This window comes from Cajanus cajan, chromosome 4 (assembly GCF_000230855.2).
Source record: "Cajanus cajan strain Asha chromosome 4, NIPB_CcT2T_4, whole genome shotgun sequence".
In the NCBI taxonomy this organism is placed as follows: domain Eukaryota; kingdom Viridiplantae; phylum Streptophyta; class Magnoliopsida; order Fabales; family Fabaceae; genus Cajanus; species Cajanus cajan.
This window is the reverse complement of record NC_138520.1, coordinates 68,072,747-68,144,835: the sequence shown is the minus strand read 5'-3', so window position 1 is coordinate 68,144,835 and position 72,089 is coordinate 68,072,747. Positions and strand designations below refer to the sequence as shown.

At 30.0% G+C, this 72,089-nt stretch overlaps 7 protein-coding genes across 7 annotated transcripts in view; 3 read left to right on the top strand and 4 right to left on the bottom strand.

Moving 5' to 3' along the window:
• Positions 1-991, top strand: part of LOC109790321 (uncharacterized) — a gene marked incomplete at its 5' end in the record, with an annotated part of 1,612 nt that extends 621 nt beyond the window's left edge. Inside the window, one exon of the mRNA XM_020349454.3 lies at positions 580-991. Coding sequence (XP_020205043.2) covers positions 580-819 — 240 coding nt within the window. The remainder of the gene's footprint in view (positions 1-579) is intronic.
• Positions 992-7,530: 6,539 nt separating this feature from the next.
• Positions 7,531-8,396, bottom strand: LOC109816761 (non-specific lipid-transfer protein 3). The gene is made up of 2 exons (XM_020381873.3): positions 8,034-8,396; positions 7,531-7,770 (listed from the first exon to the last, which is right to left on the bottom strand). The coding sequence occupies exons 1-2, from the start codon at positions 8,387-8,389 to the stop codon at positions 7,761-7,763; spliced, it is 366 nt and encodes a 121-aa protein (XP_020237462.1). The 5' UTR covers positions 8,390-8,396; the 3' UTR covers positions 7,531-7,760.
• A 1,639-nt stretch (positions 8,397-10,035) lies between these two features.
• LOC109816740 (non-specific lipid-transfer protein 1) lies at positions 10,036-10,401 on the top strand. The gene has a single exon (XM_083073756.1). The coding sequence runs from the start codon at positions 10,036-10,038 to the stop codon at positions 10,399-10,401; it is 366 nt and encodes a 121-aa protein (XP_082929882.1).
• Positions 10,402-22,063: 11,662 nt separating this feature from the next.
• Positions 22,064-22,983, bottom strand: LOC145957490 (zinc finger BED domain-containing protein RICESLEEPER 3). Its single transcript, XM_083073755.1, has 3 exons — positions 22,386-22,983; positions 22,223-22,291; positions 22,064-22,116 (listed from the first exon to the last, which is right to left on the bottom strand). The coding sequence occupies exons 1-3, from the start codon at positions 22,981-22,983 to the stop codon at positions 22,064-22,066; spliced, it is 720 nt and encodes a 239-aa protein (XP_082929881.1).
• Positions 22,984-23,151: 168 nt separating this feature from the next.
• Positions 23,152-24,449, bottom strand: LOC145957489 (zinc finger BED domain-containing protein RICESLEEPER 2-like). The gene is made up of 3 exons (XM_083073754.1): positions 24,272-24,449; positions 23,745-24,063; positions 23,152-23,650 (listed from the first exon to the last, which is right to left on the bottom strand). Exons 1-3 carry the CDS (start codon positions 24,447-24,449, stop codon positions 23,152-23,154), a joined length of 996 nt encoding a protein of 331 aa, XP_082929880.1.
• A 6,819-nt stretch (positions 24,450-31,268) lies between these two features.
• On the top strand, positions 31,269-32,646 carry LOC109793881 (non-specific lipid-transfer protein 1). The gene is made up of 2 exons (XM_020353346.3): positions 31,269-31,700; positions 32,448-32,646. Exons 1-2 carry the CDS (start codon positions 31,348-31,350, stop codon positions 32,455-32,457), a joined length of 363 nt encoding a protein of 120 aa, XP_020208935.1. The 5' UTR covers positions 31,269-31,347; the 3' UTR covers positions 32,458-32,646.
• A 38,833-nt stretch (positions 32,647-71,479) lies between these two features.
• LOC109801784 (non-specific lipid-transfer protein 1) lies at positions 71,480-71,854 on the bottom strand. The gene has a single exon (XM_020362910.3). It carries the CDS (start codon positions 71,852-71,854, stop codon positions 71,480-71,482), a length of 375 nt encoding a protein of 124 aa, XP_020218499.2.
• Between the last annotated feature and the right edge of the window lie 235 nt (positions 71,855-72,089).

The window sequence follows — 72,089 nt, the reverse complement described above, 5'->3', positions numbered from 1 at the left end:
AAAGATAGATATTTGAATATGTTATTTTATCTTTTTTAATCTCTGTTTCAAAGCATTGATTCATTAGCTTATAGTACCTCGGATTCTCTTCCGAGGAGAGCAACTAGTATGAATAGTTGTCTTGGAGGAATGATTTTAGTTTTTGGTGCTATGATCAAGTGGATGAGGACTCGGATTTATAATTTATAGTATAATTAAAAAATTGATTGAAGTCTTGGCCTGACTTTTGTACTTTCTGATGGATTGCTTCTCAGTTTAAAATTCGGATTATTAGTAACCAAATAATTATCATCTATTAACTTAGGACTAATACCATGCAGTGGATGTTGAGTAAATTTTTTTGGTTATGTTTGGGGGTTTTTTGAATTGGATGATAGATTTATTTATTTATTTTTAATTACGAACAAGGTATAAATTACAATTACGGTATTGTGGAAATACTTGATAATGCTGGAAATTGCGGACAAATCAATTGAACAAAATCATTGACGCTGTGGCCATGGATCGATTTTTGGAAACCTTAATTAGAAAGCTTTGTTTGTATTACAGCACTACTAAGGGTTGTTTATTTGTGTACAGGTAGAGGGAAAAACTGTGAAAGCACAGATCTGGGACACAACGGGTCAGGAGCGGTACCGTGCCATTACAAGTGCTTATTATAGAGGTGCTGTTGGTGCTTTACTTGTATATGACATAATAAAGAGGCAAACCTTTGATAATGTCCAAAGGTGGCTGCGTGAACTGAGGCACAAGCAAAAATACAAGCACTTTTGCAATAACAAATGTAGGAACAAATGTAGGCACAAATGCAATTTTTGAGGAAAGAGATATTACGTGCCTTAAAGATACCATCACCATCATCAGTCAAAAAATTTGGGAAGAATCAAGAATGAAAATGTTGAATTCTAGTTTTTATTTATTTATTTACATTAACATTGTTAACTCACTTGAAGAGTTTTATTATATTAGTTGGTATTGAGTATTTTTATTATGTTAGTTGGTTCTGAATATTTTTATTATGTTGGTAATTTAGAATTGTTTTAGTTAGCCTTTAGTATTTTTATTTTATTTGATGCAAGTTGATGACACAATATATTTGATATGCAAATACAGGTACTACAATCTTGATATCACAACTAAACAATTATAATAGTCAGTATGAAAAATGCAGGTAAAGATGAATATATGAATATTAAAAATAAAATTGCGACAAAATAGCGAGTGATTAACGATGATAACCAAAAATATAATAGTAAGGGATCTGTCAGGAAATAGCGAGGCATATCATGTGAAAGACAAAATAGCGAGGGAAAAAAGAGCAAATAGCTAGGGAAATATAGCGAAGGAATAGCGAGACAATTACTAGGGAAATATTGCGAGGGAATAGCGAGATAATTGCTAGGGAAGCATTGCGAGGGAATAGCGAGATAATTGCTAGGGAAGTATTGTAAGGGAATAGCGAGATAATTGCTAGGGAAATATTGCGAGAGAATAGAGAGATAATTGCTAGGGAAATATTGCGAGGGAATAGAGAAGGATTTGCGAGGGATATTCAGCGAGGGAATTGCGAGGCCTTAGCTAAGAAATGTAGCAAGGGAATAGAGAGGGGTTTGTGAGGGAACATTAGCGAGGGATTAGCTACCAATTAGAGAGGGATATTTTGCGACCCCTTAGCGAGGGAATAGCGGGGAAGCTTGACTGCAAATTAGCGAGCAAATGGTAAGCATCCTTAATATAATTAGCGAGGAACTTAGCGAGGGATTGGCGACGGATTTTGCGAGGGATTGGCGACAGATTAAATCCCTCGCTAATTAGCTACCTGTATTTAGCGAGGGAGTGGTCTCTCGCAATTTCATCACTATTCCGTCGCAAATCTGATTAGCGAGAGGTTAGAGACGAAATAGCGAGGGAATAGTCCCTCGCTAATATGTAATTTTCTTGTAGTGAAACTTAGATCACAAATTTAGTCTTCAAGAAATTATTATTTAGTCACCATAGTTCACATATTTATCACAAATTGTATGAAGTTTTACTTAAATTTTTGTCATCTTTAGGGAATTAGAAACTGATGTAAAAGTCATGACTTACATGATTCTAATTTTTGAAAGCTTTAGAATTCCTTATAAATGATTTTTTATTTGGACTTTTGCAGGTATATTTATATTGAGAAAATGATTAGATTTTGAAGATTGGACTCCCACTTAGTGCATTTCTCTTAAAGGATAAGTTCATTGTAATTTTTATAAGAGAAATAATCAAATTTCTTGTTGCTTGTCCTATGCATTTATAACATGTAATAAGTGAAGTGAATCTTACTCATTTAATGAATTTTAGACCATTTTATTTGATTCATGATATCATATCTTCAATTTTTAAGAATGTTCTTTTTCCTAATAATTGTTGTATTGTAATATATTGAATTTTCTTTATTTTTAGGTATATTGATTTTTTTTTTCATGAAATAACAGTTATGGATAAGAGTTGGGTACAATAACCTAAATCATTTAGTATGTATTTGGATGGAATGAAAAATTTTCTAAACTTTGCATTTTAAAATGTTGTCCAAGGAGATCAAATTTTATGTCTATGCAAGAATTGTAAAAATTGTTCTTGGGGTAATTGAGAGGAAGTGCATGAGCATTTAGTTTGTGATGTATTTGATAGAAATTAAAAGAAGTGATCTTTTCATGGAGAAAGTGGATCTTCAAAAAAGGCATATGATAATGAACATGAGAAATTTAGTATGAATGATAATTTGGATATATATGAACTATTAGATGAGACCTTCATGATGCCAACAAATTTAGGAGAAAATTAATTTGATGATATTATAAATGAAGAAAATGAAGAACTTGATAAAGAAACAACTAGATTTTGCAAATTGGTATATGATGCCCACCAATACCTTAGTTGTAAAAATTTCTCTAAGAGTTATTAATCATTGTTCATTTTTTTCAGATTAAGAATCTTCATGGTTGGAGCAACATCATTTAATATGTTGTTGCAATTTCTAAGAAAGTTGCTCTTTGAAAACTCTTACTTGCCATCAACATTCCAAGTTTATCATTAAGGACATAGGTTTTAGTTATGAAATAAGTCATGCTTGTTTGAAGGATTATATCTTATTTTGAAAGGAGTATGAGAATGAAGTTATATTCCTTAAGTGTCACTCTTCCTAGTATAAAAAAATGAAGGTTCAAAATTCTAGAAGAAATGTTCCTTGTAAGATAGCTTCACCTCCAATTCTAGCCAAAATTTTGAGATACTTTCCTATAGCACCAAGGATCAAGAAGCTATTTATGTCATAAAAAACTGCTAAATTAATAACATGGCATAATGAAGGTTGCACCAAAGATGGAAAACTAAGGTATCCAACATATTCACTTACTTGAAAAACATTGGATTCTCTACATCCTAATTTTGCATTAGATCCTCAAAATGTGAGGCTAAGGTTAGCAAGCGATGGATTTACTCCATATAAGATGATGGGCAGTGAACATAGTGTTTGGTCCATAATTATAATGACATATAATTTAGCTCCATGGGATTGTATGAAGCAACCTTATTTGATGTTGTCTTTACTTATTCTTGGTTCTTCTTCCCATAATAGCAATATTGATAGCTATTTGGAACCTTTATTGATGAGTTAAAAGAGTTGTGGGAGAATGGGTTTGAAACTTATGATGCTTCTAGTAAGCAATTATTTTAGGCATATGTTGCAATACTTTGGACAGTTAGTGACTTGCTTGCATATATTCTTTGTTATCAGGTTTACATACTAGTGAAAAATTGACATGTCCTGTATGTAACCACTACACATGCTCTAGGTACTCGAAGAATAGTAAAGAGATGTGCTATATGGGTCATCAAAGATTTTTAGACTCAAAACATAGGTGGCAAAAATATAGAAGTATTTTGATGGTACATAAGAATTAGGAGTATCACCTATTCCATTAACAAGGTCTAACATATTGGATATATTAGGTGATAGAAAAAATGTGTTTAGAAATAACATCAAAAGAGGAAAAAAGAAAAAGGTGATTCATGGACCAAAAAAAGTATATTCTTTGAGTTTTCATACTAGGAGACTAATTTGCATCATCACAATCTAGATGAGATGCATATAGAAAAGAGTTTATGTGAAAACTTGGTTGGAACATTATTGAATATAAAGGAGAAATCAAAGGACAATCTCAAATCCCATCATAACTTAGTAGAGATGGGTATAATAGAAGAAATTCATCCTAAAGACATAGGATCAAACAAGGTATTTCTTCCTTCTACACGATTTACAATTTCTTCAAAAGAAAAAGAGATATTTTGTGGTGTTTTAAAAGGATTGAAGGTAAATGCAATCAATGCACTCTACTTGACACAAGTAGAGCAATTAATGATTTTTCAAGTAAAACAAATAGGAAAAAGAGAATGTAAGCCCAAAGTTCATTTTTATGTGATTAACTTGGATAAATCAAAAAAAGGGAAAAACTCACAAGAAACAACACAAGAAGGATAAGTTGAAAGAGTTTCATCTTGGTGGTTTCATTTTGTTATATTATTTGATTTATGAAGAAATCTTGCTTTAGAAATTCAAAATAAGGAAAATCTTGCTAAAACCATTCTAGTTGGTATCTTACTCTATTTTTTTTAATTCATGTTAGATTTTTATATTATGCATTTTATCTATGCACGAGGCTAGAAATTTAAGTATACTTATAAGAAATGAAAGTCGTAATCTAAGTACTTTTTGGCCGTCCATCAACCTTTAATTGACCAAGAAAGAGGAGTAAGTTGGAATAGAATGTCCTAGGATCTAGTGAGGAAAGAGAAATGAGAAGCATGGGAGAACATTTTTGACTATATTGCTATATTTAAAGTATCCAAAGTTTTGTTATTAACTTTTTATACCTTTATTTTGTTTATGTTGTTGATTTTAGAGTGAAACTAGTGGTAGTTGTGGTAATTTAAATTGTGCATACCAAGACATATTATTGTTTGACATGAAAGTTACACTTAACTCAAAAAAGGATGAGAATTCATAGAAAAATGTAATAGTCACTTAAATGATTTTGGTTCTATCTCTGACAAATAAGATATTACATGTTATATTACAAACTTGACAAATTAATGTTGTCTTTTAAATGATATCATGATAGACAAAAAAAGGTTTAAATAAGAGGTTTATCTCTATTTTAATTCATCATAATGCATAGGTTCATGCTTGCAGTGTTACAATATATATATATATATATTAGGTTTTCAATTAATTGTTTGGAGTTAATAAGGAAGCAATAATGGATCCAAATCATCTTGATTAGATGTTTAAAAAATAAATTTTGTAACATTTGTTAAATGTGGGAAAAGATTTCAATTAACAAACTTTATAAAATGTTACAATTGGTATGTTAAAATATTGCTAAAACCTTTTGGTAACATGAACTTTATATTACATTTATAAAAATGTTGCTAATTATAAAAATGTTGCTAATTATGATTGATAACATTTTTCTTAATTTGGTAATATTTTTAAATATTAAATGTCAAAGATGTTGTATTGGGACCAAAAGTAAATTTTTTTTTCTTAATTTATTAAAAATACAACGTTAGCATTATCCTATACATATTATTCTAACACTTACAACTAAGCCGATTTGATTCTAAAAATAAGGACTTTATTCATCCCATCACCTCCATTACTCCCAATCTATTAAAAAAAAGTGTAAATCGATGTCAAAATTTTCTGAAATGTGAATTATATTTGCATTTATTTAATCATTAAGTTCTTCCATAAATAAATTCAATCCAACTTAGTCGTTTATAAAAAAAATACAACTAGATTAGTTTGGTTGGGTTATTTTAATTGATGAACATAATCCATTCGGTTACTTTTGGATTCTTATGATACGGTGGGATTGTTGGTGGTGGGCCAACTAAATCCTCTTGGTTTGTCTTGAGTGGAGATTATTGGCAGCAACAAGGACCTCCACTCTCATCAACAAGCTCAAATTAAGAACAAAAACTTGCGAATATAAATTCTTTTCGTTCGATTCCTCTATTCTTTGATCAAACTGCAAATTAAGATTATATGCATGTTCTTGTGATAAACTTCGTAGAGCAGTGATGAGTTCACCAGCGTTGACTCCTTGAATTCATCATGATTACTATTTACTTGATGAATTATCTCATATATTTCTCCGTTTTTTTTGTATGACTTATTATCAAGTGGATTTGAATCAATGTCTATTGTCTACCATATATCACTTTTTTTTTTTTTTTTTTTTTTTCCTTTTGTGACATTTTTCTTTTTTAGCATTTTGCTTTTCTCGGTAAACAAACCCAATGCTTCAATTGATCCCGATTATTCAAGTACGTATGTATCTTTTTATTTTTCTTCTTTATCCATAGAAAAGTTTTATTTAGTATATAAAAATATATATACGTATTTATATTTCTTTTGTCCTATACATACATATATATATATATATATAATATAATATAATATAATATAGTAATTTATACTCCAAATTTAAAACTTGTGTTGAATCCTTATTATTCAAGTATGTAAGCGTATTTCTTTAATAAATTGTATTTCTTGTTAAGAAAATAATAATTAATTTTAAAAAACTATTTTAAATTAATTCTTATAAAACATTAAACCATATTCTTGATTTGAGTCTCATAAAAACTATAAAAAATTATCGGTTGAATTTGTGAGTATATTCCGGTAGAAAAAGGACATTCCATATGTGATTAAAAGAAGAAAAAGTAATTATTATTTTTATGAGCAGTTATAAGTAATTTTTTTAAAAAAATAAATAAGGAGTAAAACATTCATATAAAAATAAAAAATAAAAATAATTATTAAAAAAAAATTTATATGAGAATGACTCAAGTAAGAATACTTATTAATATCAAAATATGAAAATAATTAATAATAATTCTTACAAAAATAAAAGGCTTAAATTAAATCATTCCAAATAAAGTTATCAAGTATTATTGTGATTGTAGTTCCTTTTATCATTATTGTTGTTGTCACTGTTATTATAATTGTCATCACTTTCACTTCTATCTTTATCGCTTTCACTTCCATTTTTATCGCATCATTGCTACAACATTATTTCTATCGTTACAACTATTATCATTAACAATGGTGACAATGATAGTGACAATAACAATGATAATGACAGTGACAACAATAACAATAACAATAATAACACTAATAGCAACATTAGAGGTGGTGGTAGTATAATGACAATATTATGAAAATACATGTGATTATAATAATGACGATCATAACAATAGTGATAGAAAAATTATAATGATAATGATACATAATAACTTTATTCATAATCTTTTAATTTATATAATTTATTTTAATATGATAGTTGTTATTAATTGTTTTTAAATTGAGTTTCATGATTTGAGTCACACACTCCTTTATATAATGATACAAATGATAATCTTAGCTGAATTTTAGTTCTCTACTCTGAGAGAGTGAGAAAGGTTCAAGCATATATCAGAGATGGTGTATCATTTAGAGACAAACTGCGCATCCATTTATTTAAATGCATAAACAGCTTAGAAAAGAAACACAAACATGCATGAGGCATACGATAAGAAGACTGGTAGCCGTAGATGCTTTAAATAAGCATGTAAGAATCTACGAGTCATGCCAGTATGGCCTATATGTAGCCACTTATTCACACAGTAAGTATTGCATATCCTTCTTTAGTTACTGCTCCATTTATCATTAATTAATTACCTCACTGCACCCTGCATCAAAACAAAAGGGTATAACCATGGCCATGATCAGATCGGAAAGATCCATCGATAAAAGACATACAGCAATGCAACTCTTATATTCATATATATGCACATATATCTAAGGATTCGTTTATTTCATAAAAAATCGTTTAATACTTTATTTCATTAATTTAAATTAAGATATTGATATTTATTAAAAATATTTTATTCAACGACTATCAACCATGTGACAATATATCATCGGTTAATATATTAGGTTAATAGTGAATTACCTAGAGCAGTCGGTGGATGGACTGATCTTGTAAGGAATGTTGACCCCACATTTCTTTGGAAGGCCAGCAGCAAGGTCTACGTTGGACTTACTATAAGGGATGGCCCTGATAGCGTTTTTGATGCAGTTGCAAACTGTTTGGCGATCTGGTGTGTTGTGAGCGAGGTTGTAGAGGGTCTTGATCCCGTTGCAGCACGGGACAGGCACCGTTTTGCCACCATTCAGCACATAGGAAACGCACGGAGTGAGGTTGCTCACCACTTGTCCACATGTCACTGCTGCTTCGGCTTTGGGACTCAAAACTGCCACCCACACAGTTGCCATCAAAACCAGCTTCACCACACCAGAGTTCGCCATTGATCAATTCTACCTGCCCTTTTTCCCACTGATGTTTCGGTTGAGGTTTCTTCTCTTCATGTTCCTCTATTTATATACAATGAAAATGATTGTTTATTGAATTCCTTTTATTATGTTGTCTTGAGTCACTTTGCATGTAAATTGGAGTAAAAATGACACCGCCCGACAAATTAAGTTTTAAATTCATTTCAACCTTTCTCAATCTAGGAGTGTGAGTATCAATCATTAAATTTGATTTAGTGGTGGAAGTTAAAGGAATATACACAATGTTTTAAGTTTAAACTATGATATTATTATTGTAATTATGATAGAAGTATAAGTCTAATTTATTCATGAGAGTTTGTTTAAGGAGGTGTGAAATTTGAGGTTTTTTTGTTTTGTTTTAAATAAGATAAAATAAAATTTTAGCTCTTATTTTTATTTTAGGGTCGAATCTATTCCTTAAATTATTACAAGAAATATTAAATATAATGATATATAAAAAGTATCATTATCAATACAATATATGTAGGTATATGTCTATTTGACATATAATTGCACACAATTTTAGTGTTGATTTTGAATGAGATTTAATAACATATTTTGTGTCATTATAGTCTATATCCACACTTTTTAACAATATACCGATATATATTATATTTATTGTATGAATAAAAATAATTTTTTATGACATCTATAGTGTCACTATTTGATATGTGTTAGCTATATGATAATTTTATTATAATGAGTTTAAAATGTCTTTATTAATATTCCTTAAATTAATTTTTCTGTCAATTTTTTTTACAAACACCTAATTGTTAATTTTAACTAGTGTGGTATTTTTGTAATTTGTCACGTGTCATTAAATTAATCGAATTAGTTTAATAAAATAGCAAAAAGATTACCTTGATTTAATAAAGATACTATGAGAGATTAAAGTAAATATAATTATTCTTTAAAACTCATCCTTAAAATATTTTTATTTTTTTAATTAAAAGACATTATTGTTATATTTTAAAAAATCTCACTTTAAAATTTACATGCAACGTGCAGTCATGTGAAAAATTTTAATTCTTAGGAAAGTGGCAACATCTCTTAGGGCCCAAAAGATCATTCTGGGGGATGCAGAAACTATCCAAACCACATGGCCATACACATACAGAAACGGGTGATCAAGTTTGCACTGTGCAACCCATTTTGAACTGTCATATATACATATTTGACTAAACCAATATCTACTCATTGTATTATTTTGTAGGTTTTAGCTAGAGGTCATTCAATTGCTTGCATTCAATGAAATCAACCGGTAATAATTACATACTTTAGGCCATAATCGTATTATCAATCAATATATTATCGAATATCAATTTTATTAATAATTAATCTTTATAAATGTAATTATATGAAGAGGAGTCTCAATAATATTTTTTTAATCCATAAAACTCAAATATAAAATTTTATTTGAAAAAATTGAATTCAGTTCTATTTAAACTGATTGACAATAGGTTAATTTCTTAATTTACCTTTGATATAATGTACCCGGCAGAACTTATATTCTATCTATATATAGTGCACATAACAAAAATTAATATCATCATCACGACCTTCACTACACTCACTAGCTATAACTCTTGAAGTGTAATTTCCTCCACCAATATTTCCTAATCATGGCTAGCCCTCTACTTGTGAAACTTACCTGCGTGGCTGTGGCAGTGTTCTTGGTTAGTTTTGGACACATTATTCCCTTGGCAGAAGCTGATATTCCATGTGGCGAGGTGCAGTTCACAGTGGCACCATGCATAAGGTACCTAAGGAGTCCTAATGAACGTGTCCCAGGAATATGCTGCAACGGGGCTAGGAGCATAAACAACCGAGCAAAAACCACCTCAGATCGTCGAGGGGTATGTAGATGCGTCAAAAGCAATGTTTTGAACTTGCCTGGACTAAACCTTGCAAAACTTGCAGCCCTCCCTGGCGCCTGTGGGATCAACTTGCGCTACAAGATCACCCCCACCGTAGATTGCAACACGTAAGATCACTCATATGGACCCTCTCCTTAATCAACTAATTCAATGTCATATATTAATAGTTAATTAGGTGTTGGTACTTGCTAGCTTCTATCATTAGTAATTTTTTTAATTTAATCATATTATTGATATGAAGTATTTATCGATTTCGTTTATGATTAATCTTTATCGGTGAATTTGTTTAATTACTTTTAGTAAAATTCTCTCTCTTAAATATATTTTTTCATACAAAAGACTTGAACTTGAGACCTTATTTAAAAAAAAACAAATTTAATAACTTATTTAATAAAAACTAAATTAATCATATGAACATATATTTTTTATTCTATAGATGTTACAATAATGACAATAAGATTTATACTTAGAATCCTATGTAGATTATTCTAATTTCTTATCACACTAGTTAAAAAAAGTGATAAAATGTTTGAGATATGGAATCGATTATCACTACAACAAAATTTATTATTACCGACAATTATTTAACGACAATAAATTAATTACCTTTATTTTATTATTTAATAAAAGTATTAATAATTAATATATAATGATCACTAAAAATGTATTTACATCACACCAAAATTTATTATTAGCGACAATTATTTATTAAGAAAAATTTTAGTCTCACATCGACTAGAAGCAAGATAATTAAAGAGTATATAAATAGATGATAACTCTCACCTTATAAGTTTTTTTTGTAGGGTTGAGTTAGACCTATAACTTATTGTTCTAAGTTGGTATGAGATTACTCACTATTATCAAACTCAATAGTCCCTAAACTTACTATTATCAAACTTAATAGTCCCTAAACTTGAGGGGACCGACTATTGATAAGATAATTAAAAAAATTAAAAAATTAAAAAATATATATAAATAGAAGACAATCCTTATCTTACAAGTTTCACATCAATTAGAAATAAGAAAATTAAAAAGAATATATAAGTAGAAGACAACCCTCATCTTACAAGTCTTACATTAGCCATTCTAGAAATAAGAAAATTAAAAAAAATATATAAGTAGAAGACAACCCTCATCTTACAAGTCTCACATTACCTCATATAATGGCTAATGTTAAAATGCCAGTAAAATTTTTTTTAAAAGTCATATTAAATACCACTAAAAATCTATTTTGTTGTAGTATACACTTTCAACCCATGAACATATACTTACACACCATAGTCAACCTATCAAACTACACAACATTGGGACATTTCATGCATATATTCACTACTAGAATTTTTTCTATTATCTAAGGATTTTCCTAGGAATTTTTCATTAAAATTTGTAGGAAATAAGTTTTTTGCGAATTTTTCTACAAATTTATTTTCGCAGCTAATATCTTCGTGGATAATTGTTTCTTGCCAATTTCAAAATTCGCAAAAAAAATTCTTATGATTTTTGCTATAAAAAAAATCTATAGAATACTTTATTGCAAAAAAAAAATGGCAGCAAACTTTCTTGTGGAAAAAGAATTCTTAGAAAATTTGCAAAAAATATTCTACAAATTTTAAAATCCACAAAATTTTTGCAAGAAATTTTCCACAAAATTTAAAATTTGCAAGTAAATTTCTTGCAAAATTAAAATTTCCCAAGTAAATTTTCTGCAAAATTAAAATTTTGTAAGTAAATTTTCTGCAAAATTTCAAATTCGCAAGTAAATTTCCTAGAAAAAATCGCAGGTAATTTTTTTATAATTTTTTTTAATATTATGATGCCCTGCAAGTTCACAATTCTTATAACTTTCACGTTTTGGGCTGTTAGCATGTTACCAAACCTGGGCCACCAAAGGAAAAAATAGCCACTCGTGGCAGCAAGTGCTGATATGGGTAATTTGTACACTTCAATTAACCTCCCCTTCAGTCTTCTTATTCTTCTTATTTATTTATATATGTCTCTGACTCACTAATATTCTAACTATCTCCCCCTTCCCAAAGTCCCAAGACAATTGCTATGGATTCTATAATTCTAGACGTAGTGAATATTTTGCACGATGAAGAACAAATATCAAGGACAAAAAATACAATAAATAATGAGCTCAACGCATTACAGTATCTTTGGATACTTCTTATGGAATCTTGAATTCAGGATTCTGCTCAACGAAAGCTGGTGGCCTTTTGTACACAACAGACGCAGCCCTAATTAAGATGCTAGCAGTTAAACCTCATGAGGTATTTTTTATGCCTGATGCCATAGTCAAAGAAATGTACCAAAAACTTCTCTCCCATCCACTCCCTCTCCTCCTCTCTTCGATTTTCATCCTGGTTAAAGTATTGATATCAAACAAGAGATATTAAGAATGAAGAACACAAAAATCAAAATAAAAGTAAGCATGAACCTTGAGAAACATTTCCAAAGGTGCATCAAATACTGCTTCCACTTCAGGTGGATCTAGAACAGGTTTGAATGCTTTCTTGTCATGAAGTATGCCAATGACTGGAACTACTCTTAGGAAGTTCTGCAAATCAAACAGTGATAGATTTCAAGTACTGGAGTGAAATTTTCCATTCAACCCTTTATTATATGAAGCTTATGTGAAATAGACTAACAAACAGGTGTCCAAATTATATAACATCTGGGAGTCTAAACATCAACATCATCAGCATAATGAGATGGCAGACTTGGCTAGAGTTTATTTTTTCATTTATAGAAATGTTTACAGTTTTCAATCTGTGGTGATTATCCATCAAATAAATTTCCAATCATTTCCTCTATTGACCAATCATATACCAATTATTGCTAATAACTTAATAAGATCTTATTTCCATGCAATGTTTGCCAAGGAAAATATTATTACATTATTCAAACTTTTCAACATTTAGTAATGTTGTTATTATCATGTTTATAGTGGCAGTCTAATAGGTAACATATACACTTATACAGTGTCTAATTACTACTTAGAACTAAGAGTCTTTGACTACTATATATATGACATAGTGCTACTCATTGGAAGGAACACAAGTGTACATGCATTTCCAAAACTATCTTAGTTTGGGAAAATGTTGAAAGGAAATCACAGTAAGCATCCAAAATGAACAACAATCTCCACTTTTGATGCATTAATCTATACTTGACTCTCTTCAGTTCCAGTTTTCACTAAACAGTGTCACTCACATATGTAATCTCCACTTTTTCCTGTAAAAATGAAGAGGTCCGGTTCACATACGACGATAAGAGAGATTAAGGGGGAAAAAAGGAAGGGAAAGCATTGTTTATGGCCTATCCTACTACATATTGTGCATTGTTTGAGGAAGTATTGAAGACTGAGATGGCATAAAAACAGGATCACCAATGGATAACTTTTCCTATACACGTTATAAAGTTGAACATTTTTCGCCAACTCATGACTAAAAACCAGGAAAAATCATCTGTTCTACACTCAATAAACTTGGCTCTGTATAATTGAATTACCCATTAAGGATATAAAGAAAAAGATTCAGCCCTTTCTAATTTTAGCCTTGTGCAAAATATGTTAGCGTTATCCCGAACATGTATTACTCAATAGAATTCTAATAAAATTAATAAAAATTGAATGATACTCCTTGGATTAGACGATTAGTTATATAATTATCAGTACCAGATAGGGTACAATACTAAAGATTTTAAATTGCGACATCAATTTAGTTACATGTTTTTAATATTGAGAAATTGCAGTTAAATACAGTTGATGTCGCTTCAACTTTAGTAGAATTGAGGTTTGAAAAATCTTGAAATTGTGGCTAAAATTGTACATGTGATCCTGGACTGTATTCTAAAACCAATTATATCAGTAATACTTTCTAATTTTTTGAACAATGGGGCTTCATAGCCATAAAAAGTACACTATTCATGTCAAAGCATGACATACCTGCACGTCCATGGTCTTTCCTTTAAGCAAAGCAGCTCTCCACAAAATTTCATGCTGCAGCGTTTTTATCTGGAACAATTCAAAACAATCTTAGACAATCCACAAATACAAATAGAGTTAGGGAAATGAACCAACTCATTGAGTAACTCACCCTTTCTCTCCCCAAGTTAAGCTCCTGCAAAATCAAGCAGAAATAGTTACTATCACAATCACCTTCAATTAACAAAGCATTTGTTCAATTTGGTGGAAACTAACTAACCGCTAACATGTGGCTATTTGACTGAGCGAGGTTCCAGTTTTGAAGCTGCAACTTCTTCACATCGCCTATCAGCCTCTGCAGCTCCGCGCCACTCACTTCAATGATCTTACTGTTCAATTTTCAAACAACATTAGTTCAATTAACATTAGCATTTCAATTTAATGCTTTCGATTCAGATCCTAAAAGGAGCACGAGAGGATACTTTCTTTCCCCAAGAAGTTGGATCAACGCCGTCCTTTCTTGCATCACAATTCATCCAATTAAAAACAGAAAGAGAGAATGATATTACAAAAGTGAAAGAGTAAATTAATGTACCTTCAGGAGTTGTTGAATGGAATTGTTCTTGGAAGGAATCAAATCTTAGCTAGCTCTTAACAAACAAAACTGTGGTTTAAAATAAGGTATGCAATCAATAAACGAGACACATATCCAACAAACATCTTACCTCCAACCAACATCTGCTTTTACATTTTTCAGATTACAAGCATTGTCTTCTCTCTCATTGAGTTGGTACTTCAAATCTACATTCAAAAGCACACAAAAAATAAAGTGTTGTACGGTGAGAAAAATTAGGAAAAGAAGAATGCACACACGACATTGCCACTCTTACCTCATCTGCAATCATGGCAATAAGTTCTGAACTGTTGGTAGGAATTTGAACTCTGTTGGCCATTTGGTATGACTGGAGAAGATAAACAAGAATAACAATAAACGTCAGAGAGCTTGACAATTAGCCATAGGTATTAGACTGTAAGTAGTATTGAACAATAAAATGATCCACTTCCAAATAATAAACATGATACATCATTAAAGCACATTATCTGTTCATTACTACGAGTCAATTTGGCACCCCCTTAAAATTAGGGGTGAGAATCAGCAAGGAATTTTTCACACAAACTCTTCCCTGAATAATTCACCACAATTTTTCGTGAGGATACCAAACTAACCACGACTCGAAGATCGTAAATCTAAGTCAATCCGAGTGCTCTTAAATAGTAAATAATCACAGATCTTAGATCCTTTACACGTGACTAATTGAAATTACGATCCCTTTACTCGTCATTGATCCCAATCAAAAGATCTATAAATTAGGGGTGAAATGAAATGCGAATTGAAAACAGGCGTACAAAAATCTGCCCTCTGTTTAAAGTGATTTAAATGAATTATGCTCTGAAATTCCTCATAAGAGGATCGACGTAACCAAAATCAGCATCAAGGGAACTAAATCCAACATTTCACAGTTCAGAGCAAAGGACAGATAGAACAAACCAGATCGGAAGGCCGGAAGCGGAGAGGGCGGATACGACGGAAGATTTCAGAGCGTACGGCGGCGCTTGGCGGAGCTAGGGAGGAGTCCGGCCTGGTTTGGAGCTGAGAGAAGTGTTACAGTGAGCGGTGTGCGGAGGTTACGTTTACGGAGGTGCGGAGGATACGGAGGTGACTTACTTGAGAAGTGTTGTGCGGCGGTGATGAGTAAAAATACAGTTGCGGAGGTGAATGTAATCAGTACTGTGAAGGAAGACAGAAATGTGTTTACTTTTATGGAGGAGTCAAAAATATTTTCAATTTTTAAATTAATAAAAATAATCATAAATAAAAAAAATTGGCAGGAAATACTACTCACAAAAAAAACAAATTACTTGCAAATTTATATTTAAAACAAAAATTTGTAGGAAAATAAAAAAAAATCTGCAATTTTTTTAAAAAATTTTATTTGCAACAAAAAATTCATATAATTAATATTTTTGTAGTAAAATTTGCAAGAATTTTCTGCAAATTTAAAATCATAAAAATATTTGCAATAATTTATTGGAGATTTATATTTGCAAGAATTTTTGCAATAATTTTCTACAAATATTTTTTCGCATGAAAATCCTTGGATAAATGACATATTTTTAGTAGTGATTATATATTTATAGACGACAGTAACATCAAATTCACTTTGTTCGTTGTAGGGTAAACTGAACAGCTTGCACGAGGGTTTACGCTTGTCGAATACTTGTTTCGCAGTAATAACCAGCAAAGAGGGAATAAAGATGGTTTAATTTCCTCCATTGTATCCCACTGGGGAGTGCTTTATATATTATGATTTGCATCTCAATAAATGTTACAATAATATCTATCATATATATATCGCTATCTTATTTGTAATGTGTTTGGTTCAAGAAAAATCTGAAAGAAAATAATTCTTCTAGATTTTACATTTACAATACACTTATTTAATTAATAACATCATCAATTGGAAGTAAAAAAGAAAAAGGGATCAATATCAAGCTATAATTAAATTAAGAATAAAGTCCCATAATCCAGATAACTACAACAATTAATTTAAAATCTCATCCAGATATATGTAGCAATTAAGTTCACATTCCGATCCAAATATGCAACACAAAACAATTAATCTTAATTAGACTTTGGTCCCTGTGATAACAATTAACTCAGTAGTTGTCAAGATTATCAAGTCTCTTGTTCATGCATGTAAAGGTCCCGGCCCCCTCATGGTTGTTATTCTGGCCATGATATATATCCTCAACACATGCAAACGATGCCTGATTAAGACTCATGGATTCTATCTTTAGTGTTTAACATTCCTCATATTTCTCTAAAATTTCAACAATGACTCCCAAATAATTTGGTACTCCCTCCGTTTTTTTTTTCATAATCGTTTAAGGTTTTGCACGAGACTTAAAGAAATCATTGATATTTTAGTTTTTAAAAATATTTATTACTTACTTTCTTATTTTATCCTTAATTTTTTTTTTGCATTTTTGAGACTATTGAACTGCAATTTATCCCATTAATTATTAATGCATTGATTACATATTGTTTTTTTTTATAGTGCTTGTTTTTTTATTGTTTTTTTATTGTATTTTGTTGGGAACATATTGTTCTTATAAATGCACATTAACTTTATATGGGTAGTTGGAGAAAAAATAGGTAGACATTAAAAATAAATACGGTTCAGTAAACATGTATTAATTATCAAGGATAAAAATAGGGGAAAAAATTAATAAGTCATTGAATTTAGTAAAATGACAATAAAAAAAACAACAAACTCTGACAAAAGGACTATGAAAAAAAAACGGAAGAAGTACTTCTCCATGTGCCTTAACTTTTGTGGCAACAAACATCAAGACCACCATTAATCAATTAGGGAAAAAGAGACACTATATGTCTCTCAATATGTTTTAAAAACAAAAAAAAATAAAAAAGCATAAAAAAAATTCAATGACTATTTCCAAAAGACTAAGCAGTTATTCAAAGAGTTGATGAATGGTAATTACTAAAAGAAATTGATTTTCTAATTTTTTAAATAATTAAAGTTGTAATACTCAAAATCACTGTGGAAATAAAAAGATGTTGCAGTATTTTCTTTTATATACTTGTGAAAAAGAGACACTTTATCTCTTTATATATTTTATTCAGAAGAAAATGAATGAAAGAGAAAAGAGATGAAATGAAACAAGTTAGTGAAAGTTTTGAAGGATAAATTAATCTTAATAAAATTAGAGACCAAAAATAGATTAAAGGTTTTGATATCTTTTTTATAATATTTATAGATTTGTAGATTTATAATAATTAATTACATTATTATCAACAAAAACTTAAACATTACAAGAAAAAAAATTGCTTTATTAATAAGAGTTTTGATAACATTTCTTCTACTCTCACAATGATTGTAATTTAAGATTTGTACACACAAATTAAAAATAATAATAAATATATCACTTTTTTTTATATAAATCCACTAAAATAACCTTATTTTTCTAATAAATATATTACTTTTAATTATGGTGATTTAATAATTAATAAGGGGAAAATTAGAAGAAAAAATAAATAATATTAAATTAAAGTGTGAGAACATAAATCAGACAAATTTCAAATACTATAACTACAATTAATTTGAAATAGAGGGAGTAATAGAATAATTATCTTTAATTATTGAGAAATGACATATATATTGCATATAAATTTAATGTTTTTCTTTTACTAGTATAGCATAGACATTTTACATTGGTTATATAATCTATGTAGAAAGATGTAATTTTTATAATGTCCCCGTCACAACGGTAAGATGTCGTTCTTCCACAATCTTGACTTTGACCATTATGACATTCTACTGCTATGGCAATGTAATGTTCTTCCTTCTCTGCTCCTTATCACCCAAGACTTCTTCTTAATGGGATGTTCAAAAAATTATATTAAATTAAATTATTATAAAAATTAAATTAAACTAAACTATAAAAAACTAAAATAAACTATATTTTAAGTTTAGTTTTTAAAAACTATAATAGTTTAGTACACTTTAGTTATAAAAAAAAAGTTATAATTAGAAAATGTTTTAAATAATTAATTAGAACTAAACTAATAAATAATTAAATTGGATTAAATTACAAAAAAACTAAATTATTTTTACAAAAGTTGAACTAAAATGGATTTTATTTTCAGTTTTATAAATTTAAAATTATTTTCTAAAGAGTAGTTTGTTAGATCAAATTGTTAATAAAACTGAATTTTCATTATTAATGTCTTTTTCATAACTTTTCAATTTCGTCTATTGCTCACTGTTGAGTTAGTATACTAGTAGCTTAGTGTTACTTTGCACAACTACACATTTTTGTTTTGATTACAAAAAATTTTTTATGGTGATTTAATTTACAGGATTAAAATAAAAATAATTTTTATTTATTAATTGGATAAAAATTTATATACCTTTGGTAATTATTACTCTTTCTATATTTTTAATATAATTGTTATAAAAATTAAAAAATGTATTATATATGTGTGTACAAACTTATCTCTTTATTATCCAAATAATTTTACTTTTAATGCTAAAAAATATAATTATTTTAATGAAAAAATTATAATATTAATTAGTTGAGTTTAACAATTAAATTTACAACATTATAAAAGTAACGGTATATTTTTATAATTTCTTAAAAGTCATATTATACTGTAAAAAATCCAATAACTAAAAAAAATAGTTACATATAATATTTAGATATTATTTTAAGACTTTTTATTTAATAATTAATAAGAACATAAACTCATTGAAAATTAAAATCTTTATTAAGATACTTTGTTTTCGTTCATAGTCCTTGTTCTATAACATCGAACTAGTTTATGAACTCGTTAAAAAAGTAAATTACTAAAAAGAATAGCATAATAATTATAGATTATTTTATTTATTTTTAGCATAAGTTTAACCGTAAAGAAATTATAAATTTAAAATTGAAACGAAATTTTTTTAAAATACATTTGAATTCAGTTTATAATAATAATAATAATAATAACAAAAAGTTAGTTTAATATAAATTATAGTATAGTTTAAACTTAAGAACTATAGTTCACTAAAATATAAAATAGTTTAGTGCAATTATTTTGGGATTATATTTTAGTTCAATTCAGTTTAGTCAAACTATAATTTTAATTTAGTTTAGCTCACATATACTTTAGTTAAGTTCAACTATTTGAACAGCCTTACCTCTTAGTGAGCTTGAAAATAAATTAGAGGACCAAAATAGTTAAGTTTATAATGTATATTCCATTGTAATGACTTTCGAAATATCATATTTAGGAGGATTTTAAGTTAAGCGGTTATTCATATATCTTTTAATATATGTTAAGAAGGTACTCACATATTTTAATATCTTCAAATATTTATATATGGGTATCTGAATATTTATTTTAAAAAAATATAATATAAATAATTTAAAAAAAATATTTTGATAATAGTTTCTATTTATTTTAATAATTTTTCAAAAATAATAACTTAAAAGTCAAAACTAAAATTATTCAAATATAATACATAATTTTATTATTTAAGATTTTTCAATTTAAAAACTAAATTTAATCATTAAAGTACGTCATTTTCATAAGTTTAAAAACTTTTAATATACTAAAATAATTCAATTTCAAAAGTCCAAAATAAAAATTAAAAAATTATATGGGATGGAGGTAGTTCTACCCATAGAGGTGAAAATTCTTTATTTAAGATTGTTAATGGAGGCAAAACTCTAGAGACTGAGTGGATACAAACCAGATTTGATCAGTTGAACCTCATAGAAGAAAAAAAAAATTGGTCGTTATCTGTCACGGATAAATTTATCAAAGGAGAATCAAAAAGACTTTTGATAAAAAGATTCATCCTTGGAAGTGCGATCTCATACTCAAAAAGTTCTTACCAAGAATAAGATAGAAAAATAGACACCGAATTATGAGAGTTCATATATATGTGGTCAAGCAGAATTTTTTACAATGACATATTGATCTTTATTAACATGAATGGTGTGGAACTAACTTATCCAGTGAACTTCAACATCGTGAAAAAATACTATACTTGAACAAAAATGTTTGAAAAAAAAGGATCCTACTAAAATACACCCTAAACAAAAGTTAAAAATAATATGAAAAGCAAATGACAAACATCTAGATCGAAAATCGAAAAAACAAACTAGACACCCGGTCAAAATAATGCAATTCCCTAAAGAATCCAACAAATATAGAACATAAACCCTTAACAAATCTTCTAGTGACTGAATAAACATTTCCAATTGACCCTGAGTGCACTCCTAACTATGATTGTCTTGCCAAGACAATCTTTAACTAGATATCCAAACTTATTACACTGGAAACACTGAAACCCATTTAAATTATCTCGAGATATCCATTTAAGAAGTATATATTTATTATCTATTGTGGTTTTATCTACGTATATCTACGTGTACAATTTTTTTTTTACCATTTACATGTGTACCGAAGTTTGGGCAGTGACACTGTAAAGTGAAGAATTACTTGAAATGCTACGCGTCCACCACTTGTATTCGTAATTCTAGGAGCAATGTATGATATAACCTAGGAGTACATAAAATATATAATTAGGCTTATTAATAGTATGTTTTGCTACCCATGTATTCCGGATTGTTCTTAGAGGTTGTATACAGGCATGGCAACGGGGCGGGGGCGGGTTTTATGTTCCCCGCCCCCGTCCCCACAGGTTTAAACCGTCTCCGTCCCCGTTCCGATATCCGTTGGGGGTAAAATTTGGGTACCCATCCCCGCTCCCGACCGGGTTCGGGTTTCCCCGCCCCGCCCCCGCTCCTGGATTTTTTTTTCTTCTATTTTTAATAAATAATAAAAAAAATTAAAAAAATAAAAGAAAAAACAAAATAATACAAAATTTTACATTCCTTTTGGTCAAAATATCTCTCAAATAGTTTTAATAATATTTAATATATTTTGTTATTATATCTAATTATATGAAATTATGACATCAAAATTATTGATAATTTGATATAAATGGCATAACACTTTTGTTAGTATTGTTATGCATTTTGTACGTAGATGTTGTTTATAAATTCTAATTATAACGAAATATAATATTTTCCAATTCAACAAAGTTTGTAGTAATATCATAAAGTTGTCTCAATCTAATAAAATTATAAAATACCATTTTTTCATAAAAAAAAAGACCAAGACAACTAGACAAAATACAATATTTAAACTTATTAAATACAAATAAAAAGTAACAACAATTCCAATTCATCATTCCATCATACATATTTCATTTATTGATCATCTTCCAAATGGAAAGTAATGTCACTATCCTCCATCATTTCATCTACATAAAACAAAAGAAATATTTAATATACATTAAAAAATAATTATAAAAGTGTTGAGTAAAGTAAATAAATCATTAAAATAAATAATATAATATAAAACATTACCTTCATCATCCGATCCTATTTCATCAAGTAAAATAGGAAATTCATGGATTACTTTAGAATTCTCATAACCTGTAAATATCAAATATAATAAAAAAAATTAGTTAATAAAATAAAATTATACAAACATTTAATAAATTTTTAAATGTATTATCTTAAACATTACCAGAAGTTTCAACACTCCATAACCAACTTCTAGTACACATTAAGGCCTCCAAAGTGCTCCAATGAAGTCGACTACGATGAGGACTTAAAATTTGACCACTAGTGCTAAATGCTGATTCTGAAGCTACTGTAGATATAGAAATAGCTAGAATGTCCCTTGCAATTGCTTGGAGTGTTGGATACTTGATACCATTCAACTTCCACCACATCAAAATATCAAAATCAGTAGTTCTTGGTAAAACATCCTCCTCTAAATAATGGTCCAACTCTATTTTAACAAAAGAACTTCTAGCTCTTTTTTTCCTCATAATGTATATATCATACTCAGATAAGGCATCATTACCAACATTACTACCATCAATAGTTGGAGAGCTACCACCTAAATCTTTACTCATTTTCAGTTGATAATCAGAAACCAAATCATAGCACAGTTGTCGAATCATTCTAACTTGAGAAAAAGATTCATGATCATACAACTTTTCATAATAGTATTCAAGCAACTCCATTTTATATCTAGGATCCAAAACAGTTGCAACTCCCATTATGTCATGAATCACACCCCAATATTTTTCAAATTTAGTCAACATCTTTTCTGCCATTTTTTGAATCAAATCATTGGGAGAAATTATCCATTTACCTATTGCCAATTTAATCTCACAAATTTTTGGAAAATACATATTAGCAATTGGATGTTTAGTAGCAGAAAATAATTCAGTGATAGCATTGAACAATTTCAATTTTCCACACACATCTTTTGCAAATTGTCACTATAAAGTAGTAGGCAAACATGTATATTGAGCCTCCCGTTGCTTTAACCGACTAAACACATCTTCATATGATATGACAATTTCAAGCATTTTGTACGTCGAATTCCATCTAGTTGGACAATCTAAAACCAAACTCTTATTGTAAGGGATTCTCAATTGTTTTGCTGTTTCTTCAAATTTTTCTTTTCTCTTAGGAGTTCCTGTCCAATATGCTACACTATCCCGAATCTTTTCTACACCATCTTTCACCACTTCCAACCCATCTTTTACTATCAAATTCAAGATATGTGCACAACAACGCATATGAAACAAAGAACCATCCCTCAATAAAGTGCTTAACTGTAACTTATCCTTAATTTTTTCAATCATAGCATCATTTGTGCTACAATTATCTAGTGTGATAGTGGATAACTTTGTGTCAATGTTCCAATCCATCAAACAGTCAACTAATACATTACAAAGTTTATCACTTGAGTGAGGAGCGGGAACATAAATGAACCTAACACAATAAAATTTTAATTAAATCAATTTATCATACAAATAATTACATGACAAATAATGTGTAGTGCAAATAAGTTAAAGAAAATTGTTACCTCAAAATACGACTTTGCAAGTTCCAATTCCCATCAATATAACGAGTTGTGACTGCCATATACCCTCTTTTTTGATTACTTGAAGTCCACATGTCTGATGTAATAGCCACTCTTCCTTGAAGGCTATCCAACAACTTTAAAGTAATTGATCTCTCAAATGCATAGATTTTAAATATCTCTTTCTTCATTGTGTTTCTAATAGGAACTTGAAACAGTGGTTGAAGAGCAGTCGAATATCTCTTAAAACCAAGATGATCCACAATTGCAAGTGGATATTCATGCATAATGATTGCATATGCAAGTTCTCTTCTTGCATTTTCTGCATCATAACAAAAGAAATGTTTGTCCTTTATTTCCTCTCATCGCGATCTTTTTAGTTACACAACATTCCATGTGTTGCCATAAGTGCTTTGTTCCATTTTTTGATTTTCCACCCAAATGTTTCTTACAATAATTGCATTGAGCTTTGTCTTCTCCATTAACTTTAACTTTTGTAAAATGCTTCCAAACCTCACTTTTAAGCCTACTTGCCCCTGTTTGTGTACTTGTGTCTTCCATATTATCACCTGTTATATCTTGAGGTTGCGGTTCAATTGTTTGAACATGTTCATTAATTGTAGGAGTAGTACCAACACTTGAAGGATCACGATTTCCTTCGGGAATTGATTGAGGTGTACTTTCTGGTGTCATATTAATATCTGTCATTACTTTCTTTAAAAAAATCTGTCAAAAAGTATAAAAAAAATGCATTCACTTTACTACATTATAAAAACTGCACTATAATAGTTATACAAATAAATTAACTGCACTATAAATTATTTACTAGAGCACTTATTTAGCAGATCAACAATTAACTAGTATGTGAGGCATTCCTATTATTGGGTGCAGTAGGTATAATAAAAATAGTTCGTCTTTATCCATCTAAGAGAACCCTTTTTATGAGAAAATAAAATAAAAATAACCCAAAAAAACTATGTTCCTAAGAATATTTTCTTAAAAGATAACTACTAAATATGAGAAATCAAAGATGACAAAGACAAAAAGGGGGAAACAAATATCTTAAAATAAAGAAAATGGAACAAGAAAACTGGGGGTGTTTCCCATGCGTGCAACAAGCCTAACATAAAATGAATTTTGTACATAACATAACATGTGTGCAACAAATATGCACTACCAACATCATTTTCAATGTAAAGATTTTAAAATGTAAGAATTTAAAATCAAGATTCTGATATGCAGATTTTGTCAAAGATAAGGAAAAATAAGGAAAAATAAAGAAATAACCTAAATAGACAAAATTCAAGATACTCTCACATTGCCTGTTTGACTAACCCAACCACAGAGTACCAACACCAATGGAAGATGTTCTCATAACTTGCAAAATGAGTTAATATATATTATTCATCATGTAATTTTAAGATCCCGCACACAACCTCCTACAAATAAATTGGGAGTGCAGATTCTGCTATTACCTTCAAATTTGAGATAAGAGGAAGTATGTAATTAATTGAAGCAACCCCATATTCACCCTCACACGTGGGATGATCACTTTGAAATAACTTTCCAGAATGAACGATTGAGGGTAAAAGCAAGTGATCTGTGGAAAGTCACGAAGATTCAACTTCTCTAAACAGGAAAAAATAGAAGAATCAAGCAAAAAAATAACTTTAATATCACAAAAATATGGCAATAATGGCAGCAATTTATCCAAACATACTCAATCCCACTTGAACCAGGATGAAGAGATGAAAAAGAGAGAGTTGTGGCTTGCGTTCGTGACTCTAAGAAAGATGAAGAGATGAAGAGATGAAGAGGCAAGAGTTGCTGGCCTGCTGCCGTGTGAGGTGAACTTTGTGACTAAAACTGAGGCTAGGGTTTCTAATTTTGGTTTATATATGTATATAAAGGTAGTTTTGTAATTACATTATTAAGCGGGGGCAGGGACGGGGGCGGGTATGAGTGCGGGGGCGGGGCGGGAATTAACATCCCTGCACCCGCCCCCGTCCCTGATTTTGCCAAGCGGGGAAAACCCGAACCCGAACCCGGTCAACACGGGTTTTCCCTGTCCAAATCGGGACGGGGTCGGACGGGTACCCACGGGGCCGGATTAGAATGTCATGCCTAGTTGTATAAAGATGTGACCCCTCTCCACCCATAACCAAAAAGAATCCAATTTTTTTTTTCAAGAATTATATAATTATGACATATTTTTTATTTTTAAAAATAAATTTTTCTTATATATTTATTTTTTTATATATAATTCTTTTGTTAAAAAAATTTAAATTAGGACAATGCACATATATCTAAATATAACAATTTTATAATAATAAATCAAATAATCATATCATACTTACAATACATCAAATAATCATGATTTTATATCAAATTCTTTTGTTATATAATACATCAAAGAAGGTAATAATAAAAATAACATGATTTTATAATTATATTCACTATAAGAATGTTTTATTTTAAAATTAGTCAAAAGCCAATTTAAGTAATAAAATTTGATATAAGTTATATTTATCGTTAATCATTTGTTAATTTTTTCAATTGACTTTAATTAAATTGACACAAATTTTTTGTGTCAATCAAGCCGTCATAAATTTTTTTTTATAGTCAATTTATTATTGATGTAGCTGACATTAATTTAATGATTTTATTTGTTTAATTTTTTATTCAGTTTGCCTGACACTAATTCAATACTAACATAATAATTTTATTTATTTTAATTTTTCATTGTCGATCGAGTTAATACTATGTTGACACTAGCTTAATAATTTTATGTATTTTAATATTTTTATTGCTGACCTAGCCAACACAATTTTTTTTAATATTCTTTTTTTGACTTACTATTTATTTGTTTGCATTTTTTTAGCTTATCATTTATTCACCGAAACTTAGTATTGTTGACACTCAATCCTAAGCCTTCAGTGCGTTAAACTAACTTGGTAACCAATTGCACCACAACACATTACGCTTATATAAGATTGGACAAAATTATCTATATTTGTCTCAAAGCATGTATAGTGTCAAAGAAGTTGATATAATTCTTTAGATATAACGTCGACTTTTTCAACACTAAACTTAATTTAAATTTAGTATCAAAAAAGTCGATGATATTCTTTAAATATAACGTCAATTTTTCTAACATTAAACTTAATTTAAGTTAATGTCAGAAAAACCGACGCTATATATAAAGAAATAACTTCATCTTTTTCAGCACTAATTAACTTAAATTAAGTTTAGTATTGAAAAAGTAGACACTATTTTTTAGATATAGTGTCAGCTTTTCTGACACTAACATAAATTAAGTTTATTGGTGTCAGAAAAGTTGATACTATATTTAAAGAATATCGTCAACTTTTTCAACACTAAACTCAATTTAAATTTAGTGTTAGAAAAGTCAATGTTACATCTTAGATTGACTAACAATATTTGTATCAGCTATTGGTCAATACTTATTTTTCGTAGATATTTCAACGTTTTCTTGTAATGTATCATACATATAAAATTATAATATGATTATAAATTTCTATTATTTATATTATTAACTTTTTATGTATTATCTCATTAAAGAGTAAAATATATTTTTGGTATTTATATAATTTTTCAAGTTTAGTTTTAGTTCTTAAATTTTTTTTATCCTATTTTGAATCTTCTAATTTGAAAATATACCACTTAACCCTCTAAATTATTTATATAATACTTTATAATAAATAATAATATAAAAGTTAATCAATACTTTATTATGCTTATCAAAAAATATATAAAGACTCATATTTATTATTTTACTTAATACTTATAAAATGACACCTTCATATATATAATATTTCTTCAAAAATTGTTACTCAACTTTCAAAATTATACATTTGGTCACTTAATTTCAAATATTTGCATACTTTATTACTCAATAATTGATCTTGACATTGTATATTATTATTGACGTGACATATTAAATAAGTATGTGATAAATTAAATACTAACATATCAATATATCATATTATATAAAATCATTATATGTATATAACATCATTAATCATTTTTCAGCAATCAAATAATGACATTAAATGATGAAGTGGAGGTGACAAAATTTTAAAATTTTAAAATTTAAATAATAAAATATACAATTTTAAAAATTTGATGATAAAATTCATCGAAATATAAAAATATAAGTGAAAAAAATGAGGCATTATACATGTACGCTAATTAAAACGCTCACATGCATATGTTGAATTACTTTGAATTTCAGCCGAAAGTGTGTCATCATCTCGTACCAAAAATCATTTTGGGGATGCAGACTGCAGAGTCATGAGAAACCACGTGGTTCTACACACACAAATATGGAAACGGGTGATCTAACTTTTATTTGATCACACACATGTATTATATATTTGTGTAAACCATATTGGTATTTGTCGTTTGCATATTGTAGGTTTCATTCAGCGGCCATTAATTAGCATACATTAAATCATTAATGAAGCCAATCCCTAATTACCTACAGTTCCAAAATTAATTCACCTTTCACTAATCACAATACTAGAATTTCTCTTATTACATAAAAATTTTTCAGTAAATTTTTATGAAAAATTTGCAGGAAACATTGTTCTTATAAAATTTTCTATTTCCATGCCTCCAAATAATATTTTAAATTCTAAGATTGTAGATTATAAGCCTAACACTTAACTATACAAATTAACTTACAAGGTAAGTGTTGCCTCAACTTATATACTCTTTAATTGTTTTATTTTCGATCAATGTGGGACTTGAAGTTTTTTTAAAATATTAAACTTATAAATTTAAATATATATATTTTTTATTTTTTCTGTGAAATAAAATTTGCAGGAAAATTCGCAGGAAAAGTTACTTGCAAAATTTTTCTACCATATATTAATTGCGAATTTATTTTTGCAAGAAAATCTGTAAGAAACAAAATAAAATTCTTACAATATTTTCTGCAAATTTTTATCATGGAAAAAAATTTCTATGATTATTAAAATTGTAGCAAAATTTGTAAGAAATATCTGTAAATTATTTTTCGTAAATAAATTCGCAAAAATCTCTGCGAGGATTTTTTTGCATGAAAATTCGCAAAAACATTCTGTGAACATTTTTTGCGAGAAAATTTGCAAAAAATTTATGTAAATATTTTTTTGCAGAAAAATTCGTAAAAAAATGACACTTTTTTAGTAGTGCCATCAACTTAAGTTGGATCTGTAGTGAAAAGCTACTGATACATTCTTGTACGTATTGAAAATCATCCAATTTTGTAGACATCTTATTTAATTATTATCTTTCAATAGTTTTGTATTTCTTCTAATTCTTTTGTAAGACCCAAATTAAAATTTTGTTATTAATAAAAAAAATTAGAAGTATCGTTTTCTTTTATAGAATAATTAAAAATATATCTTGTATTTTTTTTAAATATCCTTAATTAAAGTTATTTGACTTAAATCAATAAATAATTTGTGGAATAAGTGTCTCGTTAATATATTATGGATAGTTTTAAAAAAGATTATAAATTTAGAACAAATTTCATATTATCAATTATTTTTTTCCATACTATATGTGTTGTTCTAGTATTTTTACTTGGACAAAAAAAACAAATACGTAAATAATTTTATAAAATTAATCATTATTAATTTTTTTGTCAAAAACAAAAAATTATAACTAATGTTTTTTTAAAAAATTATTAGGAGCAGGGATGAATAATATGAACTAAACTAAACTTATTAAAAGTGCATTGAATTGGAAGAAAAATTGCCCGAAGTAAACTGAATTTTTTTTTTCACTCAACTGAATGAAATTTTACTTTAGAAGTTTGCATTGAATTTCAATTCGAATTTGACCAAATTATTTTGATACTTTGAATTGAATTATTTTAACATGTTGATCTATTAAGATAGACTAAATTTTTTCATTTTACTTTTTATTTTTATTTAAATTTTACAAAAATATATTAAAAAAATATCGAATCAAATAGATCCGATAGGCTTTTAAGTCTAAAAATTAGTGATTTGATGTGCTTTAGTTGGCTTGTCAATCTCGATCAAATTAACACATTTTTTGGTCACTTCTTTCAAAGTTTGGACCGCTAGGCCATCAATGCAACCCATGAGACAAACAGTTTTTGACTTTGTAATAATTAACCCAAAGACACTAAAATGAGAGATAAAAGTTTCGCACATTTGTGAGATTGTTTATATGGAATAACTTAAAGGAATTGATATGTAATACTTGTACCAATAAGATGTACTTATCTTTAGATAGTTTATCGTATCAGAATTCTAAAGTTAATCATGCTTTGCTTGAAACAATTTAAGAAAGGATGACCTTCAAAGAAGTTTCTCGAAAATCATGTAAGTAAAGATAAAATACTTTGAAAAATCTTGTGTTGATTGTTGAGGTCAGTCATTGATCTTAAAGATGAAAATCTCAAAAAAGACTGTTCACAAAAGATTTGATCGGTGAAGGATTCTGACTAACAAAAAATTTGTGCGAAGTGTTGTGGAGTGGGGTCGTCGAGACATTAATTCTAAGAGATGTTATAATTATCTTCTAACTTTTACCCTTTTATAAAAATAACTCAATTTTACAAAATTTAATTTTTTTAGTAATAGAATAATTTATTTTTCTATGAGAATAATTCAATTTTTATAGTTCAATTCAATTCAACTTAGTTTTTTTTTCACTCTTAGACTTCAAGAAAATTAACTAGTAATCATATATGTAAATTATTACTAAAAATTAAAAATTTGTAAGAATATCTATTTCAAATTTACACATGAATAATCTATTCATCCATTATGTGAGTTGTATAATAATGATTTTATAAGTTTTATTTATAATAAATAATTATAAATATAAATATTTAAATTTTACCTATACTAGAAGTAGCTTTTATTTTTACTTATATACATCATGTCTCTAAAAATAAAACATAAGTAGGTAAATGACGTTTTCTTTTTCCTTGTTGTGCTAATTTAAGGGTATACATTAAAAAAAGTAACTAATATCACATGCATTGAAAAGCTAACACTTTCCGTGAAACTTTTTTTTTCCCCTTACATGACACTTATCATTAGATAGAGACATTAAATTAATCAACTTTCTCAATCTTAATGAATTAGATAACTCTTACTCCTCTTATTTTATAATAAGTGTCATGTAATAATTTTTGTTGTTGTTATTTTAGTTTTTTAATGTAACATTTTTATTTTCCTATTTATACCATTAATATTATTTTTAAATATTGATGTTGTATTGCATCATTTCTTGTAGAAAATAAAATAATAATAGAGTTAATTTTATAAAATTATCATTATTTTTCATCTTTTTATTACTTTTTTGTTTGTATAAAAAACTTAAAATGACACTTATAATAAAAAAATAGTACAAATAATTTGAAAAGTGGAATTTTTAATACTTTAGCTAATAATAAAGAGAATAGTATTAAGATTATGTGACCAACACTCCACATCACAATCCATATTGACATTCCCTATATATATAACCACCCAAGGCATAGCTTCAAAATCATCACCTCCACACCCAAACTCACTCTTCAAGTGCAAATCATTTCCTCCTCCAACTCTTCCAAACCATGGCTAGCCCCCTACTTGTGAAGGTTACTTTCTTGGTTGTGATGTGTTCTGTTTTGAGCATTCCATTGGGGGATGCTGCTCTTTCATGTCCCCAGTTGCAATTCACTGTGGCACCATGCCTCGGGTATCTGAGGGGCCCTGGTGCAGCAGTCCCTGCTGCACCATGTTGCAATGCGGTTCGAACCATAAACAACCAAGCCAGGACCACCCCGGATCGTCAAGGGGCTTGTAGGTGTCTCAAATCCGTAGCTCAAAACTTACCTGGACTCAATCTTGCAACCCTTGCTGCCCTACCTGCCAAGTGTGGGGTCAACTTGCCCTTCAGGGTTACCCCTTCCATCGACTGCAACAAGTAACTTCATCATCACTTAAAAAATATATGTTTTTACTTTCTCAAGTTTAGAATTAAATTTATTTTTATCTCTCGTATTTAAAATTATTATTTTTAGTTCATATAATTTCAAAAAATTTCATTTTAATTTTTATATTCAAATTTTGTTAAAAAGTTTATTAAATATTATTATATGAAATCTATCTACTAATATCCTTAGTAGTAAAAATATTATATTAAATTCAATTAATATTATTTAACTGTCTTAATTTATCACTTTCAGATATGTTATTGATAATCCAAGGGACTAAAACAAAATTTTTAAAAAAATTAAAAATTAAAAATAATAATTTTAAAATTAAGAAACTAAAAACAAATTTATTTTAAATTTAAGAGATTAAAAACATATTTAAGTCCTTCATCATTTATCATCCTCTTTAATTATATAACTATATATTATATATAAATAAGTCATTCATCGTAGTGAAACTAGATTCATCTTTGTTAGTAAAGTTGTCCTAAAAAAAAGTGATTAAGAGAGAAAATTCAATCCATTAAAAGTGATAAGATAGAATTTTTAACAAAAATTAATCACCGACAATATTAGTAAATAATTTGGTTATCAAATGATTCGAAATTAATTAATGTTGTTTATTACTTTTGTATGTTGTTACTTCATATTTGAACTTTTCATGCATATAAGTAATGTGTTAAGTTTAAGATATTATTACAAGGGCACTGACATCAAATTCACTTTGTTCATTGCAGGGTAAAGTAAGCAGCTTAATTTCTCGAGGGTTTACGCTTGTTGATCTCTCAGTACTTGGTTTGTGGTAATAAGTAGCCGAGGGTGAATAAAGAGGATGGTTTAATTTCCCCGGTTGTTTGCATCCCCACTAGGGGGTGTTTATGTGTGATCATGATTTTCATCTCCAATAATAAATATTGCATTAATGTTGATTGTTCATGTGAGAATACATTTCTTATCTCTTATTTGATTCTCTCTCTTAACCAATATATATACATATATATATATATATATATATATAAGTAAAAATAATTAATTTTACATAGATTAAAAAAATCATTAAATTAGTATAAAAAATATTATTAAATATATATAATTTTTACAATTTTATATAAATTATACATTATATTTCTTAAAATATCTTTATACTATATCATGATAAATGGTTTTTTTTTTATTACTATAAAAAATATTTTTTAATTAAAAATATTAAGTATTTTTTATTATATATAGGTTTAATGAGAGTATACATTAATCCCTCATCATTCTCTTACTCTTATATATTAACTAATTACAGTAATCAATAATCAACAACATTTACGATTAATTTAAGAAAATATTTCTCCATACAGTTTAAACTTATGCACTTACCAACATTACATTGGTTTAAGTGAAACTAAATTATAAGTTATTAGGTATAAATATTATGGATAATAAAACGAAAAAGTTGAAAGGAGATACATCATTATTAACTTTTTGTTTGATTGGTGAGAAATATGAAAGAAATGAGAAGGAGAAAATGAGAATGAATTTAATTAGTGTTTGGTAGATATGAAATTAGTTGATGAAAAATAAAAACTGGTAGATTATTTCTACTCTTAACATTATGGAAATAGACATCAGTGTTGCAATTTGTGAGGGTTTACTGCCTACAATTTTAAACACCCAGAAAATACTTTTATTTTTTTAAAAAAAAATTCTTGCAAATTTTAAGTGACCATAATTTTATTTTATATTTTGTTAATAAATACTGCCAGCCTGTTAGGAAATCGCCACAAACTCAATTAAAAAAAAAAATTGTAACCAATTGAAAATTGTCGAAATGGATTTTTTTCTAGATAATAACGGTACTCATATGAAGTCTTTACCGTTAAAAATAGTAATTAATTTCTATTTTAAACACATATAAAATGAGAATTTCCTTTTAAATATAATCTATTTTATACGTAGAATTCAAATTTTAGACGTTACAGAAAATATAAATTATACACTAAGTTTTATCATAAAAATATTATAATCCTATTTATTTATTTTATGTTTCTCACTTCGCTACACTACAACAAAATTTATTATTAGTGACAATTATTTAATGACAATAATTTAATTTTCGCCATATGTAAAAATATTAATGGCTAATATATAATAGCCACTAAAAATGTATTTCTATTACACTAAAGTTTATTATTAACGATAATTATTTATTAAAAAAAACTTAAATCTCACATTGATTAGAGATAAGATAATTAAATAGTATATAAGTGAGTAATAACTATCACCTTACAAGTTCATTTTATAGGATTGACTCCTAATTCACTATTCTAAATTGGTATCAAATCACTCATTGTTACCAAGTTCAACAGTGCTATAAAACAATTAGTGAGCAACTTTCACCTTATAAATCTCACATCTCTTAAAAAACAAGACAATTAAAAAAATAAATTAAAAAATATATAAATAAAAGACAACTCTCATCTTACAAATCCCACATCGAGTAGAGATAGAAAAGTATATAAGTTATGAATTTAGAAAATAAAATTATTAGACAATTATTTATTAAAAAAAACTTAAATCCCACATTGATTAGAGATAAGATAATTAAATAGTATATAAGTGAGTAATAACTATCACCTTACAAGTTCATTTTATAGGATTGACTCCTAATTCACTATTCTAAATTGGTATCAAATCACTCATTGTTACCAAGTTCAACAGTGCTATAAAACAATTAGAGAGCAACTTTTACCCTATAAATCTCACATCTCTTAAAAGACAAGACAATTAAAAAAATAAATTAAAAAATATATAAATAAAAGACAACTCTCATCTTACAAATCTCACATCGAGTAGAGATAGAAAAGTATATAAGTTATGAATTTAGAAAATAAAATTATAGGAATAAATTATTTAAAGTAAATGAGACAATTAAAAAAAATAACTTTTAATAGCATTTAAAATGGCTACTAAAATTGCCACTAAAAAAAATAAGTTTTTTCGACAATTTAGTAGATTTTTACCGGCATTTATATAAAATGCTGGTAATAGTATTAGAGACACTGGATACACCAGCCATTAGTTAAATGCTGGTAAAAAAAATAATAACCATTTATATGACTGCTAAATAATAAATTAATTGCCACAAAAAACTAATTTTGATGTAGTGCTACTTTTAAATCAAACAATCAATACGTATAAAAAATAATTAATTTTTATTCTATTTCTTATTTATTAAAGTTTCTCATTTCTCATTTCTCTATTCTATTTCTCATGTCTTTCTTTCTTTTTTATCAAACAAATTTTAAAAGTGATCGGTCAAATTATTTGACAAAAATTATTCATTAATGTAACAGATAAATATTTCATCCAAAAACTTATCATGCACTTATTAGAAATAAATATAATTAAAAACTAAAAAAACGATATGACAGAAAATATATTTTAAAAGTATTCGTTTAACTAAAAAGAGAGAATATTTTTCGCCTAAAAATAAAAGATTTAAATTTTTTTTTTAGATTTTATAATTTCATTGAGTTTTTCTTTCAGTTTCTATAACTTAAAATAAATATTTTTAATAATTATACTTGTTATAAAAGAGAGAAAAAGTTGAGAGAATAAACAAGATAATAAGAGATATAGAAAAGAATCTGACTGATGTATTATTTTTGGGAGATGAGTAACCTATTTATAAATACATGTGGTAACTGAACAATTACACAATAAAGGGAATAATACATATATAACGAAAATATAAATGGTAATGATTGATAATGAATATTGGCATCCACTAATTAAGCCACTAATTATTATTCATAACATTTCCCCTTGGATGTCTAATATTTAGAATGTGCCTCGTTAAAACCTTACTAGGAAAAACCATGTGGGATAAAAACCTAGTGAAGGAAAAAGAGTACATCATTCATAAATATTTATTTCTCCCCCTCATGCATACAATCTTTAAGATGACGGAGTCCAATCTTGTGTATCAATTGTTCAAAATTCTTTCTTGAAAGTGACTTTGTAAAGAGATCTACTAGGTTATCACTTGAGCGGACTTGTTGAACATTTATATCACCATTCTTTTGAAGATCATGAGTAAAAAAGAATTTTGGTAGAATATGCTTTGTTCTATCTCCCTTTATGTATCCATCTTTCAATTGTGCAATACATGCAGCATTATCTTCATATATAACTGTCGATGTCATTTTGCTAGAAGATAAACCACAAGTTTCCCGTATGTGTTGAATCACAGATCTTAGCCAAACACATTCACGACTTGCCTCATGTAATGCTAAAATTTCAGCATGATTAGATGAAGTGACTAATATGGTTTGTTTTACAGAACACCATGAGATGGCTGTACCACCATTTGTAAACAAATATCTTGTTTGTGATTTACCATTATGAGGATCTGACAAATAACCTGCATCTACATAACCATTTAGTTCTGGTTTGGGAACATTTGAATATAATAACCCCATATCCATTGTACCTCTAAGATAACGAAGGATTTGTTTAACTCCATTCCAACGTCTTCGTGTAGGTGAAGAACTATATCTTGCTAACAAATTAACAGCAAATGCTATATCAGGTCGTGTATAATTAGCAAGGTACATTAATGCTCCTATAACACTAAGATATGGTACTTCGGGACCAAGTATTTCTTCATCCTTTTCTTGGGGTCTAAATGGACATTTGTTAACATCTAAAGATCTTACAACCATGGGGGTGCACAATGAATGTGATTTGTCCATATAAAACCTTTTAAGCACCTTAGTTATATAAGCTTCTTGATGCACAAGAATTCCATTTTCTAAGTATTCAACTTGAAGTCCTAGACAAAACTTTGTCCTTCCTAGATCTTTCATTTCAAATTCTTTCTTTAAGCAATCTATTCTATTGCTTTGGAAAGCTCTTCAAGAGTTCCAATAATGTTTATGTCATCTACATAAACTACAATTATGACAAATTCATTTTCAGATCTTTTTATAAATATACACGGACAAATTGGATCATTTTTATATCCTTCTTGTAACAAGTATTCACTTAGTCGATTATACCACATACGACCTGATTGCTTTAGCCCATATAGGGACTTATTCAATTTGATCGAATAATCTTCTCTAGAAATTGCATCTTTAGGAAAATTAAATCCTTCTGGGAGTTTCATATAAATGTCAGCATCAAGAGAGCCATATAAAAATGTTGTAACTACATCCATTAGATGTAAATTAAGTTTTTCATGTACAACCAAACTAATTAAATATCGAAAAGTTTTTGCATCCACAGGTGAATCTCTCTTCAAAATCAATATAGGGTCTTTGTGAAAAACCTTGAGCAACTAGTCTTGCTTTGTATCTCACAATTTCACCATTTTCATTTCGTTTTTGCACAAAAACTCATTTTTATCCAATTGGTTTTACACCTTTTGGTGTACGTAGTATTGGTCCAAAAACTTTTCGCTTAGCAAGCGAGTCTAAATCTGCCTCAATTGCATCTTTCCATTTTGGCCAATCATTTCTTTGTCGACTATCGTTGATGAACTTTGATTCTTGATCCTCAATATCATTTATTTCATTTAGCGCTATATTATATGCAAACACGTCATCAATATTGACATTGTTTCGATTCCATCGTATTCCATTCATGACATAATTTATTGAGATCTCTTCATTTTCAATAATTTCAGGTACCTGAGTTTCTTCTGGAACTGGAATATTAGTTATGTCAAATGAATCTTTTTTTAGTTTTTACATCCTCAATTGGGTCATTTCTCTCTTTATCACCCTTTTTGGATCTGTGAATACATTTGGTAATTGGTTGGCTAGATTTTGCAAATGAATTATCTTTTGAACTTCTAGTTCACATTATTTTGTACGAGGATCAAGATGAAATAGTGATAATTCATTCCAACTAATATCTTTTTCCAACTATTTTTGTTCTTTCCCTAATGTTGGGTGTAACATCCCAAATTTTATACAATATTAATAAAAGGGTTATTTTTATGTATTTTAAATATTTATGAAATTATTAAAGGGTTTAAAAATGTAATATCCCAAATTTTAATAAATAAAACAAGTTATTTTGATTTTAAATATTTATTGAGATTATTAGAAGGTTTGTCATATTTTTATTTAAGTATTTTACTATTTACGTATTTTACTATTCATGTATTTTACTATTCACGTATACGTTTTTCACTATTCATAAATACGTATTTACGTATTTGTAAATAGTATTTTACTGTGCATGTGCACAGTAACTGGCGGCTACAGAGGGGGCTGCGGATCTGAAGTTTATAAATTTTAATAAATTTTATTATTTTAATGAATAGTGCATAGTGCATAGTAATTTATAATATTATTTTAATGAATAGTGCATAGTGCATAGTAATTTCAAAATTTCTATAAATAGGGGCCTAAGGTTTTGAAAATTTAGAATTCTAGAGAGAAGGAAATTCTGGAGAAATAGAGAGAGGAAAGAGAGAGGGAATCCAAAAGAGGAGGTTCTGCTCAAGTGGTAGCTCTTGTTTATCTATGTAAGGGGGAGGAGAACCTTATCTCTTTAAAATCTTATATACTATTATGTGTAATTATTTATGCATTTATTTGATTATATTTATTTAGTGGGGTGCCCCTAACCTCACTATATTTATATATTTATTCAGTGAGGTGTTTCTAACTTCACTATATTTATATATTTATTCAGTGAGGTGTTTCTAACTTCACTATATTTATATATTTATTCAGTGAGGTGTTTCTAACTTCACTATATTTATATATTTATTCAGTGAGGTGTTTCTAACTTCACTATATTTATATATTTATTCAGTGAGGTGTTTCTAACTTCACTATATTTATATATTTATTCAGTGAGGTGTTCTTAACCTCATTTAACTACTTAACTTTTAATTACAATGTTTATTTATGTTATTATTATATTTATTCAGTGAGGTGTTCCTAACCTCATCTAACTACTTAACTTTTAATTATTATGTTTATTTATTTACGTTATTATTTAGTGGGGTGTTTCTAACCTCATATATTTGTTTAACCTTTAATTACTATTACTTATTCTATGATTATTCTTAAATCTATTTTGAGTAATTTTTTATGATTAATATAATTTGTTAAAATGTCTTTTACTCATTTTAAAGATAATTAATACTCTATGGCCATAGATGATAAAGTTTGAATTATTTGTAGCTGGAGGTTTAACCTTGGGGATTTAAATGAGTAAGAAATGGAGGTGGAATATCTTTTGGTTGGTGTTATAATGATGCTCATTTATCCTGACTAGTCACTACAAGTATAATTCAAATTTTATTGTATCAAGAAAATCTAATATTTAATTTGTATATATATTTATATATATATATATGTTAAATTTTTGTTTATAAATAATTCTGTTCATTCTTTTGAATTATTGTATTTATTGGATATTGTTCTTACTCCTTCCTTTCTTTGTTTTTAAATTAAATATATTATAAATAGACGGACCAACTTGAGGTTCCAGATCATTTTGCTGTCCTACATGGAAGGAAATTGGAATATGGAGGCTATTTGATGGATTTATTATAACTTTACTTGTCAATCATATTATTTTAATTGTAATTTTCTTTCTGTTATGAATATATATATTGTATTAAAAGAGTAAGGAAAAAGGAATAATGTGTAAAAGAATACGTTATTCTAAATATTTTAAAACGATATATTATATATTAAATTCACAAGATATTCTTTTCTTTACTTTTATCAAATAAATATATAGATATTATTAGTGATATAATTGCGAAAACATTATAAAAAAAAAATTTATAATTTTTATTGTATAAATTGGGTATTAGAATTTGGGCGTTACATTAATGGTTTTTTATGTGTAATTATTTATGCATTTATTTGATTATATTTATTTAGTGGGGTGCCCCTAACCTCACTATATTTATATATTTATTCAGTGAGGTGTTTCTAACTTCACTATATTTATATATTTATTCAGTGAGGTGTTTCTAACTTCACTATATTTATATATTTATTCAGTGAGGTGTTTCTAACTTCACTATATTTATATATTTATTCAGTGAGGTGTTTCTAACTTCACTATATTTATATATTTATTCAGTGAGGTGTTCTTAACTTCATTTAACTACTTAACTTTTAATTACAATGTTTATTTATGTTATTATTATATTTATTCAGTGAGGTGTTCCTAACCTCATCTAACTACTTAACTTTTAATTATTATGTTTATTTATTTACGTTATTATTTAGTGGGGTGTTTCTAACCTCATATATTTGTTTAACCTTTAATTACTATTACTTATTCTATGATTATTCTTAAATCTATTTTGAGTAATTTTTTATGATTAATATAATTTGTTAAAATGTCTTTTACTCATTTTAAAGATAATTAATACTCTATGGCCATAGATGATAAAGTTTGAATTATTTGTAGCTGGAGGTTTAACCTTGGGGATTTAAATGAGTAAGAAATGGAGGTGGAATATCTTTTGGTTGGTGTTATAATGATGCTCATTTATCCTGACTAGTCACTACAAGTATAATTCAAATTTTATTGTATCAAGAAAATCTAATATTTAATTTGTATATATATTTATATATATATATATGTTAAATTTTTGTTTATAAATAATTCTGTTCATTCTTTTGAATTATTGTATTTATTGGATATTGTTCTTACTCCTTCCTTTCTTTGTTTTTAAATTAAATATATTATAAATAGACGGACCAACTTGAGGTTCCAGATCATTTTGCTGTCCTACATGGAAGGAAATTGGAATATGGAGGCTATTTGATGGATTTATTATAACTTTACTTGTCAATCATATTATTTTAATTGTAATTTTCTTTCTGTTATGAATATATATATTGTATTAAAAGAGTAAGGAAAAAGGAATAATGTGTAAAAGAATACGTTATTCTAAATATTTTAAAACGATATATTATATATTAAATTCACAAGATATTCTTTTCTTTACTTTTATCAAATAAATATATAGATATTATTAGTGATATAATTGCGAAAACATTATAAAAAAAAATTTATAATTTTTATTGTATAAATTGGGTATTAGAATTTGGGCGTTACATTAATGGTATCAGAGCGGTCGATCCAATCGGCCGTGAGTTATGAGTTTACTATGCTTGTTTGATAGATGAAGTCTATAGTTACAGTAATTAAATCCAAGGTGTTTCTAACTTCACTATATTTATATATTTATTCAGTGAGGTGTTTCTAACTTCACTATATTTATATATTTATTCAGTGAGGTGTTTCTAACTTCACTATATTTATATATTTATTCAGTGAGGTGTTCTTAACTTCATTTAACTACTTAACTTTTAATTACAATGTTTATTTATGTTATTATTATATTTATTCAGTGAGGTGTTCCTAACCTCATCTAACTACTTAACTTTTAATTATTATGTTTATTTATTTACGTTATTATTTAGTGGGGTGTTTCTAACCTCATATATTTGTTTAACCTTTAATTACTATTACTTATTCTATGATTATTCTTAAATCTATTTTGAGTAATTTTTTATGATTAATATAATTTGTTAAAATGTCTTTTACTCATTTTAAAGATAATTAATACTCTATGGCCATAGATGATAAAGTTTGAATTATTTGTAGCTGGAGGTTTAACCTTGGGGATTTAAATGAGTAAGAAATGGAGGTGGAATATCTTTTGGTTGGTGTTATAATGATGCTCATTTATCCTGACTAGTCACTACAAGTATAATTCAAATTTTATTGTATCAAGAAAATCTAATATTTAATTTGTATATATATTTATATATATATATATGTTAAATTTTTGTTTATAAATAATTCTGTTCATTCTTTTGAATTATTGTATTTATTGGATATTGTTCTTACTCCTTCCTTTCTTTGTTTTTAAATTAAATATATTATAAATAGACGGACCAACTTGAGGTTCCAGATCATTTTGCTGTCCTACATGGAAGGAAATTGGAATATGGAGGCTATTTGATGGATTTATTATAACTTTACTTGTCAATCATATTATTTTAATTGTAATTTTCTTTCTGTTATGAATATATATATTGTATTAAAAGAGTAAGGAAAAAGGAATAATGTGTAAAAGAATACGTTATTCTAAATATTTTAAAACGATATATTATATATTAAATTCACAAGATATTCTTTTCTTTACTTTTATCAAATAAATATATAGATATTATTAGTGATATAATTGCGAAAACATTATAAAAAAAAAATTTATAATTTTTATTGTATAAATTGGGTATTAGAATTTGGGCGTTACATTAATGGTATCAGAGCGGTCGATCCAATCGGCCGTGAGTTATGAGTTTACTATGCTTGTTTGATAGATGAAGTCTATAGTTACAGTAATTAAATCCAAAGAGGATGTATGTTGCGAATTGGAGTTTTAAATATTTTTGATAAAAACCAAAGTGTGAATCTTTGTTATTTTTATTATATGATTTAGAATTTATAAATTATTCCTAACTAGGAAGCACTGCCACCTTTACTGGAATTAATTTATATTTCTTTTATTATTTTTAAACCTTATTAAATAATTTATTAAATTTGATATTTACATATTGATTTTTTTTATGGGTTAAATTGTAAGAGGATTTTATTTTAGTTTCTAAGTTCTTTGTGCTAAATATGAAAGTTATTTTGGTTCAAGATTGTAGGAAGAAATTTAAATAATGATTTGGAAGTATCTTAAGGTATTTTTGGGGCTTTAGACTTTGGTGCACTCTTTTGCTGATCAATGCAGGGAATGTTTTAGCTGCAGTTTTGTGATGCCAGTACAAGTATTATATTGACAGAGTTGGATTTTATGAATTTCATAAAAGTTGTAAGTTGGATGTTTACTTGTCAAGGGCACCAAAATCAGGTACAATGGAGATCTAGAACTTTCGTTATGAATATTTTAGTGATCAAAAGTCTAGCTGTTAAGCGCTGATTTAATCTACTACAATTTTTGAAATTTTTAGTTAAGTATATGATCATTTTAGAATTTCAAGTCTTTATAAGAATGATAACTTATCCTGTTAGCTTTCTTTTGGTGATAAGTTTGGGATTATTTGGTGATTGGTTTGAGATTATTTGGTGATAGCCTATATAATTTTCTATGTATCATTTTCTTTGATAGTTGTTAAAGAGATATATATGTTGTCATGATATTTGTGAGTTATTAGGAAATCGATTTTATTCTAATATATTGAGGTGTTATCTTGTGGATCAAAAGTTTCTTTAAGGTTGTATGATGTTATGTGGTAAAGGTTGTTCATGTACAGGCTATACGGAGTAAACAGTAATTGATTCATACATGCTTAAGAATGGTATATATGAAGATTTATAGTAGGTATTCTAATATGATTTGATATGCATGTATGCTGATATGAGGATGGACGACCTTAGGAGTGAATTAATGAAGGTTGTGAGATTGACTTTAGGATGTGATATCATCATATTATAATTGAGGATGAAAATATATTCAAGACAGCTTATGCCAAGTTATCTAAGTATGAATTTTTATGAGGTGAATTTTCTAGGTTGTGTAATTTCTAGTGGAGATATAACGTAGATCTATTTATGATAGAAGTTGTGGGAGATACCTAGGTCAATTAGTTAGGTTAAGAGCTTTGTTGCATTAATTAATATAGGAGATTTATTGAGATAATTTCTAAGATAGTATTACCTGTGTCTGGATTAACCAAGGAGAGAGAGTTGCCTTTATGGAATAGTAAGTGTGATAGTAGTTTTGAAACTCTTAAGGAAAGATTGACTAGTGTTAAGATTATCAAACTTTAGTAAGTGTTATGTGGTATATAGTAATGCTTTGAAGACAGGTTTGGGTGGATTATTTCCATGACCTTGAATTAGAAGTCGTAATAGTTACGCTTGAAATTTTGGAAAACATTATTGGTATGATTCTAAGTTTGAGATATTTAGTGATCATAAGAATTTTACATAATTGTTTGATCCAAAGGAGTTGAATATGAGACAAAAGAGATAATTGGAAACTGTGAAGGATTAAGATTTTAATCTCAGTTGTTATTCAGAAAGAGTCAATGTGGTGGTCGATACTTTGAGTAAAAAAAAAAAAAAAAAAAAAAAAACTCTATATATCTCTTCTTATGGTTAAGGGATATCTTTTAGCTCACATTAAGAATTTAAGTTTGATTTGTGAAATTACTTCTAGTAGTGTGAAACTAGGTATGACTCGAGTAAAGAATGGACTATTGAAGGAAATTAGAGAAACATAATTAGTTGATTCATTTTGATGGCAAGACATGAAAGTATAAGACAAGATAGTAGAAAAGATTGGTAGAGGTATAAATAACCCTTATGCTTGGAAGTGGATGGTGTTTTAAGATAGAATCTATGTGCCTAATAATCTCGAATTAAGGAAGATGATCTTAGATAAATGACATAAGAGTACTCTTAACATTCAGTTAGGAGTTACTAAAATGTATCAGAGTAGCGCAGCGAAAACATGGCTTAGGAAGCAAACTGCGAGGAGCTATTCCTATTTTCAAGAAAATTTCGGGGACGAAATTTTTAAAAGGAGGGGAGAATTGTAACATCCCAAATTTTATACAATATTAATAAAAGGGTTATTTTTATGTATTTTAAATATTTATGAAATTATTAAAGGGTTTAAAAATGTAATATCCCAAATTTTAATAAATAAAACAAGTTATTTTGATTTTAAATATTTATTGAGATTATTAGAAGGTTTGTCATATTTTTATTTAAGTATTTTACTATTTACGTATTTTACTATTCATGTATTTTACTATTCACGTATACGTTTTTCACTATTCATAAATACGTATTTACGTATTTGTAAATAGTATTTTACTGTGCATGTGCACAGTAACTGGCGGCTACAGAGGGGGCTGCGGATCTGAAGTTTATAAATTTTAATAAATTTTATTATTTTAATGAATAGTGCATAGTGCATAGTAATTTATAATATTATTTTAATGAATAGTGCATAGTGCATAGTAATTTCAAAATTTCTATAAATAGGGGCCTAAGGTTTTGAAAATTTAGAATTCTAGAGAGAAGGAAATTCTGGAGAAATAGAGAGAGGAAAGAGAGAGGGAATCCAAAAGAGGAGGTTCTGCTCAAGTGGTAGCTCTTGTTTATCTATGTAAGGGGGAGGAGAACCTTATCTTTTTAAAATTTTATATACTATTATGTGTAATTATTTATGCATTTATTTGATTATATTTATTTAGTGGGGTGCCCCTAACCTCACTATATTTATATATTTATTCAGTGAGGTGTTTCTAACTTCACTATATTTATATATTTATTCAGTGAGGTGTTTCTAACTTCACTATATTTATATATTTATTCAGTGAGGTGTTTCTAACTTCACTATATTTATATATTTATTCAGTGAGGTGTTTCTAACTTCACTATATTTATATATTTATTCAGTGAGGTGTTTCTAACTTCACTATATTTATATATTTATTCAGTGAGGTGTTCTTAACCTCATTTAACTACTTAACTTTTAATTACAATGTTTATTTATGTTATTATTATATTTATTCAGTGAGGTGTTCCTAACCTCATCTAACTACTTAACTTTTAATTATTATGTTTATTTATTTACGTTATTATTTAGTGGGGTGTTTCTAACCTCATATATTTGTTTAACCTTTAATTACTATTACTTATTCTATGATTATTCTTAAATCTATTTTGAGTAATTTTTTATGATTAATATAATTTGTTAAAATGTCTTTTACTCATTTTAAAGATAATTAATACTCTATGGCCATAGATGATAAAGTTTGAATTATTTGTAGCTGGAGGTTTAACCTTGGGGATTTAAATGAGTAAGAAATGGAGGTGGAATATCTTTTGGTTGGTGTTATAATGATGCTCATTTATCCTGACTAGTCACTACAAGTATAATTCAAATTTTATTGTATCAAGAAAATCTAATATTTAATTTGTATATATATTTATATATATATATATGTTAAATTTTTGTTTATAAATAATTCTGTTCATTCTTTTGAATTATTGTATTTATTGGATATTGTTCTTACTCCTTCCTTTCTTTGTTTTTAAATTAAATATATTATAAATAGACGGACCAACTTGAGGTTCCAGATCATTTTGCTGTCCTACATGGAAGGAAATTGGAATATGGAGGCTATTTGATGGATTTATTATAACTTTACTTGTCAATCATATTATTTTAATTGTAATTTTCTTTCTGTTATGAATATATATATTGTATTAAAAGAGTAAGGAAAAAGGAATAATGTGTAAAAGAATACGTTATTCTAAATATTTTAAAACGATATATTATATATTAAATTCACAAGATATTCTTTTCTTTACTTTTATCAAATAAATATATAGATATTATTAGTGATATAATTGCGAAAACATTATAAAAAAAAAATTTATAATTTTTATTGTATAAATTGGGTATTAGAATTTGGGCGTTACATTGGGAAAATCAACTCATTAAAATGACAATCGACAAACCTAACCGTAAATAGACCTCCTATTAATGGTTCAAGATATTTTATTATAGATGAAGATTCATACCCAACATATATTCTCAATCTTCTTTGAGAACCCATTTTGGTTCTTTGAGGGGGGGGCAATCGGAACATATACAACACACCCAAAGATTCTCAAATGAGAAATATTAGGTTGCTCACCAAAAACCAACTGTAAAGGAGAGAATTTGTGATAACTTGTTGGCCTGATGCGAATTAATATTGCGGCATGTAAGATTGCATGCCCCCAAGTTGACATTGGAAGTTTTGATCTCATGAGTAATGATCTTGCAATTAGTTTTAAACGTTTGATAAATGATTCTGCAAGTCCATTTTGTGTATGAACATGTGCTACTGGATGTTCAATATCAATTCCAATGCACATACAATACTCATTAAAAGCATGAGATGTGAATTCACCAACATTATCCAAACGAATTTTCTTAATTGGATAGTCAGGAAAATGAGCTCTTAATCTAATTAGTTGAGCTAATAATCTCGCAAACGCCTGGTTGCGAGTTGATAATAAACAAACATGTGACCATCTTGTTGATGCATCAATTAAAACCATAAAATATTTAAATGGTCCACATGGGGGGTGTATTGGTCCACAAATATCACCTTGTATCCGTTCTAAAAATAAGATAGATTCATTCCCATTTTTTGCTGGTGATGGTCTAATTATTAACTTTCCTTGGGAACAAGCGGTACATGAAAAAATATTTGATTGAAGAATCTCCCGGCTCTTTAATAAATGTCCGCATGAATTTTCAATTATTTTTCGCATCATAATAGTCCCAGGGTGACCTAATCGATCATGCCAAACCTCAAATTTATTTTGATTTGTAAACTTCTGGTTTACAATAATATTTGTTTCAACTGTATTAACATACGTGCAATACAGTCCATACGAGAAAGCAGATAATTTTTCCAATACTTCCTTTTTATTTAAGTGGATTTTCGTGATATAAAGATATTCTACATTCCCTTCATTGTTTGTTTCAATATGAAACCCATTTAAACGAATATTCTTGAAACTTAATAAGTTTCTATAAGACTTAGAAGAATATAATGCATTTTTAATATGCAACTTCGCTCCTCCGGTAACAATATATTAGCTCTTCCGGAGCCTTCAATTATATTTGTAGTACCAGATATGGTACTAACTTTGATTTCTTGCATCACTAAATTTGAAAAGAATTTATTATTTTTGAGAATCGTGTGAGTCGTTGCACTATCAGCGAGACACATATCTTCATTATTGATGCTATGGTCAATATCCATTCTTAAAATATTTGTCTTGATAAATATGATTTTCTTGAAGAAAATTATTCACAGCTTTCTCTTGTAGTTGTAAAAGAATCTGACTGATGTATTATCTTTGGGAGAGGAGTAACCTATTTATAAGTACATGTGGTAACTGAACAATTACACAATAAAGTAAATAATACATATATAACGGAAATATAAATGGTAATGATTGATAATGAATATTGACATTCACTAATTAAGCTACTAATTATTATTTATAACAATACTTAATTTTTTAATCTTTAACGTTAATTTTTTTATAATATTATTTTTGTGCAATTGAAGCTGACTTATGAAATTTACGTGATAATAATGCATTTAATTTTGTGCACAATAATATGGCAGTTTATGTTCAATTGAAAGGCGATGATATGCTGTTGGAGTGAGACTGAAACTGAAAATCGAGATGAATCTTACTCTTGACAATGATAATTGGATCCATAGAAACATGATTAATGCTTAAATTCTCTGCAACAGACTTGGTGAACCTCTAAGCAGGGGAAAATCATGCAAATAATAACAACGATTTTTAATACCCAAGATTCCGTAATATATAGGCAATCACGCATTATATACTTGAATTTATTAGTAGATGTGTGTTTGGGGCCATTATTAATCTATCTATCTATTATTATTAATAAAAAGAAGCTTTTAAATTGTCACATGATAATTTTTTGATTTAAATATGTTTTTAGTCCCTCAAATTTAAAAGTAATTTTGATTTTGGTCTTTCAAATTTAAATTTTCTTTTTATAATTTAAAAAAATCTTATTTTAATCCTTATATTCAAATTTTGTTAAGAAATTTATCAAACATTATTGCATAAAATCTACCTATTAGTATCCCTATCAATAAAAATATCACATTAAATTCGGTTGATGTTGCATAACTGTATTAAGTAGTCACTTTCAAATATGTTATTGGTGACCTAAAGGACTAACATAAGATTTTTGAAAATTACAGGGACTAAAAACAATAGTTTTAAATTTGAGGAACCAAAAATAAATTTATCTTAAATTTGAGAGACTAAAAACATATTTAAGCTTAATTTTTTTTATCTCTTTTTTTTCCTCTTAAAAATATCTTTTTTACTTACTTCCACACACTTTCACTTTTAAGAAAAAAAATCTTATTATAATACTAATTTGTAATATTTTAAAAAGATTATTTGTTCACGAATTTTTTTAAAATTACATAAAAATCAAATATATGTTACTTTAATCGAATACAACATGATTAACTTAAATCTAGAATATTATTATCTATATTTGAAATTAAAAAAATTATATCATATCATCATTATCTTTAATATGTTATTTTACTATATAATTGAAAATAATTTGTTTTGAAATTTAATTTAATCTTATACCATGATAACTTTATCTAAATTTAATGTTCTTTGTCAAGTTATTTTTTTACATTAAAAAAAGTCATTGGTTTTGTCAAAAAAAAAATGTTTATAATTAACTAATATTGTATTATTATATTAAAATTAAATAACTATTTTTAAATTAGGAGTGACAAAATGAGTTTAACTTAACAAATTAACCTCCATAACCTAACTTTGTGAGGTTGACAGATTCATTTTGTCAACCCACTAACCTGTTTTGACCGGCCAAAAAATTAATTAAAATGAGTTAACCTTCCAATTTTTTGAATTAACAAAATAAAATATTAATTTTTTTTTTAAAATTTTGCAGATTTAATCTATATATTAATATTTTTTTAATTTGATAATTAGATTCTTGAAATTTGATGTAATTTTTGAAAAAATCCAAACAATTAATTATGTTATTTCAATATAAAAAAAAATAATTTTATTAATAAATATATTTTTAACATACATGAAAACGAGAGTAACCTGTATAAATGCACAAATTATCATTCTAGTTAATAACTAAAATAAGAAAAGTATTGTGTTAAGAGTTGGTATTATAAAATTATCATTGTTGTTCCTATTCAACAATTAGGGAAAATTTGACCTCTCACAGGAGAATAAGGGTCATTAAGACCCATCAAGAAATTCATGATTATCAAAATTAGTGAAAGAAGAGGACCAACTCCACTGCAAAGAATAATACAAGTTGTGTTGGGACGACATTGACTTAATTATTCTCTAATCACCTTGATAAAATATTGGATCAGTTAGTATAGCGAAGAGAAGTTGAGTAGGTCACTATCTATTTATTTTAATGTGCACCATAAATAGATACTAAGCAACCAGATCAATTATTTAAGCATATGGCTGTTATATACCAATTTCAAATCTCGTTTTGTACATGAGTTTTTATACCTTTGCATCAATATAATATATCTCTTAATAAAAAAAATAACTTGATAAATATTGATTAACTGAAAGACAACCTTGAGAAAGTTTCATATCAAGTAGCATTTCAATTGACAGATGTGGGGACTATTTTTCTTTCGAAAATGTGCTTGCAAATCGGACTAAATCTCTACGATAGTTGGAAGAAATAAGAGGTTGACAAAGAAAACAACTGATACTATATTAAGAAAATAAAAGATAGAATGAGTAACTTTATTAGAATTAAGTAAGTCACTTATGTACAGAATGAATATGCTAACAAATTCAGTTGATAAACTGAATTCATAGTAAAATTTGTATAATTACAATGTTAAAATACGAATCCAACATGGTATTAAAGACACTTACAAAAACTCACATACTTTATTCAACCAATTAAATTAAGCCTTTTTATAAATAACTTTACTTAAAAGAGGCCTAAAGTAAAATTTTAAGTCGTCGTATACATAGGTCTTGGGTTGACTCTGTAATTTAATTCTTGAGAAGTTTAGTTACACCTACTTACGACTAATATTCATTATCCAACAAAGTTTATTTTCTTTAGACAAATGCATTCTCACTTGTTAAATCAGTGAATTTTCTCAATAAGGCATGTGGTTGATCATTATGTTTCTATAATTAAACATTGTTGTTTTTGAAGAACTTGGTATAATCTTATACCGGTTCTTTCTGTTGGGAAAGAAAGCAGAAACATGTTAATAAAACCAGCCATTTAGGCGGATCCAGCCATATAGGCGGCAACAAATAAATAAAACTAGCTAGATGATGATAGACAAAGAAAGAAAAGAAAGTAGACAACACAAGAATTTTACGTGGTTCACCCTTACACTAGGGCTACATCCACGGGACCAACTCCGAAAATATTTTATTACCACCTTCCACAAATTGTGGGAATACAGAACTCTTCACTCAACAAACACTCACTCTACAAGAGGAAACTTGTGTTTTTGAGTAATTTCTGAGTTGATTTACAAGTGAAATGGGGAGGCCTATTTATAGTTGAAGCTCCAAGGACAATCTCGTAAATATCCTAAAGCTTAGGGGCAAAATCGTAATTTTCCCTTTTGATTTTTTTCTTCTCCACCGAAAGATCTTTTGTCTTGTTTTGGTGGCTGGATTCTTCTACAAATCTCCCCCTCCAGCCATATTTTTCAAACATTCTAAACAGTCATTCCGACAAGCTCGATACATTGTCTGAGCTTTTCTCTGGTCACATTCTTTGTTAGCATATCAGCAGCATTTCTATCTGTATGAATCTTCTTTAACTGGAATAACTGTTTTTCAATGGCCAATCTAATCCAGTGATATCTTACATCAATATGTTTGGTCCGAGAATGATACATAGTGTTCTTGCTCAAGTCTAAAGCACTTTGACTATCGCAATAAACTATGTATTCCTCTTGCTTCAACCCTAATTCTTGAAGAAATTTCTTCATCCACAACATCTCCTTTCCAGCTTCAGTAGCCGCAACATATTCTGCTTCAGTTGTGGATAAGGAAATGCATTTTTGCAACTTAGATTGCCATGATATAGCTCCCCCTGAAAAAGTAAATATATATCCTGAAGTGGATTTTCTATCATCAAGGTCTCCAGCCATATCTGCATCTGTATAGCCTTCAAGAATTGGTTTGGCTCCTCCAAATCTTAAACACAGTTTGGATGTTCCTCTCAAGTATCTCAAGATCCATTTTACTGCTTCCCAATGTGTCTTCCCGGGATTTGATAAATACCTACTCACGACGCCAACAGCATGAGCGATATCTGGTCTTGTACACACCATAGCATACATTAAGCTTCCGACTGCTGAAGAGTATGGAATTGTTGACATTTTCTCCCTTATTATTGGACATGATCTCTTGCTGAGTTTGAAATGCCCAGCAAGTGGTGTAATAACAGGCTTAGCATTTTTCATATTGAACCTCTCTAGAACCCGTTCAATATATCTTTCTTGTGATAACCACAATTTTCCTGCTTTCCTATCTCTGATGATGTCCATTCCTAAGATATGCTTTGCTGCGCCCATGTCCTTCATGTCAAATGCCTTTGACAATTCTACTTTCAGATTTTTGATCATTTGAACATCTTGGCCTACAATTAGCATATCATCCACATATAGGAGAAGGATAAGGAATTTACCATTTGGATATCTGTTGATATACACACAAGGATCTGCATCTGTTCTTTTGAAACCTTGACTCTTTATGAATGAGTCAAACTTCTTATACCATTGTCGTGGAGCTTGTTTTAATCCATACAAGCTCTTTTTCAACTTGCAAACCATATCCTCTTTTCCTTTGACCTCAAAGCCTTCAGGTTGCTCCATATAGATCTCTTCATCTAAATCACCATGCAAAAATGCTGTCTTTACATCAAGCTGCTCCAACTCCAGATCCATGCTTGCTACTAGTCCTAGTATGACTCTGATAGAACACATTTTAACAACTGGAGAAAAAATTTCTTCAAAGTCAATACCTTGCTTTTGGCTGAAACCCTTTACCACGAGTCTCGCTTTATGTCTGACTAGCTTATTACCATCTTTCTTTAGTTTGAATACCCATTTATTTTTGAGTACTCTTCTTCCTTTTGGCAGCTGTACTAATTCATATGTATTGTTCCTTTTTAAAGAATCCATCTCCTCTTGCATTGCCTTCACCCAGCAGCCTTTGTCTTTATGAGACTGCACTTCTTGGAAGCTTTCAGGCTCTCCCTCATCAGCAATGAGGATGTATTCAGAACTGGGGTACTTTGTAGATGGTTGGCGTTCTCTGGTAGATCTTCTTATTTGTGGTTCTACTTGCCCAGAGGTATAGGATGGCTCCCCCTGCTCATTAGCCTCTGTATCAGGTACAACAACTTCTTCATCTACGCTTTCTTCATCCCCAAAAACTGGCTCTTCTGTCTCATGTTCTGGTTCTTGGGTTTGTCTTCCATCAGTGGCATATTCTGATGGAACATGAGATGTTGGATTAACACCATCTTTCATAGGTTTTGCAGCTTCCCCACCTTTTAGATCTTCTATCGTCTCGTGCTCATGGAATATTACGTCTCTGCTTCTGACAATTCTCTTCCTTTCTGGATCCCATAGCTTGTAACCAAATTCCTCATTTCCGTATCCAACAAAAACACAAGGAATGGCTTTATCATCCAGCTTTGATCTTTGTTCCTTTGGCACGTGCATAAATGCTTTGCAGCCAAAGACTTTCAGATGAGAGTAACTTACTTCTTTTCCTGCCCAAACTCTCTCTGGAATATCAAAACCCAATGGTACTGATGGTAATCTGTTGATGAGATAGACAGCAGTCTGTACAGCTTCTCCCCAAAATGGCTTTGGTAGTTTAGCCATTCTGAGCATACATCGTACCTTCTCCACAATTGTACGATTCATCCGTTCTGCAATGCCATTGTGTTGAGGTGTGCCAGGAACAGTTTTCTAGTGACGAATACCATACTTGGAGCAATAATCTTTAAACTCCTTTGAGATGTATTCTCCACCATTATCTGTTCGGATACACTTCAACTGTTTTCCTGTTTCCCTTTCTACCATGGCATGAAACTGCTGAAAACATTGGAATACCTGACTTTTTGCTTGTAGCAGGTATACCCATGTCTTTCGTGAAGCATCATCAATAAATGTGACAAAGTATTTATTGCCACCAAGTGATTCTACCTCCATGGGACCACATACATCAGAATGTACTAGCTCCAACTTATTCTTTTTCCGATTGGAGCTCTTTTTGAATGATACTCTATGATGCTTACCGAATACGCAATAATCACAAGGGTTCAAAAAATCTCCTTTGGCTTGAGGAATAAGGGACTGCTTGGCCAAAAGTTGTAATCCTTTCTCACTTATGTGTGCCAGTCGTCTGTGCCATAAATTAGGTGAAGCATCATTTTCCACTGCATTTAGTTGTCCTTTACACACCTTTACATATGTCTTGTAAAGCGTGCAACATAACTTCCCTTTTGCTACCACCAAGCTTCCCTTGGTGAGTTTCCATCTGCCACCTTTCATGGAATGTTCATATCCTTCCTTGTCCAGCACATTCACAGAAATCAGGTTCAAACGTATATCTGGAATATGCCGCACATCTTTTAGTATTAATGTGCACCCAACACCAGTTTGTAAGTGGATGTCACCAATTCCCACTATTTGTGAAGTACTTTTGTTCCCCATGTTCACGTGGCCAAAATCTCCTTTTCTGTAGGTGATAAAGTATTCCCTCTTGGGAACACAATGGTATGAGGCAGCCGAGTCGATAATCCATTCCTCATCTGGTTCTGCAATATGACAACACTCTCCTTGATTACATAAGAGTGTTATTTCATCATCACTGGCTGATGTTGTTGCTGCAGTATTTCTGTCATTTGCCTGATTCTTGTCCTGGATCTCCTTCTTCAAGAATCTACAATTTTTCTTGAGATGGCCTGGCTTGCCACAGTTGTAGCAACTGCGTCTTTCCCTGGACTTGGAATGATCTCTATGGCCTCTTGGTGTTCTGCTTTTACTTCGACTCCTGCGTTCTGTGACAAGAGCATGAGTCTCATTTTTGGCAACATCTCTTCTTCGGATCTCCTCATTGAGTATGCTATTTCTTACCATATTCAATGATACTTTGCCTTCTGGTGCAGAATTACTTAAGGATACCACTAAAGTATCCCAACTGTCTGGTAATGACCCCAATAGTAGCAATGCTTGCATCTCATCTTCAAGCGTTAAGCCTGCTGAAATTAGTTGCATGACTAGGCCTTCGAAGTCATTCAGGTGCTCCGCTACGGCTCGTCCTTCTTGTAGTTTCAAATTCATGAGCTTTCGCATCATGAATATTTTTGATTGAGCATTCTTTGTCTCGTACATACTCTCTAGCTTCTTCCAAAGAACTTGGGGATCTGTTTCTTTGGACACTTGATTATAGAGAGTAATATCTACCCATTGACGAATGGTACTTAAAGTCTTCTTCTTTAATTTCTTCCAATCACCATCAGACATCTTTTCGGGTTTCGATCCATCGCCTTCAATTGGATCGTAAAGATCCAATAAATTAAGACGATCCTCCATCATTGACTTCCACAATGAATAATTTGTTGCCGTCAATTTCACCATGGTGCCTATATTGCTCTCCATGACTTATCTGCTTCTTGTTCTGCCTTCTCGGATCGCTTCTGCACACTTCCGCCAAATTGGTGACGCAGACCAATTTGTACTATTCACTATTCACGTAAATAGTATTATTTTTTTTTTTCACACAAAATACTATTTACATGAACAGTACTCTCGCCAGCTGTTTAGCAGAAACAACCGGCTCTGATACCAGTTGTTGGGAAAGAAAGCAGAAACATGTTAATAAAACCAGCCATTTAGGCGGATCCAGCCATATAGGCGGCAACAAATAAATAAAACTAGCTAGATGATGATAGACAAAGAAAGAAAAGAAAGTAGACAACACAAGAATTTTACGTGGTTCACCCTTACACTAGGGCTACATCCACGGGACCAACTCCGAAAATATTTTATTACCACCTTCCACAAATTGTGGGAATACAGAACTCTTCACTCAACAAACACTCACTCTACAAGAGGAAACTTGTGTTTTTGAGTAATTTCTGAGTTGATTTACAAGTGAAATGGGGAGGCCTATTTATAGTTGAAGCTCCAAGGACAATCTCGTAAATATCCTAAAGCTTAGGGGCAAAATCGTAATTTTCCCTTTTGATTTTTTTCTTCTCCACCGAAAGATCTTTTGTCTTGTTTTGGTGGCTGGATTCTTCTACAAATCTCCCCCTCCAGCCATATTTTTCAAACATTCTAAACAGTCATTCCGACAAGCTCGATACATTGTCTGAGCTTTTCTCTGGTCACATTCTTTGTTAGCATATCAGCAGCATTTCTATCTGTATGAATCTTCTTTAACTGGAATAACTGTTTTTCAATGGCCAATCTAATCCAGTGATATCTTACATCAATATGTTTGGTCCGAGAATGATACATAGTGTTCTTGCTCAAGTCTAAAGCACTTTGACTATCGCAATAAACTATGTATTCCTCTTGCTTCAACCCTAATTCTTGAAGAAATTTCTTCATCCACAACATCTCCTTTCCAGCTTCAGTAGCCGCAACATATTCTGCTTCAGTTGTGGATAAGGAAATGCATTTTTGCAACTTAGATTGCCATGATATAGCTCCCCCTGAAAAAGTAAATATATATCCTGAAGTGGATTTTCTATCATCAAGGTCTCCAGCCATATCTGCATCTGTATAGCCTTCAAGAATTGGTTTGGCTCCTCCAAATCTTAAACACAGTTTGGATGTTCCTCTCAAGTATCTCAAGATCCATTTTACTGCTTCCCAATGTGTCTTCCCGGGATTTGATAAATACCTACTCACGACGCCAACAGCATGAGCGATATCTGGTCTTGTACACACCATAGCATACATTAAGCTTCCGACTGCTGAAGAGTATGGAATTGTTGACATTTTCTCCCTTATTATTGGACATGATCTCTTGCTGAGTTTGAAATGCCCAGCAAGTGGTGTAATAACAGGCTTAGCATTTTTCATATTGAACCTCTCTAGAACCCGTTCAATATATCTTTCTTGTGATAACCACAATTTTCCTGCTTTCCTATCTCTGATGATGTCCATTCCTAAGATATGCTTTGCTGCGCCCATGTCCTTCATGTCAAATGCCTTTGACAATTCTACTTTCAGATTTTTGATCATTTGAACATCTTGGCCTACAATTAGCATATCATCCACATATAGGAGAAGGATAAGGAATTTACCATTTGGATATCTGTTGATATACACACAAGGATCTGCATCTGTTCTTTTGAAACCTTGACTCTTTATGAATGAGTCAAACTTCTTATACCATTGTCGTGGAGCTTGTTTTAATCCATACAAGCTCTTTTTCAACTTGCAAACCATATCCTCTTTTCCTTTGACCTCAAAGCCTTCAGGTTGCTCCATATAGATCTCTTCATCTAAATCACCATGCAAAAATGCTGTCTTTACATCAAGCTGCTCCAACTCCAGATCCATGCTTGCTACTAGTCCTAGTATGACTCTGATAGAACACATTTTAACAACTGGAGAAAAAATTTCTTCAAAGTCAATACCTTGCTTTTGGCTGAAACCCTTTACCACGAGTCTCGCTTTATGTCTGACTAGCTTATTACCATCTTTCTTTAGTTTGAATACCCATTTATTTTTGAGTACTCTTCTTCCTTTTGGCAGCTGTACTAATTCATATGTATTGTTCCTTTTTAAAGAATCCATCTCCTCTTGCATTGCCTTCACCCAGCAGCCTTTGTCTTTATGAGACTGCACTTCTTGGAAGCTTTCAGGCTCTCCCTCATCAGCAATGAGGATGTATTCAGAACTGGGGTACTTTGTAGATGGTTGGCGTTCTCTGGTAGATCTTCTTATTTGTGGTTCTACTTGCCCAGAGGTATAGGATGGCTCCCCCTGCTCATTAGCCTCTGTATCAGGTACAACAACTTCTTCATCTACGCTTTCTTCATCCCCAAAAACTGGCTCTTCTGTCTCATGTTCTGGTTCTTGGGTTTGTCTTCCATCAGTGGCATATTCTGATGGAACATGAGATGTTGGATTAACACCATCTTTCATAGGTTTTGCAGCTTCCCCACCTTTTAGATCTTCTATCGTCTCGTGCTCATGGAATATTACGTCTCTGCTTCTGACAATTCTCTTCCTTTCTGGATCCCATAGCTTGTAACCAAATTCCTCATTTCCGTATCCAACAAAAACACAAGGAATGGCTTTATCATCCAGCTTTGATCTTTGTTCCTTTGGCACGTGCATAAATGCTTTGCAGCCAAAGACTTTCAGATGAGAGTAACTTACTTCTTTTCCTGCCCAAACTCTCTCTGGAATATCAAAACCCAATGGTACTGATGGTAATCTGTTGATGAGATAGACAGCAGTCTGTACAGCTTCTCCCCAAAATGGCTTTGGTAGTTTAGCCATTCTGAGCATACATCGTACCTTCTCCACAATTGTACGATTCATCCGTTCTGCAATGCCATTGTGTTGAGGTGTGCTAGGAACAGTTTTCTCGTGACGAATACCATACTTGGAGCAATAATCTTTAAACTCCTTTGAGATGTATTCTCCACCATTATCTGTTCGGATACACTTCAACTGTTTTCCTGTTTCCCTTTCTACCATGGCATGAAACTGCTGAAAACATTGGAATACCTGACTTTTTGCTTGTAGCAGGTATACCCATGTCTTTCGTGAAGCATCATCAATAAATGTGACAAAGTATTTATTGCCACCAAGTGATTCTACCTCCATGGGACCACATACATCAGAATGTACTAGCTCCAACTTATTCTTTTTCCGATTGGAGCTCTTTTTGAATGATACTCTATGATGCTTACCGAATACGCAATAATCACAAGGGTTCAAAAAATCTCCTTTGGCTTGAGGAATAAGGGACTGCTTGGCCAAAAGTTGTAATCCTTTCTCACTTATGTGTGTCAGTCGTCTGTGCCATAAATTAGGTGAAGCATCATTTTCCACTGCATTTAGTTGTCCTTTACACACCTTTACATATGTCTTGTAAAGCGTGCAACATAACTTCCCTTTTGCTACCACCAAGCTTCCCTTGGTGAGTTTCCATCTGCCACCTTTCATGGAATGTTCATATCCTTCCTTGTCCAGCACATTCACAGAAATCAGGTTCAAACGTATATCTGGAATATGCCGCACATCTTTTAGTATTAATGTGCACCCAACACCAGTTTGTAAGTGGATGTCACCAATTCCCACTATTTGTGAAGTACTTTTGTTCCCCATGTTCACGTGGCCAAAATCTCCTTTTCTGTAGGTGATAAAGTATTCCCTCTTGGGAACACAATGGTATGAGGCAGCCGAGTCGATAATCCATTCCTCATCTGGTTCTGCAATATGACAACACTCTCCTTGATTACATAAGAGTGTTATTTCATCATCACTGGCTGATGTTGTTGCTGCAGTATTTCTGTCATTTGCCTGATTCTTGTCCTGGATCTCCTTCTTCAAGAATCTACAATTTTTCTTGAGATGGCCTGGCTTGCCACAGTTGTAGCAACTGCGTCTTTCCCTGGACTTGGAATGATCTCTATGGCCTCTTGGTGTTCTGCTTTTACTTCGACTCCTGCGTTCTGTGACAAGAGCATGAGTCTCATTTTTGGCAACATCTCTTCTTCGGATCTCCTCATTGAGTATGCTATTTCTTACCATATTCAATGATACTTTGCCTTCTGGTGCAGAATTACTTAAGGATACCACTAAAGTATCCCAACTGTCTGGTAATGACCCCAATAGTAGCAATGCTTGCATCTCATCTTCAAGCGTTAAGCCTGCTGAAATTAGTTGCATGACTAGGCCTTCGAAGTCATTCAGGTGCTCCGCTACGGCTCGTCCTTCTTGTAGTTTCAAATTCATGAGCTTTCGCATCATGAATATTTTTGATTGAGCATTCTTTGTCTCGTACATACTCTCTAGCTTCTTCCAAAGAACTTGGGGATCTGTTTCTTTGGACACTTGATTATAGAGAGTAATATCTACCCATTGACGAATGGTACTTAAAGTCTTCTTCTTTAATTTCTTCCAATCACCATCAGACATCTTTTCGGGTTTCGATCCATCGCCTTCAATTGGATCGTAAAGATCCAATAAATTAAGACGATCCTCCATCATTGACTTCCACAATGAATAATTTGTTGCCGTCAATTTCACCATGGTGCCTATATTGCTCTCCATGACTTATCTGCTTCTTGTTCTGCCTTCTCGGATCGCTTCTGCACACTTCCGCCAAATTGGTGACGCAGACCAATTTGTACTATTCACTATTCACGTAAATAGTATTATTTTTTTTTTTTTTTCACACAAAATACTATTTACATGAACAGTACTCTCGCCAGCTGTTTAGCAGAAACAACCGGCTCTGATACCAGTTGTTGGGAAAGAAAGCAGAAACATGTTAATAAAACCAGCCATTTAGGCGGATCCAGCCATATAGGCGGCAACAAATAAATAAAACTAGCTAGATGATGATAGACAAAGAAAGAAAAGAAAGTAGACAACACAAGAATTTTACGTGGTTCACCCTTACACTAGGGCTACATCCACGGGACCAACTCCGAAAATATTTTATTACCACCTTCCACAAATTGTGGGAATACAGAACTCTTCACTCAACAAACACTCACTCTACAAGAGGAAACTTGTGTTTTTGAGTAATTTCTGAGTTGATTTACAAGTGAAATGGGGAGGCCTATTTATAGTTGAAGCTCCAAGGACAATCTCGTAAATATCCTAAAGCTTAGGGGCAAAATCGTAATTTTCCCTTTTGATTTTTTTCTTCTCCACCGAAAGATCTTTTGTCTTGTTTTGGTGGCTGGATTCTTCTACAAATCTCCCCCTCCAGCCATATTTTTCAAACATTCTAAACAGTCATTCCGACAAGCTCGATACATTGTCTGAGCTTTTCTCTGGTCACATTCTTTGTTAGCATATCAGCAGCATTTCTATCTGTATGAATCTTCTTTAACTGGAATAACTGTTTTTCAATGGCCAATCTAATCCAGTGATATCTTACATCAATATGTTTGGTCCGAGAATGATACATAGTGTTCTTGCTCAAGTCTAAAGCACTTTGACTATCGCAATAAACTATGTATTCCTCTTGCTTCAACCCTAATTCTTGAAGAAATTTCTTCATCCACAACATCTCCTTTCCAGCTTCAGTAGCCGCAACATATTCTGCTTCAGTTGTGGATAAGGAAATGCATTTTTGCAACTTAGATTGCCATGATATAGCTCCCCCTGAAAAAGTAAATATATATCCTGAAGTGGATTTTCTATCATCAAGGTCTCCAGCCATATCTGCATCTGTATAGCCTTCAAGAATTGGTTTGGCTCCTCCAAATCTTAAACACAGTTTGGATGTTCCTCTCAAGTATCTCAAGATCCATTTTACTGCTTCCCAATGTGTCTTCCCGGGATTTGATAAATACCTACTCACGACGCCAACAGCATGAGCGATATCTGGTCTTGTACACACCATAGCATACATTAAGCTTCCGACTGCTGAAGAGTATGGAATTGTTGACATTTTCTCCCTTATTATTGGACATGATCTCTTGCTGAGTTTGAAATGCCCAGCAAGTGGTGTAATAACAGGCTTAGCATTTTTCATATTGAACCTCTCTAGAACCCGTTCAATATATCTTTCTTGTGATAACCACAATTTTCCTGCTTTCCTATCTCTGATGATGTCCATTCCTAAGATATGCTTTGCTGCGCCCATGTCCTTCATGTCAAATGCCTTTGACAATTCTACTTTCAGATTTTTGATCATTTGAACATCTTGGCCTACAATTAGCATATCATCCACATATAGGAGAAGGATAAGGAATTTACCATTTGGATATCTGTTGATATACACACAAGGATCTGCATCTGTTCTTTTGAAACCTTGACTCTTTATGAATGAGTCAAACTTCTTATACCATTGTCGTGGAGCTTGTTTTAATCCATACAAGCTCTTTTTCAACTTGCAAACCATATCCTCTTTTCCTTTGACCTCAAAGCCTTCAGGTTGCTCCATATAGATCTCTTCATCTAAATCACCATGCAAAAATGCTGTCTTTACATCAAGCTGCTCCAACTCCAGATCCATGCTTGCTACTAGTCCTAGTATGACTCTGATAGAACACATTTTAACAACTGGAGAAAAAATTTCTTCAAAGTCAATACCTTGCTTTTGGCTGAAACCCTTTACCACGAGTCTCGCTTTATGTCTGACTAGCTTATTACCATCTTTCTTTAGTTTGAATACCCATTTATTTTTGAGTACTCTTCTTCCTTTTGGCAGCTGTACTAATTCATATGTATTGTTCCTTTTTAAAGAATCCATCTCCTCTTGCATTGCCTTCACCCAGCAGCCTTTGTCTTTATGAGACTGCACTTCTTGGAAGCTTTCAGGCTCTCCCTCATCAGCAATGAGGATGTATTCAGAACTGGGGTACTTTGTAGATGGTTGGCGTTCTCTGGTAGATCTTCTTATTTGTGGTTCTACTTGCCCAGAGGTATAGGATGGCTCCCCCTGCTCATTAGCCTCTGTATCAGGTACAACAACTTCTTCATCTACGCTTTCTTCATCCCCAAAAACTGGCTCTTCTGTCTCATGTTCTGGTTCTTGGGTTTGTCTTCCATCAGTGGCATATTCTGATGGAACATGAGATGTTGGATTAACACCATCTTTCATAGGTTTTGCAGCTTCCCCACCTTTTAGATCTTCTATCGTCTCGTGCTCATGGAATATTACGTCTCTGCTTCTGACAATTCTCTTCCTTTCTGGATCCCATAGCTTGTAACCAAATTCCTCATTTCCGTATCCAACAAAAACACAAGGAATGGCTTTATCATCCAGCTTTGATCTTTGTTCCTTTGGCACGTGCATAAATGCTTTGCAGCCAAAGACTTTCAGATGAGAGTAACTTACTTCTTTTCCTGCCCAAACTCTCTCTGGAATATCAAAACCCAATGGTACTGATGGTAATCTGTTGATGAGATAGACAGCAGTCTGTACAGCTTCTCCCCAAAATGGCTTTGGTAGTTTAGCCATTCTGAGCATACATCGTACCTTCTCCACAATTGTACGATTCATCCGTTCTGCAATGCCATTGTGTTGAGGTGTGCTAGGAACAGTTTTCTCGTGACGAATACCATACTTGGAGCAATAATCTTTAAACTCCTTTGAGATGTATTCTCCACCATTATCTGTTCGGATACACTTCAACTGTTTTCCTGTTTCCCTTTCTACCATGGCATGAAACTGCTGAAAACATTGGAATACCTGACTTTTTGCTTGTAGCAGGTATACCCATGTCTTTCGTGAAGCATCATCAATAAATGTGACAAAGTATTTATTGCCACCAAGTGATTCTACCTCCATGGGACCACATACATCAGAATGTACTAGCTCCAACTTATTCTTTTTCCGATTGGAGCTCTTTTTGAATGATACTCTATGATGCTTACCGAATACGCAATAATCACAAGGGTTCAAAAAATCTCCTTTGGCTTGAGGAATAAGGGACTGCTTGGCCAAAAGTTGTAATCCTTTCTCACTTATGTGTGCCAGTCGTCTGTGCCATAAATTAGGTGAAGCATCATTTTCCACTGCATTTAGTTGTCCTTTACACACCTTTACATATGTCTTGTAAAGCGTGCAACATAACTTACCTTTTGCTACCACCAAGCTTCCCTTGGTGAGTTTCCATCTGCCACCTTTCATGGAATGTTCATATCCTTCCTTGTCCAGCACATTCACAGAAATCAGGTTCAAACGTATATCTGGAATATGCCGCACATCTTTTAGTATTAATGTGCACCCAACACCAGTTTGTAAGTGGATGTCACCAATTCCCACTATTTGTGAAGTACTTTTGTTCCCCATGTTCACGTGGCCAAAATCTCCTTTTCTGTAGGTGATAAAGTATTCCCTCTTGGGAACACAATGGTATGAGGCAGCCGAGTCGATAATCCATTCCTCATCTGGTTCTGCAATATGACAACACTCTCCTTGATTACATAAGAGTGTTATTTCATCATCACTGGCTGATGTTGTTGCTGCAGTATTTCTGTCATTTGCCTGATTCTTGTCCTGGATCTCCTTCTTCAAGAATCTACAATTTTTCTTGAGATGGCCTGGCTTGCCACAGTTGTAGCAACTGCGTCTTTCCCTGGACTTGGAATGATCTCTATGGCCTCTTGGTGTTCTGCTTTTACTTCGACTCCTGCGTTCTGTGACAAGAGCATGAGTCTCATTTTTGGCAACATCTCTTCTTCGGATCTCCTCATTGAGTATGCTATTTCTTACCATATTCAATGATACTTTGCCTTCTGGTGCAGAATTACTTAAGGATACCACTAAAGTATCCCAACTGTCTGGTAATGACCCCAATAGTAGCAATGCTTGCATCTCATCTTCAAGCGTTAAGCCTGCTGAAATTAGTTGCATGACTAGGCCTTCGAAGTCATTCAGGTGCTCCGCTACGGCTCGTCCTTCTTGTAGTTTCAAATTCATGAGCTTTCGCATCATGAATATTTTTGATTGAGCATTCTTTGTCTCGTACATACTCTCTAGCTTCTTCCAAAGAACTTGGGGATCTGTTTCTTTGGACACTTGATTATAGAGAGTAATATCTACCCATTGACGAATGGTACTTAAAGTCTTCTTCTTTAATTTCTTCCAATCACCATCAGACATCTTTTCGGGTTTCGATCCATCGCCTTCAATTGGATCGTAAAGATCCAATAAATTAAGACGATCCTCCATCATTGACTTCCACAATGAATAATTTGTTGCCGTCAATTTCACCATGGTGCCTATATTGCTCTCCATGACTTATCTGCTTCTTGTTCTGCCTTCTCGGATCGCTTCTGCACACTTCCGCCAAATTGGTGACGCAGACCAATTTGTACTATTCACTATTCACGTAAATAGTATTATTTTTTTTTTTTTTCACACAAAATACTATTTACATGAACAGTACTCTCGCCAGCTGTTTAGCAGAAACAACCGGCTCTGATACCAGTTGTTGGGAAAGAAAGCAGAAACATGTTAATAAAACCAGCCATTTAGGCGGATCCAGCCATATAGGCGGCAACAAATAAATAAAACTAGCTAGATGATGATAGACAAAGAAAGAAAAGAAAGTAGACAACACAAGAATTTTACGTGGTTCACCCTTACACTAGGGCTACATCCACGGGACCAACTCCGAAAATATTTTATTACCACCTTCCACAAATTGTGGGAATACAGAACTCTTCACTCAACAAACACTCACTCTACAAGAGGAAACTTGTGTTTTTGAGTAATTTCTGAGTTGATTTACAAGTGAAATGGGGAGGCCTATTTATAGTTGAAGCTCCAAGGACAATCTCGTAAATATCCTAAAGCTTAGGGGCAAAATCGTAATTTTCCCTTTTGATTTTTTTCTTCTCCACCGAAAGATCTTTTGTCTTGTTTTGGTGGCTGGATTCTTCTACACTTTCTCTTAATAAACTTTTTGCTTATAAAAAAATGCATGATTACTTGTTAAAGCGAAATATGTGCGTGAATCTCCTCCCAAGTTTTGATATTTTTGAGTCTGTTTACTTGTATTGTAATAGTTTGTTTTCACTTTATAATTATAAAATTATCGTCATGTTTTCAATTTGCTTCTTGTTTTCAAATATTTATACAGAAAACAATATTTTTTTTTGTTTTTTTATTAAATATTTTAAGATTAAAAATAAGATAGCAATTTTGTAAATAGAAAATGAAAATATAAGTAAATAAGTCCTTAATTAGTTTAATTTAGTGAGGGGTGGAAGAATCACCTCATAGTATCTCCTTTTGTTGTAAAAGGAAGAATGACATCTATATACAACTTTTACAATTCGGGAAGTGTTTTCACTATTCATACAAATGTTATTATTTGATTTTAATAACTTTGACAATAAATATCAAATTATAATAATTAAAAAATTCATAAAATTGATCAATATAATAATTTGTATACATATATAGAGAAGTGACTAAATAAAATAATTTGTATACATATATAGAGAAGTGACTAACTAGCTTATTCTTGTTAGTAGTACAAAAATAAAACTTACATACAATATTATCATGCTGTTTGCGTTACTTTTCAATCAAAATTGAAGTTTTACTTTTTGTAATATATATAACAAATAATTTTATTAAATATTAACTTTTAGTATAAAAATAAAACAATTTTTTTTTATTAAAAAGTTAATAGCACATACTTACTATATTGGATTTAAATTTTATTTATAATATAACCAGGGTTATAACCACTTTAATATAATTACATATCAATTTCAATGAGTTGAACAACTATATATTTACTCCCACCTAAGATTGGTCACTACTTACAGGACCAAAAGTCCAATTAATTTTATTTATAAAAATAAGTTGTGCAAAAATGTTTAACACAAACTAGAGAATCTTCAACAAAAGATGTTTGTTGAGGTGGTTTAATGAAGCTCTGGTAGCTTGAAGCGACTTTCTCATTTGGAGCAATCTCACGTGATAATAAAAATTGCTTTTTTTCTTCTTTTTGTTTTTTCAATTCCATCATCAAACAACTATTTCTTACCCTTAAAATTCAATATTTTGAATCCAATCTGTACCAACAACTCAAGGGAAAAAAAAAAAAAAGGAAACAAGGAAAAAGGGAAAGAGAAGAGGAAACCAGAGGGGTTCAACAACGAGTTCATCATCCTCGATTGGCAACGATTTCGTCCTCTAACTGCGATAAGCTGGAAACATCCCAAATTTTTGTAATAAATTATTAAAGATATTTTAATTAATTAATTGGAATAATATTGTATTTTGAGTGATATTTTTTTAAAATAATAATAAATATTATTTATTTGTTTATTTTTAAAATAGTGAGAGATAATTAATTAAATTTTTGCCGATAGGCTACGCATGGATTAGAGTTAACATTTTATTTAAATGCGTTAGTAAGACTTAGAATTGCCTCATTTCACAAATTAATTAGTTTGTCTTGTGATTTGAAGAAAGAGGAGAACCAAAGGTTGCTCTAGAAGAGCTTGAAGATCCAAACAAAGATCTTAGCACCCATCAAGGTAAGGGAGGAGTAAAAATCCTGCTTCGGGTATGAGATAATCGTTAGATAGCAGGATTGACCCCTAATTATAATATTTGTGATCAAAGTTCCTTAAATGCAATTATGATATAATTCAAAATTAAATTCCCTTACCTTGCAATTATAAGAGTAAATTTAATTTGTATGTGTATATTTGATCTTTGTTGTAAATATGTACTAATTGTATATTTTGTATATGCTTGTGATTTGTGATTTTGTTTTTGATTCCCTAGAATTATCTATTTGTGAATATGTGAGTGTATGTCGGTTTTCGGGAGAACCCTAAGAATGAAAATACAATTAAAACAAATTATTAAAGAAATAATTAGTAGGAAACCCTTTAGAGTAGAAATAATTAATTATACTTACCCTTGACTTCATATGAATTCATGTAATGTGATGAGCTAAGTATATGTATAATTCATAATTATGTAGAGTGTGATGTTACTGATATCACGTCGGACGCCACAATGGGGTTGTTAGGCACGAAGACAATAAAGAACCCTTTAGGGCAATCATGCCGGGCATGAGAGTGATAGAATGCTTGTGGCCTTGTCCACACTTGGCGTGAGTTTTGTCACATCGAGCGTGGTAGCTCTAGGAGCTCCCTGTTGTGATCTCGTTGGGTGTGGGTAGGGTCACATTGGGCGTCATCCTTGTAGAGGCTCTTGATCTCGAACACGTCTGATGTAGGGTAAGCCACACTAGATGCTACCCTATTCTTGAAACTTATTTATATATTTGATTGATTAATGTATGTTAATTAATTATTAGATAACCCTTGTGAACTAATGAATGAGATAATTGTGTGCATAGAATTGGAGATTGAGAATGTGAGTGGTATTAATATGAACGCACGATATAGTGGAATATGTAAAATGTAATAAGTGTGAATTGTGAATTGTGAAACTTTGAGAATATGAATTTGTGACCATGCATAAGAACTTGTATGACATGAATCATTTACATAATGTGTTTTGTGTTGGATACAATGCGAAATACGTTGTCAGGGAAGATTTCTCTTATGTAAAATCTTAGAGATTCCATGATCTTGGGAATAACTAGAGTTAGGAGTTCTAGTCTCATCACTTTTGTGTGAATGAGATGAGATTTGGGCCAACATAGCTATCGTGACATACCATTGGTGTATTTTCTCTTAATGTAGAATGTTGTAATGGCTTGACCTGACATAAACTTCTAAGTTGCTCAACCTTTGGATATTGGTAAAGTGTTTTACTAGTGTCACATGCATGTAGTTAGGAGAGTTTTATCCTTGCATGAGCATAACATACCCTTGTGTTTGAACTATGACATTAATGTGATGAGATAAAATGTAATTAGATGATTATTAACTTGATTGCTATATATTGTTATCAATGGGACAATTAATGCTTATTATTGTATATTATGTTGAGTTGTTGTATGTGTATGGCTACTCGATCATTCCTTTTACACCGATAGTCAGAGTGAGATATATTTTCACTACTCTATTTTCTTTGTGTCTTATTTTGATATGTTTATGCAGGTAACTTTAGTTTTGAAGGAGTTTGAATTGTTAATGGAATTGCTCTAATAGGATGTGGCATCGAGGCTTTAAGATTATTTTTCTACCATTATTGGATTAGAATGCTAGTTCCTTTTCTTAGAAAATGTTCCCATAACATTTGTTATTCCTTGTAATCACTTTAGTTTTAATCATGTTATTTTCTAGAGTTTAAAATGTGATACCTTTTATCCTCAGTTTTTAATTAATTATTAAATGATATATTTTCAACCTATTATTTATATTATTGTGATTATGTATGAGAAGTAGAGAGTATCACATTGCCCTCTAGTGATAATCACATGTGTGGTCAAAGAAAAAGGGAAAAACAAAGGAAGAAGAGAAGGGGAAGAGGGAGAAGGGAAGGAAAAGAGCAAGATAGACAATGAAACATATAGGGAAGGGAGAAAGTTCTGAAGATTGGAGAAGGGTTGGGTGGAGAGAGAAATGAAAAAATAAAAATAAAATAAATAAAAAGGAAGAGAGATGTTGCAATCTTGGAGAGAAGTAATAAAAAAAATATATTATTATGTATTCTCAAATTTTCATTGTTTAATTTTTTAGAAATTGAAAAAAATGAAATTATTTTTTAGAATCAATATTTTAATATGTAATAATCAACCTTTATATATTAAATACGAATCATTATCTTGAACGAAAGTATTTTTAAGAAGTTTTCTTGAATGAAAGGATTTTTATGAATTCTTTTAACTTTTATCTAATTTGATTGTTATTTATCATAATTATTATGAATTAGAGATTAATATTTTAAAATAAATGATAAAAATTTAAATAATTTTGTACTACAATATAAATTATTTATCATAAATTTAAATATAATTTATATGTTAAAAATGTTTATTTATACAAACTTTGAATATAATTTATATTGTCAACCATGTTATTTATTTATATAAATTTATTATAAATTTTAATTTTATATAATAAGCATACATGGGTTTTGCACCGACAAAAATATTAATGCTAAAAATATTTTATAAATTTATAGGTATCATAATCAAGTCAAAAATTTTAATATATATAATTATGAGTTTCTTAAAATATGTTAGAATGTCTTTCATTGAAGTAAAATTAAGTATAAATTATTTAATGAAGAAATGATATAGTAAAAATTATCAATCATACTACAAAAAATGTTACATATAGTGACTTACAAAAAGTGTCACTATAAGTACAATATATGTAAGTATATGTCTAATTAACATATAGTTACATACAATTTTAATGTTGATTTTGAATGAGATTTAACAACATATTTTGTGTGTCACTATAGTCTATACCCACACTTTCTAATAATATACCAACATATATTTTAGTTATTGTGTGAGTAAAAATAATTTTTAGTGACATGTATAGGTATCACTATATGATAATTTTCTTGTGGTACATCTTTACATACACTAAACTACTCATCTAAATTGTTCTTACTAAAGTCATATCCTTAATAGAATTTTTCATTGATAAAAAATGTTTATAAAATTGAGTAAGATACACGTTTAATTTCCACAATTCAGCAAGATGGAAATAGGCTTAGAATTTCATAAGACTGAATCTTATCTTAATTAAAAATCTTACCTTATTAAAAATACATAGTACTCTAGATTAGATCATTTATGTATCATAGCCCTTTAAACCTTTTAAAAAACTTAGTCTAGTCTATATAGTTTATTGTAATAATTTAACATTAATGATAGGTTCGAAAATAAATATGTTAGATTGTATAAAAATTGAATGTAACATGATAATATAGTATAAGTATATTTTTATGATATAATTAATATGACATTCATAATGATAATTTATAAATCACTTTTTATAAAAATCAACATATTTAACATTAATATATATATAATTTATTTATTTATAATAAGCAAACTTCGTAACAAAGAATTTACAACATAATTTACATACACTATTCAACTAATTAAAGTAAACTATAATTTAATATAATAACATCAACAAAGAATATTTATTTACTTTATTTAAGTAAGTAGGTCTATTAGATTTAAAAGACTTTTTTAATAGTCTAATCATACCTTTTCATCTTAATAGACTTTATTAATAAAAGTTTTAAGCTTGCTTGTTGTTTAAAAAAACTCAAACTTGGTGATCTAGAAATGATGCAGGCTTCTAGTCTATAAGCTTGTGTCAAACACCAATTTTCATCCCTTCATCTCAGCTATAGCGTCCCCCTTTCTCAAACTTTTCAAAATTAGTCGATAAACATGACAGCATCTGTACAACCTATGCGTAAACAATCAAGCTGCTGTTGCTCATACCAGGCTGCAACAAATTAAAATTGAAAATCAACAAATGAATTTGAGATTAATAATCTTTAATTTTATGCACCTATTTTGTGTATTTAAAATATATACTCTCATATATAAAAGAAAAATACCTTGCATTTTATCACCTTACTTCAACGAGAAATGATCGATCTTTACTTGACAAATAATATAGTTTTTCAATTTAGAATATGTTATTTTTTTTTTCTTCAATAAACATGGTTTATATAATTAGTGTTCAAAAACTGACAATTAAATATTAATCAGCATTTATTTAGATCTTCTTTGAACAAATATTTTTAATTTTCAATTATAGGATTGACCTAAGAGCTAGGTAAATAAAGTCCTCACTTAGACTCCCTTAAAAAAAATATTTATACACTTTTGTTAGAGTTGTATAACTTAAATTTTTTTTTTCATTTTTAAAAATTCACTTTAAAGGTTCATCTCTAAAATATATATAAATATAATTATTTTTCTCAAAATTTATCTCTAAAATATTTTTATTTCTTATCAAAAATGTTATTATTAATTTTAAAAAATCACATTATAAAATTTACTTTACCCCTAATAATACGTTAGTATTTTCATATATTATGTTATGCCTTATTTACTTAACATCTATATTGTACTATATATGTCATTTCAATTTACTATATGTTATGAAAAGATTACTTAACCTTTATTTTTCTCTTTATTTCTTCTTTTCAGAAATGTAGTTTACATACATCCAGGTTAAACATATAATTTATTTCCTACACATACTCTCAATTTGATCTCTCTATATAAAAATTCATTAAATTGATCGACATATACTTATAAATAATATCATTGACTTGATCCTGATCGACTAACTTCATTACACATGGTGAATTTAATTCTTACACAATATTAAGAATAATTTTTTAACAAATATAAAACTGATTTACTTTAATAATTTTTTTTATAGAAATAAATAAAATAAAATAAAAAACTAAATTATATCGTGGAGTGAAAGGAAAGGTGAATATTTGAAGGGTAGGTTTACGTGACGTACTTGTCGCAGCGCATGGTGAGACTGAATTGGTAGGGCAAGTTAACGCCACACTTAAACGGAAGGCTCCCATACGCTGTAACGTTAATGTGCGGAACTTTGAGAGCAGCGTCTTGAATGCAATGGCAAGCTAGTCGCTGATTCTCGCTAGAGTTCATAACGGTGTTTCTGAGGGTTAAAACGTTCATGCAGCAATCTAGTGGGATCGTGTCTCCACCCGTTTTCACGTAACTCCCGCATGCATCCAGAACGGGTTTCACCTCGCAGCATGTGAACTCCCCCATGGCTGCAAAGGGTGCACCCAACGCCATCATGCACGCCACCACACCCAACCAACTCGCCTTCGTAACCGCTGCGCTACCCATCGTATTTTCGTCCATGTTATGAGGGTATAATATTGCTTAGAAAGTAGAAACTCTTCAAAGGGTGACTTGAGTTATATATATATACGTACGTTATATATATGAAGATGAGATTTGCTTTGTGAAAACCGTGAAAGATGGAACTTGGAATTCGGGAAACCGTAGCTATAGGTGGTTGATATATGATTCTTTAGGTGTTTCTTCTGTCTATTTTTGGAATGTTATGTCATGACTGCTT

Coding starts and splice junctions, on each gene's coding strand:
- LOC109816740 (XM_083073756.1), top strand. CDS start 10,036: ATGGCTAGCCCTCTACTTGTGAAACTTACCTGCGTGGCTGTGGCAGTG.
- LOC145957490 (XM_083073755.1), bottom strand. CDS start 22,983: ATGGCAGAAAAGATGTTGACTAAATTTGAAAAATATTGGGGTGTGATT. Junction 22,292..22,385: donor ATGGAGTGTTGAAACTTCTG/GTAATGTTTAAG, acceptor TGATATTTACAG/GTTATGAGAATTCTAAAGTA. Junction 22,117..22,222: donor AATAGGATCGGATGATGAAG/GTAATGTTTTAT, acceptor TGTTTTATGTAG/ATGAAATGATGGAGGATAGT.
- LOC109816761 (XM_020381873.3), bottom strand. CDS start 8,389: ATGGCGAACTCTGGTGTGGTGAAGCTGGTTTTGATGGCAACTGTGTGG.
- LOC109793881 (XM_020353346.3), top strand. CDS start 31,348: ATGGCTAGCCCCCTACTTGTGAAGGTTACTTTCTTGGTTGTGATGTGT.
- LOC109801784 (XM_020362910.3), bottom strand. CDS start 71,854: ATGGGTAGCGCAGCGGTTACGAAGGCGAGTTGGTTGGGTGTGGTGGCG.
- LOC145957489 (XM_083073754.1), bottom strand. CDS start 24,449: ATGACAGATATTAATATGACACCAGAAAGTACACCTCAATCAATTCCC. Junction 24,064..24,271: donor AAGTACACAAACAGGGGCAA/GTAGGCTTAAAA, acceptor GTTATGATGCAG/AAAATGCAAGAAGAGAACTT. Junction 23,651..23,744: donor TTGCAAAGTCGTATTTTGAG/GTAACAATTTTC, acceptor TTATTGTGTTAG/GTTCATTTATGTTCCCGCTC.